Source organism: Amaranthus tricolor, chromosome 1 (assembly GCF_026212465.1).
Source record: "Amaranthus tricolor cultivar Red isolate AtriRed21 chromosome 1, ASM2621246v1, whole genome shotgun sequence".
Lineage (NCBI taxonomy): Eukaryota > Viridiplantae > Streptophyta > Magnoliopsida > Caryophyllales > Amaranthaceae > Amaranthus > Amaranthus tricolor.
The window spans coordinates 14353109-14425197 of NC_080047.1; the positions used below are offsets into that span (position 1 = coordinate 14353109).

At 31.7% G+C, this 72089-nt stretch overlaps 3 protein-coding genes and 1 pseudogene across 4 annotated transcripts; 3 read left to right on the plus strand and 1 right to left on the minus strand.

Moving 5' to 3' along the window:
* The first annotated feature begins 15345 nt into the window (after window positions 1–15345).
* Window positions 15346–20774, plus strand: LOC130805107 (riboflavin synthase). Its single transcript, XM_057669743.1, has 2 exons — window positions 15346–15955; window positions 20220–20774. The coding sequence occupies exons 1-2, from the start codon at window positions 15428–15430 to the stop codon at window positions 20541–20543; spliced, it is 852 nt and encodes a 283-aa protein (XP_057525726.1). The 5' UTR covers window positions 15346–15427; the 3' UTR covers window positions 20544–20774.
* A 7937-nt stretch (window positions 20775–28711) lies between these two features.
* LOC130805114 (uncharacterized) lies at window positions 28712–34799 on the plus strand. The gene is made up of 3 exons (XM_057669757.1): window positions 28712–29011; window positions 30242–30532; window positions 33266–34799. The coding sequence occupies exons 1-3, from the start codon at window positions 28859–28861 to the stop codon at window positions 34430–34432; spliced, it is 1611 nt and encodes a 536-aa protein (XP_057525740.1). The 5' UTR covers window positions 28712–28858; the 3' UTR covers window positions 34433–34799.
* A 5744-nt stretch (window positions 34800–40543) lies between these two features.
* LOC130805117 (putative ubiquitin-conjugating enzyme E2 38) lies at window positions 40544–45849 on the minus strand. 2 transcript variants are annotated; one of them, XM_057669778.1, is made up of 6 exons: window positions 44690–45570; window positions 44067–44594; window positions 43902–43965; window positions 43359–43498; window positions 42032–42343; window positions 40544–41255 (listed from the first exon to the last, which is right to left on the minus strand). In XM_057669778.1, the coding sequence occupies exons 2-6, from the start codon at window positions 44439–44441 to the stop codon at window positions 41013–41015; spliced, it is 1134 nt and encodes a 377-aa protein (XP_057525761.1). In that variant the 5' UTR covers window positions 44442–44594; window positions 44690–45570; the 3' UTR covers window positions 40544–41012. The 2 variants fall into 2 exon arrangements, with proteins under 2 accessions (XP_057525761.1, XP_057525752.1); XM_057669769.1 differs by lacking the exon at window positions 44690–45570 and adding an exon at window positions 45590–45849 and having other exon boundaries at window positions 40545–41255.
* Window positions 45850–60154: 14305 nt separating this feature from the next.
* On the plus strand, window positions 60155–64630 carry LOC130805130 (mannan endo-1,4-beta-mannosidase 2-like; annotated as a pseudogene).
* Window positions 64631–72089: the final 7459 nt, after the last annotated feature.

Below are 72089 nucleotides of genomic sequence, written 5' to 3' on the forward strand. Positions count from 1 at the left end.
AAACTCCCTCCTCACCATGCCAAACCCAAACATGATATTAAGGCCTAAACCCACATCGAAGTATGTGCTCCCTAAGGATATCAACACTATCTACCTTTGATACATTGCCACAAGTGACACATGGGCAATAAAAACCAACTCCCCCCGTCCTAACTTGATGTTCAACCGCAATACTACAAAATTCTAATACGCCATCAATAAATTCCGACGATTCAATGCTTCCATACATCCAAGAACGATCTTTTGTCATCCTAATTAGTGTGATTAATTAATTCAAAACAAAATTAATACACAACTTTTAACATATATACTTAACTCTATTTAACCCTATATAACCAAAAACATATTTTAATGACAAAACATATATAACCAAAAAAAAGCCATTTTCTTTAATCAAATACATATAAATCAAAATAATAAAATACTAATAATATACAACTACATAGATAAGTAAATTATTCACATTCAATCTACCCTAAAACTCCTAATTGATTAAAATTATTCACATTCAAATATTCATGTACATACATAAGTAAATTATTCACATTCAAATATTCAAGTACATACCTTGGTAATTAGATATGATAATTTTTTTTTCTACAATTGGATTACCTAACCTACAATGAAAAACAAAATCAAAATTAGTATTAAAAAAAAAACTAAATCAATAAAACATAATGAAGCTAAACTTGAAGAACTTAAATAGTGATTGAAAAATTTATACTTTGAAGAAGAAAAAGAGTTTGCCCTAATTTCGTGGGTTTCGTGGGTTTTTGAAGGAAAAGCAACAATGGTGGGTTGAAATGTAGTAGATTAAAACAAGGAGAATCAACAATGGGTTGAAATTTTGTGGGTCTTTGAAGATGAAGAAGGAAATTCGTGGGTGAGTAAATTTTTGGGTCTTTGAAGAACAACATAAGAAGAAGAAGAGCAGTAACTAGTAGCAGTGGGATTTCGAAGAACAGTAGAAGAAGAAGAAGAGCAGTGACGTTTTTTAGAACAATAAAGATGAATTTGACGTCAGTTTTTGAAGAAGAACAGTAGTATGCAAGTTTATGAAGAAGAACACAGTAATATGCAAGAAGTTGTTGTATGTACAAATTTCAAGGGCTTGCACTTTAAGAGGGTTTATGAAGAAGAACACAGTAATCCCCAAGAAATAGTTGGGAGGTTTTTGAAGGAGAATGCAACAGTCGTGTTTTTGAACAATGAAACAGAATGAACTCTTTTTAACGTTAAATGGCGGGTTTTTGAAGAGGTTAATGCTGCGGGCAAAGAACAAATCGCAGCAATTGATGAATTCTTTTTTTGTTATTTGGTGCGGGCTGCTGGAAAACCGCAACAATTGATATTGCTGAGGGCTGCTGTAAAACTGCAGCATTTGTTGAATTTATTTTTTTTTTCAAATTGTTTTTCCTATTTATTGCTGCGTATAATAAAAACCGCAGCAAATGATTAGCAGCAAATACGTTTTTTTCCACTAGTGATAGTAGAAGCTATTTGTGATTTAATGTGGTTAAAGTACATTTTTGGAAAAATATTGTTATTCGGTGAAGTTACAGTTTAGGTAGAATTCAATTATGTAAGTAATTGTTTTCACAAAATGTTATAATTGTAGCATTTTATTTTCATTCTTTTCAATAATTACTATAATCACTATTCTTACTTAACAATGTTAATTTACACAACTAATTAGATAATAAAAATATTTAACAATTACAATTGTACAACTTAAATTATCCATAGGTAACATCTACCCCAAAGTTATCTTGTGTTGAATAAGCCAATATCTTGAAGGTATAGATCTACCAAAACAATGTTGCCAATAAACAACTACATTAAGGCACGTCTCGATGGAACGATCTAATTATCCCTTCTAGGACCGCTGCAAAAGGAGAACGACTTATGGTCGAACATTGGTGGAGGCCAATTGTTATTGGAAAAACCTCAATTGTCCTTTTATAAGTCCTACCATTTGTTTACACTTCACAATACATATCTTGTAAATGTATTCCAATTTCTTTTGTCATTACTTACCAGTGTACTTCTCTTGGTATCTTGTAAATGTTGTATGCATTTTCCAAATCAATGAATTTATTTTAGCACTTTAGTACTTCACCATTTGTCTCATTAGATAAATTGCTTTCATCATAGATCTTCTAGGCACAAACCCGAATTGATTCTCTTATATGTTGGCACATCTCCTCATATATAATTCTATCACTCTTTTCCAGAACTTAGTAGTATGACTTATGATTTAGAGTAATAACTTCATAATACACGCTTTCTCATAACTTCATAGTATGACTCTTTCCTATAGCTTTATAGTGTAACTCTTTTCCATAATTCTTTCTCCTCATGTATTACATGATAGTAAAAGAAAGCATAAACATCTATTTTGTTATTGTAAATGGTACTAGGATACTTTTTTTCCATTCGTTTGGTTGTTCGACATCTTATTTGTTTTTTGGACCTTTTTTAATAAATCAGTCAACCAAGCAACTCCATTTGAACCTATATATCTCCATACCTCAAACTTCAATGGATATATCATCTAGCCATACCCCTTTCTCTAGCTTTATTTTCATTCTCTCCTTCATGGGATCAGGAGTTGTATTTATAAGAGGATTTATGTGGTTGAAAATCGTAGAGGCTTTATGAGATTTAGCTTGTCTTGTATGAGATCGTCTCACTGTGAGATGAGCTCATATAAGTAGCTAATTTAATTAAAGCTTAAAAAAAGATAATCGATTTCCTATATTCTTGTGAGAAAATAATGGAGAAAAATAATGTGTAGCGATAAAAAGCCCTAATTGGGCCTATAGGGCTTTAGAATACAATGGGCATTAGGGTGGATAGGGTAGAGGCTCTAGAGCTAATAGGGTAGGGTAAGGTAGAGACATAAGAGCCTTTAGGTAGGTTAGGGTAGAGATCCATAGGAAAGGGCAGAGTAAAGACATTAGAGTCAATAGGATAGGATAAGGTAAAGACTAAAAAACACGTAGGACAGGCTAGGATAGAAGACCAAAGGATACAATAGGATAGAGGCTTTGGAGCCAATAGGGTAGGGTAAGGTAAATGCTTAAGGGCTTATAGGACAGGGTAGGATATGCGGTCTATAGTGTAACACCCCTGAATTTTCGACCCCTTAACGAAACCAAACCGTAAAGGACGGGAGGAAATTCGGGTGTTACATAAAAGAAAAAGAAAAGAATTTAGATAAACGTTAAATATTAACTTTAAAAAGGTGAGTGGAAATTTCGACAGCATCTGCCTAAAAACTATGCGCCTTTGTAGAAAAACAAAAGTTATTTAGAAGCTAATAAAGTAAAGGCACCAACGGCCTATCAAAACTATGTCACGGCGGAATGATTCGTCGTCGGCTTCTCAAATCAACATGCCAAGCATGGATCGTGGTTCCAGTGTCCACGTTTGCGTTTTAAAAGACTTAACTCCTTAAAACCATACAGAGTTATAAACTACGCAACGGAAATACAAATATACGAGGGAGGACACAAGGCCTCATAACAAAACATATACAACCAAAGTTTACAAAAGATAATAAGAGCTACAAAATCGAAAGATAGCGGTATGATCCTCATCACTCTCCCTAAATGCAATGCAATGCAAAAGAAGCTCCAGTACCTGCTACGCCTGTCTATGATCCTCCTGCTGCTCGACATTAGACCAAAGGCCAATGTGTCATAGCAAGACAATCATAGAAAGTCATCAACAAACAAACATAAACACAAACATGTACACGTCAGTAACCAGCATCAAATATAATAAGGCCAACTACTAGATAGCATTATATCATAAAACAACATAAGATGATTTCATAAAACGCAAGCACAGATAGTAACCGTTTATCGGCCACTTACACTTCTTAATTTCATTACGTGCTTTCCAACCCGAACCATGTGTTCTTGGGTAGAATCCAGGTCTTCACGCTTCTCTTTTCAAAAATAACTCTTGCAAAACACGTATAGTTCAACTCGACCAAGGCATTAACAGAATACCTAACACATGACCTTATAGAGCTTGTCTATCTTAAGGTAAGTGTGATCATAGTCTATAATACCCTTGAGGTAACATAACTTAGGCACACTTCGCACTAGCATAAACTATTCTATCAATAAGTAGATGTTCTATCAATGAGTAAATATTCTATCAAAGAGTAAACGTTCTATCAACGCGTACGCTTTTTACTAAAGAATGAACCTTCTATCATTAAATAACTTTCGATCAATGAATAAACTTTCTATCACTGAATAACTTTCTATTAGTGGATCGTTCTCTACATCCTGGCATAGTGACACGGCTAAGGGCGTTATCGGCCATCTGGTGCCCATGGCAAAGTACGAGCTCATGCTCCCTCCAGCTGACCTTCTCGGGCCCTACCTTCGGGAAAAAAACTAACACACTGGGGTTCTAAACCAGTGAAGAGGCCACCATATTGGGGTTTGCAAGGCCCGCATGGTAACACCTCGGTCAAAGGGCGGTATTGGCCATCCGGCGCCCAGTGACCCAAGCATGCTCATACCCCCCTTACGGTGGTCCTGTCGAACCTCACCTAGGGGACTAATAAATCAACCGGACATAATCCAGTTGAGTCACGCCAGCTAATCATAATCTAATACTTTATCAGATGGGTATAACTTCCACTTTCGATTAATAATGAGCGCCCTAGGATAGCAGCACGCCCAAACCCAATTACAATAAACAATAATGTCTTAAAGCAAATTGCATATAAGGGTTAGTTACTGCGTGTACGTACCTGTAAGCGTCACTGCACGATCAAAAGTCACAAAATCACCCAACTAAGGCTCTACTTTCCTCATATGAAATGGGCACCTATATAAGTTATGAGTAGAACTAATAAGTTCCCTTAACTACTTTGCCATACCCAACTAAATGCCCAAGTAACCACTATCACCCATTCAACATGAGTTTTCGATTACTTTAGCACACACATAACTTATTCAATACAAGTCAAAAATCATTAACTCAACACAACATAAGTCTTCCCTTCAATTTAAGAGAAAAAAGGATCGTGTGAATCATTCCTTTACATCAACCAATTTGAGTTATATCGATCCACGTTACTTTAAGACAAATATCAATTCACACTTAGATCTTACGATGTTAATGTAGTGCTAATATGACGACAATGACGAATCTTAAGTTTATCACATCGCAATATCATCTATTATATTCTTCAAGGTTAGGAAGAGCTATAATCAAGACATCATAACAAGTAACTTTAATAATTCTCAACAAGTTGACACTATGTTCAAAGCCTTACTAACACTATGCATTATGACTTCACTGGCAACCTAATAAGGGTACTTGTAGTTCGCAACAATCAATCCACAACAATTAGCAACTACTATTCCCAATTTAACAACCAAAATCACTTCCACACTCAGCTACAGTCATCACCATTACTAATTATTACAACAACAATCAATCGACTAAGTTTCAAAACAACTTTTAAGGTTATTTAATCAATCATCACATCACCCAAAATATAGCATAAAACACACATCATTAGTGATTACATTTCTAAATCCAAACCCTAGTCATTTCGTGTTCAAAGATAACATATTTAATTAATACTCGTACTAAGATTTAAAAAAACTAATACAAAACCAACACATCACCCACATATTCAAATCACACTTCAAACCCTAAGTCATAAACATGTTCAAGGATAATTCTTTTAACTATTACCCATACTAGTATTCAATGAGACTAATACACAATCAACACACAACTCATAAACATGGTAGATTCTAGTTAGAACCAGTAAATTAATCAATTTGAAAAGTGAGAGATGGCTTACAATGGGTGAAACTAAAAAATGGGTCAAGAGGTTGGTGGTTCTTGTGGTGATGGCATGACTCAAGGTGTTGGTGGTGGAGGAGGACTGCGCGGAGCCGATGGTGAAGCGAACCCGCACCCGCCTGCTGCTGAGAGGCGCAACTGCAGCCGCCTGCTGCTGCGGCTGCACGTGGGAGTGAGGAGGAAGGTCGGGCTGCTTAGTGGTGTTTCTGTGGGGCCGTGCAGCGGCTGTGGCGGCCCAACTGCTCTCTTGCGGCACAAGGGGAGAAGAGAGAAAGAAGGAGAAGAGGGAGGAAGGAAAATGACGGCTCTACTTGAGCATTTAGGGTTTTCACGGGTTTTATACTTGTTATTGCTATTATCATTATTATTATTATTATTATTATTATTATTATTATTATTATTATTATTATTATTATTATTATTATTATTATTATTATTTATCATTAGGTTTATTTATTTATTTTTATCTCGATTCATTTTCTTGCGAGACCCAACTAAGAGACTCTTCGTGGCTCACACATTTTAATAAAATAATCATTTTGATTCGAACCTCTTTATTTAAAAAAAATCGTAGCTATATTTTCAATATATATATATAAGTTAACATTTAAGTTCATGTATGCAAGAAATTTATTAAAACTAATTCAGAAATAATTAAATATAATTGTAAAATCTTTAAAAACTATTAAAATATTAAATAATTACGTCATTAAAATCTTGGGGTGTTACATATAGGGTAGGGTAGAAGCAAGGTTGATAAAATAGGGTTGGGTAGGGTGTTGAATGTTTATTTAGTCAATGTGTTATGAAGACCTACATATAAGTTATCAAGACAATCATTTTTTTTGAAAAAAAAGATATATGATTAGATAAAAAAAAATCATGCTTTGTGCATTTTATATCGATATATTATAAAATCTTAAAATTTATTGATAATAAAAGAAAACTAGTAAGCAACTAAAATCCTAAAATGTATTTCTCTTGTAAGTTTAGTCATCAATGTAAACGCATATTTAATAATTAAAATATATCTAAAATAAGAAAAATTTGATCTTAATAAGTTAAGTTTTTAGTCCACCTGGTGTGAACATTTTCATCTTTTGATTATTTTCTAATAATTTAATTTTTGTCATATATTTGCCCACAACATACTCTATTACTAATAATAGTTAATAATAAGGTATTAATATCAGCAAAGTAAGACAAAAGTTGGATTATTAACAGTGATCAAAAGATAAATATTTGATTATTAGAAAATAATCTAAACGTAAGATTATTCACATTAGAAGACCAAAAGTTGAATTATTAATGATAATTTTTTCATTAAATAAAATAATATTACATTAAGGTTGTGTGACATGCTTGCAAAAGATCCACAACTTTTTTAATCCTTTGAAAAAAAAAGAGCAAAGGAAATATAGGTTAGAAAAATGGAATAAAATCCTTTAATAAAAAATTGGGTGAATAAGTCAAGATGTAGATCTTAATAAGGACATTTTTCATTAAAAAAACAAAGAGATAAACTGTCTAAAAGCTCTCTAATTGTTTTTCTTCCACATTCCCCTTGCATTTGTTCTAAAAATAGACAAGAGAAGTGGAAAGAACAAAGATAAGCAATATAATTGAAATTCGTGAACCATGCATTTAATAAAAAAATGATGCATTTACAATGAAGAGATAATAAAATATGTGAATGGAAAAAAAAAATTAAAGTTTATGAATGAGATTTAAAAAAGTGATAGAAATATAATTTTTATATTTTTTTTACGTAATTATAAAACCAATATTATAAAAATACGGGATTTAACAATTTAATTAAGATTCCAATTAATTATACTTTTTTCATATATATTAGCCACAGTATAAACTTAAATGATGAATGGTACCAAAAATCCTTATATAGAAAATATTTCAAAACAAAAATAATAAAAATTATGCACAATAAATGAGACATATCAACATAAGAAATAACAAAAAATAAACGGTACAAAAAAGTGGGACACATGAAATATAATATTATGATCAACTGATCATAAATTCATGATAGAAGTATTATTGTGTGACCTGGTAAAATATTCGACAAATCATACAAAACAAAGATGAATCATCATCATTCTGTAAATAGATAATCATAATTTATACTAACAAATAAAAAAAATTGATATTAATAATTCAACTTATTACCTATGTGCTGTGGACAATCTCATATTTTAATTATTTTTTAATAATTTATCCTATATCCTGAGCTTGCTAGTAGTATAACCTTTTATTCTATAATATTTCAATCTTTGCCCTTAATTTGCTATCAACATAATCTATTACTATGTTGATAGCAAACTAAAAATAAATGTTAAATTATTAATAAATAATCTAAAAATAGGATTATTCATGGTAAATAAGTAAAAAAATTAAATTATTAATATTAATGTTTCCTATAAATAATTCATTAATTTGGAAACTTTATATGTTTATTTCATGACTAAAGAAACAAAGAACACTTTTACAAAAACCAAACAATTTGAAAATCAACACTAGAAAATGGTGTTATTGCAAGCTCTTACTATGTTTAAACCAACAAATATGGTGTCCCGTCCAAAAACAGTAGCTTTCCCAATCCGACAACCCAATATTAAAAACCCAATTTCGGTTTCTCAACAACCACCGTCCGTTGCTAACCTGAGTCTTCTCTTATGTTCCATATTGTCTCGCCGGTTGTCCATTTATCCACGGCCGTGTTTTGATAGTCATTCCTTAATTGGCAATGGGTATGTTTGATCTACTTATAACTTTCTATTAATAGTTGCTCATAATTGAAGTCCAGAGATATCTTATACTTACTCCCTTTGAAATACTCACTACATTGTGATTATTGATATTATTTATTGTTTAAATTTATTTTATATATTGCGCTTTTGTAAGAAAAAGTATAATCGCTTAGGATTTTATTTGAATCGCTTTAGTCGCATACTTTCATAATATTAACTTTTTATAATTTTTAGATGTATATAATTCAATATATAAATGATCAAAATAACACATTGAATTGAGTAAAGTATATTGAAACGGAGGAAGTATACTCTATACATCTCATTCATATGAGAGTATTTGGCTAGAATTATGGATGAACACATATATTTCTCATATATAATGCTAAATATTTCAATAAAGGTAAATTGTATTTAAATCCGTAACTTACAATTACATTGGTTTTTAATACAATTGTAAGATTGAGTTGGTTAGTTGACAAAATGATTAACTATTTGTAAGATTAATTATCACTCATTTACATTTTCCATCGTAATTCAATGAAATTTTATCCTTACTCGAAAAGATTCTACAAAATGTCCATGGAAAAATACCTATTTATTCTTGAGTACCTTACGATGAATATTGAATGATAATACATTTACTATTGTTTTTTTAGAATAAACGGGGTATTAGAAATAGAGCTGAAAGTACGTGGCTATGAATTGGATCGATATGAAGTTGTTAACAATTCTGTTTATTGTAATTATTGTAAACTTGGTAAGTAATTTTACTTAAATGATTGAGTTTCAACGCTAACTAATATATAAAAATTTTAATTTTAATTTTAATATAATACCGTTATTAAACTTCAATAATAAGTTTAAGATTATTAGTTATTAGTTAAAAAAGTAACCCATTAGTGTTTTTAATTGATGTTTATATATGCAGCAAGTCATGAGCTAGCAAGAAGTATTGGTCTAGATGATGGTGCACTTCACAGCATTGGTGGTCTGGCCTTCTCCAAATTGTCACTTACTTTTATCTCACCCCTTAAGGTATATGCATTTATCATGTAGTGCATAATCTTTTTATTCAACACTTACACAATATTTGGATGGTGGGATTTAAAGAGTAAGGAAAGAGAGAAAGTTAGAGAGAAATAATTTTCTTTGTTTGGATAATAATTTTAAAGTGTAATTAGATGGAATCAAATTGAGGGAAAGAAAAGGGAGGGATTTAAAGGGATGGAAAATTCTTTGTTTGGATAGCAAAAAATAGAACGGAAGGGATTTAGAACGAAAAAAATTAGAAAGATTTGATGGACACTTTTTGTCAAGGTTCCAATCTCTCTAAAGTTAAAAAGATTTGAAAAGATAACTTTTATCTCCCTTTCTTTCCCTTTCTTTCCCTCCTATATAAATAAGAGTTATTTCCCTTTTATTTCTCTTCTTTGCCTTTTCCTTCCTTCCCTTCCCTTTTCCTCCCTTTCTTTTCTCTCCAAAATTGTTATCCAACTTAGAGAAAAAGGGATTTAAAAGGAAGGAAATAGAGGGACTAATCACTAATGTCCTTAATGTTGTTAATAACCAAATCTTTCCAAAAGGGAAAATATTTAGAAGGAAAATCAACTTGTTAAGTAGAAATTGTTCATATTCAAACTTTTTTGTAAAGCTTTCATTAATATTAAACTATAGTGTGTTTATTATAGATATTATTTAATTAATTTAGAATTTGTATACTCTATTTTTCTTTCAATTCCTAAAAGAGTGTGTGACTTGAGTCTTGCAACTCTTAGTCATGTGTTACATGACACTTGAAACATAGAAGAATTTAGTCTTAAAGGTTAAAAGTAACAAACTAAGATTACTAGACCTTAAGGATGTATTATAATGAGTGGTAAAGGACACTCCAAGTCATGAAATAGTACAGACACCCATTGTGTGCATAAAACAAGTATATGAAGTGTTTCCTATGGGTTTGCCATTGATAATTAAGGCAAAATAGTGCCTGCTGCTGGCTCGACCTGCCTGCTCGCCTGAGCGTGGGTCAAGCGAACCCTTTGATGGATTTATTTTGGCATCATGTCTTGCGTACATTGCTGCCCTAATTTCCTCCTTTTGCCTATATATTGTTTTAGTGTTGTATGTATTGTTGAAGAGCCAAGCTACAAAGCTTAAGCCTCCCATTATCTATCATTACCACTCTATTTATTCTCTACTCAAATGTATAACTCACAAATACTCAACTCCATTGATGTAATTCATTCAATATTGTAATGAGCTTTCAAACTCTTATTTTACTTTAAATACATAATGATATACTAGCCTAGAATGGTGGATGTAGTTTCATTAATGGTAAACCACCTAAATCTTGTTGTTAATATTTGCTTTACTTTTATTGCTTAAATCACCTAAATACTTGCATATATTATTAGTGCACCATCTAGCCATGGTCATCAACATTTTGTGCCACCTTTAGGCCCATGCTTTCACATTCGTTAGGCTACTCTAACAATTTCCTTCTTATCCAAATAATAGATATTTCCATCACTGATCGCTCTCTTTCCCTTCTCTTTTTTCCTTTACCTTCCTTTCCTATCCCTCTTAAAATTTTATCTAAACATAGTGTTAAATATTTAAATGTTAATATTGGATCCCTTTGGAAAATTTTTTTGTGAGAATAGCTATTAGCGGTAAAATAATACGGTCATTGTAAATGACTAGTTGTTAAAATTGTTATTTTTAATATATATACATATTTAGCAAATTTCAAGAGTTGATTTTACTAGATGTTACAAAACATTATCCGAAGAGCTAAAACATATGCAAAGCATTACTATTTTTATCATAATTTACTTATTACAATAAATTTGATAATTGTTTAGAATTTAATAGAAGATATCTTGTAAAATAGGTAAATATAATACTCCCTCCTATTCAGCTGAACTGTCCCATTTGACTTTTCACACTTGCCGAGGCAACATTTTAACTCTTAATATCTCAAATTATGCTTAATTAAAAATTATAAAAAGTTGATATTAATAATCCTTGTATTGAGACAAATCAAACAAGATCCCATATGACTATATTTTAACTTATAGATTAAGAGTAAAATACAAATTAAGAGTGATAAGTGAATAGTGCCAAAAAAAAAATGGGACAATTCAGCTGAATAGGAGGTAGTAATATTTTAGAGAATATTCTAAATGAAATTTTAAATAATTACTAATTTTATTCTTTAAACAAATACACCTGGAAATAGGTTAAAAAATTGTTTTATTATTTTCTATTAATTAATGAAAAATTTACTTTTAAAAATTTCTTTTTTAGGTGGTTCTCTTTTAAAAATCTTACATTTTGATTATTTTTGTAAAATACCACCTTTAGGTGGGGTGAGTGCTACTGCGGAGGGGATGGAGTGGGTTGTTTTACTTGGGAGGGTAAGGGTAGGTGTTTACAGGGAATGTTGTTGAAGTGGATGAGGGTAGGAATGGGTGTTTACAGGGGATGTTGTTGAAGTGGAGGAAGTGGCGGTCAACGGTCAACAGGAAAGGTGGGAGAGTGGGGTTTTTTGTGAGTACAATGGAGGTGGGATGGGGGAAGAGGTTGTGGGAGGATGGGGATATTGTTGTTGGTTTCTTTTTGCATTTTTTTATTAGTTTTTCTAATTATTTTTTTATCTAAGAAAATATCAAGTATCAATTTTAGTTGACAGGTGACACGTGGTCATTTAAGTCAAATATTAACATGTTCAACAGTTTAAGAGCCATTTGGATCTTTAAAAGAAAATAAATAGCTGACATAAAAGCTATATAAGATTATATCAATGAAAAACAAGATGAGAATAACAATAAGAAACAATGAAAAAATGGACACAATGACTTATGATGTATCTTGAACACCTTCCCCTTAACAATAGTTTGGTTGTAATAATTCAACAATACAATATAAATAAACCTCTCTATGTTGAGAACAATCTATCACGATCACAAATACTAGAACAAAGTAAGAAATTCTTTGGTAAAGACACTAGCTCTCACTCTTGATTTAGCCCTCTTAAAATGTGTTGTTGTGGTGATTGGTTCTATGGATGATGTACCCTTTTATAGAGGTGGGATACATCATTTTATAATTTCCTCATAATTCACCATCAAAGCACAATTAACACCATATAATAAATATAGCCATGACAAGAAGTATTGCACCCTTTCAATGCCCCAAGCGTATGAAAACTAACCATTGGAAGCATCCTGGAAAAGTACTCGAACGAGCCTCACACTTGCTTGAACAAGCACTCAGATTAGAGAGCCATTGTCTGCAGATTCACAGTGCGCTTGAATGAGCACTTCTTGTGCTCGAACGGGCACCTTTCTTTGGTGCCTTTTGTTTGTTGTTTTCGTGTTGCCTTGTTCAAACAACTCACTTCCTATGTTTTGCCTCGTTCAAGGCATTGTTGCACCCTTTAGTAATCTTCATACAATTTACATCAGTCACTTTATTGATCGTTTCAAACACCAATTCACTACGACTTGACACATCCTTACAATCCTTCTCCGCACAGTTCAATCACATGTTTAAAGTCATGAGTTTTGGTACTTACACTAACAATAACAAAGATCAAATTTTTCGAAAATAAAAAAGGTAAAATTTTTAAAACAAAATCACCTAAATTTTCAAACGTAAATTTTCCTTTATTAATTGATAAATTATATGTGTATGTTGATGTTACACGATCTAGAGTGGGGACAAGTTTGTGGTGAAGTCTATGATTCCAGATATGTCAGCTACTCGTTTCTTTTGTCGACCATTTCATTTACAAATCACCGAATTATGAGGTTAGTTTTTCCATCTCTTAAATTAAATTTTTGTTGTATATATTGTCATATTGATCATGAACAATGTTAATTAATAGCTGTATATATCCTTTTTAATTTCGCAGCCCATCGTTGAAGCGAAAGCAATAATCGTTTTTCTCGACAGAAACAATCGTCTTGCTCATACTTAAAAAGGTATTCATTTAGCATTTAGGTTATTAGATCGATTTCTAAATAAATGTTTTGAATTAATTCAAAATTAAATTTTGTGTCTATTTTAGTTTCTATATAATTGTAAATCTATTTTTGATGTCAAGTCCAAGCCGGATTTTTCTATAAGGTCGAAAAAAAGTCGAATCATCAGGTTCCTTTTGACTTCTGAACACCACTATCTATACGTGTATGTATATGTGTCTAAGATTTAATTGATGATTAGTACAATTTGTAACGTTTATTTTAATTGATTAGTAAAAGTCCAAGCAGGATTTTCTTGAATAAAAAGTTGCCTGTTGGTATGTAATGTATGTAAATATGTGTCAAGACTCAAAATTATGCACTCCCCATCCTTATGAGATTATTTATTTTAGTAATCTAAAAAATGTGTGATTTTTTAGATAAATGGGCAATCGCAAAAGGAATGTGGGAGCATATAACTCAATGGTGAACTATTGTATAAATGTATGATGTACATAAAGTATTTATTTGTGTGTAATGGGTTGGAAAAAATAAGCTCGAACTTTTATGTGATACTAGTATGTCATTTTTAATTTGTATTATTTTTTATTTTATTCGTTTTAATAAATTTATTTAATTGTAGTTTTGGATATAATCTTACCATTTTTATTTCTATATTATTTTTATTATTTTTAAATACTTCACTATTTTAATCCACTATATTTAATTGTTTTCTAATCACATTTTTGAATTTTTTTTAATAATCTAACATCTGTCATACATTTGCCCACAATATATTATTATTACAAATAATAGGTAACAATCGGATATGCTACCAGCAAACTAAGATAAAAGTTGAATTATTCACATCGAATTAAGAATAATTGTTGAATTATTAAAAGATAATCTAAAAATAAAAATTATTCACAAGCAGATAACAAAAAGTACATTATTAATGTCAATTTTTGTATGTAACAAAGAAAGCACATAGTAATGTTTTTTTTCTATGAGTGGATAAACATAAAGTGGTTAAAAAAATAGAAAAGTTATTATGAATAATCCAATCTATGGCTCATTTACCCGTGAGTAATCCCACCTTTTGAAAAATTTGAATAATCCAAGGTTTGCCTTCATTTTGTTGCTTATGGACACTCGAAAAAACAAACCGGCTATTTCAGATTACTACTAGTTGTTACATTCAAATGATCATCCTCCTCTTACTTTATAAGCTTGCTTCCATGGAGTAACACCATATTCAACCCCAAAATTTTAGAGAGAAAAAAAAACTTTCACATCTTTATTTTAGTAAAAATATTAATAATTTTAAATAATCATGAACTTTAATTCCTCTTCTTCTCAAAGTGTTGCTTCAATTACCAAAAATTATGTGAAATGTGAGTATAAACTCGAACCAAAAAAAGGCGAAGAAAGGTTTCTGGGCTGATGAGAATTTTTATTCGTGTTCAAAATAAAGAGAAAGAGGTAGATGAAAACTTTAATGAATGTCAAAGAGATTTTTTAATTAAAAATAAATAAAAGGTACTATTTGAATAAGATAAAAAGAAAAAGGATGTATCGGTTGTAACCAATTCTTTGTGACAACAGTTCATTCGCAATAAAAAATATACAAAGATTGAATTATTTAAAAAATTTTAAAATACCAGATTATTAAAAAAAAAAATTAACAACAAATTAGATTATTCAGAATAATTTTTTATAAAAAGAAAAAAAGTTAACTACCATTGGAGATGCTTTAATTAAAGTACTCAAAGTCATACTTATCACTATCAGTCATCAAATGTCCATCTACTTCTATTACTCCCCAAAGAAGATCATCAATCAAACATGGCAATTAAAGTCTCAATCTCTTTGAATTCCCCAAAACTCTCCCACCCAAAGCTCTCAATCTTCAACTTCCACAATCTCCCCTCAAATTCACAACTCAATTTCCCTAATCTCTCCTCAAACGGGCAACTCAAATTTAAATCACATTTCAAAATCCCAAATGCAATCCCAAAACCCCACCAAACCCTTAAATCTAAATCTTACAGAAACCAAATCTCATGCCTTTTTACTGGAATTGTTGAAGAAATGGGTAAAGTTAAGGAACTGGGGTATGGCGAAAATGCGGGATTTGACCTGAAAATTGGAGCAAAAATTGTTCTTGAAGATGTAAAGCTTGGTGATAGTATTGCCGTTAATGGAACATGCCTTACTGTCACGGAATTCAATACGGAATTATCTGAATTTACAGTTGGGTTAGCACCGGAGACACTTAGAAAGACGTCGTTGATTGAACTCCAACCAGGTTCTCTTGTTAATTTGGAAAGAGCCCTTCAGCCTTCCACTCGTATGGGTGGCCATTTTGTTCAAGTTTGTTCTTTATTTCCTTTTCTTTTCATATGTGCATTATACATTTTGATTGGATAATCTTAGGATCCGTTTGGTAAGTAGTACATAATGAGAATGATTTATAGTTTAAAATTTACATCAAAAATTCCATATCATTCCCGGTGATGAAACTTTGATAAAAAAAATGTTTTCTTTTACAAATTACCTACCACCTAATACTACATCTTCTAATAGTAATGCATTTTAGAATGAATTTTATGAAGATAATGAGATGATTGAAGTTGGATAAGAATGTCCATCAAGATAGGAAAGAGATTTTTCAACCAATAACTAGTTTTTCATTTTCATTACCAACGTTTATTACCACCTATAAAATGGGCCGTTAGAAGTTGAGGGCGACCTCCTCGTGATAAGGTATTGGTTTGCCCTCTTTCCCCCCCTCTCCAGAACCTTCCTTGGGCGGGACTCATTGGGATGATGATGATGATTGGATACTGTTACATGTTGTGGATTTTTTGAATGGTTTTGTTTTTTGGGTTTTTTGTTGGATGAAATGAATGTTAGGAAATTGAAGTTTTCGTACAAAGTGAATACTTATGGAACAGCTGATATATTTCTTGCCCCATCCGTCGGTTTGAGTTTGCACTATAAAATGTAGTACTATATTTCTGGAGAGGACTGGGTTTAGATTTCTTACCTGGGTCTAAAGGTGGCAATAAGTTGCATATTCACAAAGGATTTGTCTCAATCACTCACTGAAAACAAAACAATAACATGAGTCATAGATAACACAAATGGTGTGGCCCTGATACCATATAAAGATCAGTAAGGGACTCTAACTGATCCACTCAATCTTTCCGAAGATCAATGTACTTATAAACACTCTTTACTATTGTGAGGAACCGTCTCTCAGTGAAACGACCTCAAACCAAGAAGTTCATATGCCAAAAATATGTATTATTGGGCTGTCTCCCATTGAGACCATTTCATATAAGAATTTTTGTTATTCTAATTGAATTGAGTTAACATACAAGAGTAGGAGCATCGATTTATAGGAGAAAGCAGTAAGAGAAGTAAAAAGCTAACAGAGAAAGAATCTAATAGATCAGTTGTAACAGATTGCTAACAACCTGATCTAGTAAAGAACTACTAAGTGATAAAATATTAGTGTGCTAACTAACTAATTACATCAGTTATACTGAGTTGGAATGCTTACCCGTATTGTCTTCAATACATCTTCTTTTGGTTCAACCATTTCTAAATATAAATGTTTTGCATGAAAGATTATAAGAAATCATGTAGAAGATTGAAATTTGGATATAAAGCACTGTGCTTTTATATATAATGTTTGTGTTTGTTTTCTTTGTTCATTTGAAGAAGATTTTCCTTCTCATTTTTTTTTCTTTTTACAAAACATTACATCCATCAATTATTTCTTCTATACTAGCACACCAATTCATTAGGTGATGAAAGTTTTGAGAACTGAAGTGAACTATATGTAGGACATTTACTTGAGATGAGTGCGGTGTGCTACAAATCCCGAACCCTATGTGAAATAATTCCTTCATTCTTGTTATAAACGCACAATTCTTATAAAAGATGTGAGAGCTTTTTGGGAGAAGTGATGCAATTAAGATGTGAGCTTTTTTGGAGAGTGGTGCAATTAAGAAGACTAGAGGCGGTAAAAGAGATGAGACAATGAAAATGTTACCAATGAATAATTTGAAAGGGATATCTTTACCGCTTCCCCTTTCCCGTTTTTATGTCGAAACTAGGGACAAGTTATAAGTGAGCTTTCATCTGATGAAGAGATTGGAGTACATGAACAATATTCTAATGATGACCTTGGAGTACAATAACATCAAAAATGCTAAGGTGATAAACTCTACCTTTGCAATTTTTGAGAATATATAAATGAGAGAGCACAAGTAGATTAAGATAGAAAAGCTTTTCATGCAATTTTGTTTAAACATTTGAAATTATTCACCAATTTTATTGCTTTTGGAAAAAATAAAGTAATAAACTCTACCTTCTTTGCAACCTATCCGAGCAGTCTTTTTCAAGACATCAATGATGTACTTCTCTGTTTTAAATGAAGTGTCCACTGTCCATGTTCTATTGACTTCTATACCTATTAAAAAGAAGTATCGTTACTCTCCTAAATTTCTCACAATATCCAAGTTCTCTTTTAATTCCTTAACAAGATCATCCCATTATGAGAAATTCATTAGCATAACTAGGATTGTAGACTTACTTTCCATTTTTAATATTTTGTTTCTCCAATGTCATTAAACGGCTTCCACCAAGGTTTTAACCTTCTTTCCCATCTATATCCTTGCAGATAGGGGGTAATCCACTTTTTTTGCTTGTATCCATGATTTTGCTGTTTGCATGTGCGTAAACCTAATGTTTCGAGCTTTGGACACTTGTTTTATCTCCTCATTTGCAAACTAGTGCTTTTTTAACTAGTTATACCCTTCTTAAAGTTTCAAATATACCTCTTACAGAAAAAAAAAAACATGCAAACAATTATTGATATCAAGATATTGCATTTTCTAACTTCATGTGACAATGTTAATTTGGATCTTAGGGTGTATGTGTGTTTGTACAGCTTTGCCATCAATTGCATCTTCTCCCTTGCTTCAATCCTTGCCTTAAAGCTGTCCGTGATGTTCTGTGCCCTGAGTTACCTGCACCACCTTAGAGAATACCTGGGAATAGGAAAACAGAAAAGAGTTTTGGCAGAAGAAGAATAGGCGAAGGTTATTGTATTGTGTTACGTAAGGTTTAAAACCTAGATACTAGAGCATTTTGAGTGACTCAATACTCCAGTGTAAACACTTTTTCATTATAATTTTCATGGTATGATCACCCGTCCTTAAATATGGCATGAAAGGATTCTATTATACAAAATTAAAAAGGCATAACTTTTTCGCTTTCATAACGAACCACTCAGCAAATGAAACTACTTGTATTGGTCCTCACTCAATAAATAGCAGTCTCTCGATTCAAGATGTTATGCTTACTTCTAGTATATACTAAGATGTGGACTGGGTTCTTTACAGCTATACTCATTGCTCTCATGGTCTGAAAACTCTTCCCTTTAGTCAGGGTGCACTAAATATAAGCATTCATTACTCCCATCCGAAGCCCTTGTCTCCATGTTCCATTTCTTCACCAGTAATATCATCCACCAATGGCATTATATCAGTACGTGAACAATTGAGACTCTTTAAAACTACACTTATGACGACTTTCTAAAGATTGGTCACAATAGTAAGTAGTAGCTTAAACATTTTGCAATTATTTCACATTTTATTTCTGCAGAAATATGTTTATAGTTTCTAGTATATCTTGTGCAAATTTAGTATTTTGGTTGGTTTGTTTTGTAGAGTTGGAAATTAAGGAGGTTTAACAGAATAGGTTCGAAAGATTTTGGTACTCAGATGAGAATTGTAAGTTGAGAAAGAAGATTTGCTAAGAACAAATATGTCTTTCTTAAACAAGTATAGGTTGATTATGAGGTTCTAGGTTTCTTGTAATCTAGCATATTCACTAGCATGCGCAATAGAGATGTGTTTAAAAGCTCGCTCAAAAGGTTCATCTCGAGATACATTGTCATAGATCTTGTCATGATCTATAAAATCACGGGCAAATCATTTTTCTTTACCTTGTAGTACGCCATTTGTTGTTGCATTTGATGGATAGTTTTCATGGTATATCTTTCAGGCATAAATCCAAATTGGTTTTCTAGAATTGTCCGTCTTTGGAGGCGGTGTTTTATCACCCTCTACCGTAATCTAATCTCATCATGGTAGTCATAAGCTTAATTCCCCTAAAATAACAACAATCTTGTGCTTGATTTTTTGAATTGGTACTATATTGCTTGTTCTCCGGTCATTTTGTCATCTTGTTTTTTCTCCATATCTTGTCAAAGAGACTAGTTAGGCATTCAATCCTATCTATTCTAAATTTCAAGCCTTAATCGGAATACCGTTAAAACCCACCGCTTAATTTTGTTTCATTGTTACTCATATCCTCTTTATGCAGGGCTCTTACTGTTTTGGGTAAAATCGATCGCAATCCTCTAGTCCTCCCTGAGAAGGGAGTACGGGTATGGATTTTCCGTCACCTTCCCTCACGCAAACCTGCTTTCGAGCGGAATATTGGATATGATAATGATGACGATGATTTTCATAGTTTTATCTTCTAGATGCAGCCAATTGTGTAATTAATGGTTCTTCCCTTGTATTGTATTTGACTGTGCATTTGATACCGAATTTAGGGACACGTTGATGGGACAGGAGAAATTGTATCGCTTGATCCGGAAGATGATTCTTTATGGGTGAAGGTTAAGACTACCCCAGAGTTGTTGAAGTACATTGTTCCGAAAGGATTCATAGCGATTGATGGCACAAGTTTGACAGTCGTGGATGTGTTTGATGACGATTTATGCTTCAACTTTATGTTGGTTGCTTACACTCAACAAAATGTCGTGATACCGCTGAAAAAAGTCGGGCAAAAGGTGAATCTAGAGGTGGATATACTAGGCAAGTATGTTGAGAGACTCCTTAACAGTGGGTTCCTTGAAGCTTCCAAATCTCCTTAAGGTACCAAAGATTGAAATGGAACCTTGGAATGATTAAAATGGTGGATTTCTTTGTTGCGTCTCCTCCTTTTCTACGTCGCCGAGAAGAAGAGAAGAGAAGGGATTTCTCTTTGCAATCAAATGTAATGTTTCTTGGAGGATATCAAGTTCACTTGATTTTTGAAACCATTAATTTTTTCTTCCTAAACATTTTTGTACGTCTTCTACTCTATCCATTGCTAAGTTGTGAAATGGTGTGTTCGCTTATTTTTTACTCATTTAAACTTTTTTTTACTTATTAACCTAAATTTTATTTCATCTTAATTTATTAGTAAAAGATTAGGATAATAACGATTTAACCTCGAACCTTGTTTATATTAATGAATAAATTAATGAAATAAAATAAGAAAATAAGAAATAATATAATAGGCATGTAGTTGCAAAGGATTGACGACCCGTTGACTTGGGATCTAAATGGGTCGTCGTTCCCATGGCATTTGACATGCATTTTAGAATTGTGTTTTCTCGCTTGGTATAGGCGTTATTTGTTGCATGTAATATATCGTTGAAAGCTCTTGAAGTTTAGTTTTTGAACCTAATTAGTTTTGCATCAATATGATTTTTACTTAACAAGTTATGATTAAATACGATTTTTACTTAACAAGTTATGATTAAAAGAGTATAAATGTCAAAATTGCTTTTCAAAACTTTGCATTATGTAAACTTTTTAGCCTTTTTCCTTCTCTTCTTTGCCACATTTCTTCAATCCAACTAAAGCACTCTTTTTTGCTTCTTTTCTTTTCTAGAAAATTTGAAACAGATAAGTAAAAAAAAAAAAAAAAAAAAAAAAAAGAGCATACATTAAAGCTATATTTCAACTTTTTTCCAAATATAAGCGCCTAATTCCCAAACCTGAGGTATGGGTTCTGTTCGCACTTACTAACTCCGAACAAAGGGTTTAATTTAAAAAAGCCAAAGGAGTTGTTCGCACTTACTAACCACGAACAAAGTTGTAGGCTTTTTTTGACCAAATATCTTGTTCGCAGTTACCAACTACGAACAACTTGATTGACTTTTTTTGACCAGTTTGCCTCCGTTTACAGTTACTAATTGCGAACAGAATCGAACCTGAGCTCTGGGCTGCAGGCGCTTACATTTGGAAATAAGTTAAAATATAGCTTAATGTATTTTTTTTTTTTGATAATTTTACTTATCTATTTCAAAAATTCTCTTTTCCATACATCTTTGAACCCTCTATTCAATTTTATTCTATACTTATTATAATAGTATTTTGACCAACTTTACTCCAAAAATTTTCAAATAATTAAGAAGTTAAATCTAAGGTATATAAAATGCATTAAACTCAATTTTTTATTAATCAAGCTCATAATTTAATCAAATGACACTTATAACCACAGAAATGAGTATGAAAAGACCAAAAAGAAGCTCAGAATCGTACCTATCATGCGCGTACCACGGCATAACAAAAGCATGCGTATACTAAGGACACGAGTATGTACCTATAAATTTTTGGACATATTGCGGACGCCGGACGGTAGATATGTTACCAGCAAATCATAGGATGACTACCCCTTTAACTTTTCGCTCATAAGTTTAAACTAATGATTTGAATCAAATATGATTACGATAAAATTGTAACTGAAATTGCTTTCAAAAGCTTTGTAACTATTGATTTATGTGAGTAATGATTAATAAATCAAAATTGCCTTAAAAGGTTTATGAATTTCAAAATGAGTTTAATATTACAATTGCAAATAAAAGATTTAATAACTTATTTGATAGACATTAGTATTAAATACTGAATTTTTATTGATATGATGCTTTTGTGTGTTTTTCAATGATTTTGTTTTTAATAATAAATCTCCACACAAAACAATCAAGTGATTAGCCTTCTTTTATTTACGATATTTAGGTGTCTAATTTTATTTGATTAGTAATGGTAGCAATTAAAAAATTACTGCAATATTTATAAACTTGTTAAGTTACAAGTAAATTTAGAATCGTAACAATTAAATTAAATTTTAGATGTAATACTTAAAGTTGAAAAAAAAACCCCACAAAAAACAAAGTACATATAATTACCCATCTATTTTATTATTCCTGGTTGAAATTAAATTATATATGTGAATTACTTTGTACACTATTTTTTCAACTAGGCCACATATCACCTAAACTAGTTCTATGCTCGTCAAATTGTACCAAAACCTTATACTACCTTTATTAAACCTTCCTACACAATATTAAATAAATAAAAAGAAAACAAAAAGAAAAGGCAAATAAGAAGGTCCCATCAAAACATTTCAGCCTTTTCTTTTTCATACAAACAACTTTTACATAGAATAAAATAAATATTCAAATAAAATAAGGACAAAAAAAAATAAATATTGAAGATTGCAACAAAAAATCTAACTCAACGAAATTTAAATTTTTTAATTAAATATTATTTTTCTATTTCATAATACTTGCATCACAATGTAGGAATATATGTATTTATTTTATATTATTCTTCTGTTATTTTGTTACCTTTTTAGCTGGATGTATTAAGGCAATATTTGTGTTTCCTAGATTAATTATTTCCTTAGTTAGCTCATATACATTGTATATATTGGGGTTGTAATTGTGATTGAAGAATAATACAAATATAGTATTCATCCTAAACTACTCTAAACTTCCGCTTATTCTTTTCTTCATGGTATCAGAGTCAAAGATGTTTTTCAGGACCGGCAACACTTTCGGCCATCATCATTTACCTTAACAATCTTACCTGCAAATAATGGCAGAAACAGATTCAAAACAACTCATAACCATGGAACAGATGGAACATATGTTCAAATTGTTTCAACAAATGCACAAACCAAACACAACCCTTGAAACTATATCACCAGATTTGAAAATAGCCGAAAAATTGACCTATCAAAATTACACAACTTGGTGTAAAATGATGCAAATTGCTTTAGAGTACAGGGGACGTCTCAGCCACATCATAGACAATCCTCTTAGCACCTCAAACCCCATTTACAGATTCTGAAAACAAAGGGTCTCCATTGTCCTATCATGGATCATCTCGAACATCGACATAGATCTCATAAATCAGTTCTTAGACTACACTGTTGCAAGAGACTTATGAAAAAGGATTGAAGTTTTATTAAGCAATGGAAGGGACGAACTCTAGATCTTTAATCTGAGTTTTCAAGCCAACGCCCTAAAACAGAATCGAGACCCCCTAGAGGTCTTTTATAGGAAACTGACCACAATTTGGAAGGAGATGGATCGACGGCAGCGGAACCCTATGCTACACGCAGAAGATATAACAATCTTCAACACCTTCATCCAAAAACAACGTTTATTCCAGTTTTTGGCCGGAATTAACGAGACTTTTGAAAAAGAAAAGAGGGATTTGTTAAATCAAGATCCACTTCCCACCGTTGAAGTGGCATACGCTACTATTAGGTGTGAGATCTCAAGGCGTGGCATCATGACCCACGCTTCATCACCGGGAAAGATTTCCCCTCAGAAATCGAGAGTGGGTTGGCCGTTAAACACCGGTCGGATTTTTCATCCCGGCGTGATATGGAGGACAAGACTCACCTCAAATGTAGTTACTGTGGAGGAAACCGTCACACAAAGGAAGGGTGTTTAAAATTGATCGACTTTCGGAGTGGTGGGAGGAGCATCGGCAACGGAAAGCCGCCACCAAGGCTCCGTCAACCAGAGTCGGCGGCAAGGCTAACATGGCCACCGGTGTCCTCCACACTGCGATCATGTCTATTGGTGGACCAACCCACAAATCAGAAGCAAAGGAGGATAATAATGGCGACACAAGTGAACTAGAGAAAAGAGAAGGGAACGAACCAGAAAAGAGAGAAAGGGGGAGGGACAAATAAAAAAATTTCCTAAAATACCTTTATATAACCCCTTAATCCCACAAAATAACCCACGACCCATTTTAAATAAAACCCACCATTTTCCTAAAACCCCACAAATTAAAAACCCACATGTGACCCACAAATTTGGCCTCATGTGTAAGCCTCCTTTTTCATCCCAGTGGATATTTGATTGTGGGGCCATAGATACTATGACATTTGAACCCCGTGATCTTTTATCTACTAATCCAAAAACCCGCACCTACATTCAGACAGCTAATGGGGAGTGTGTGAATGTTGATCGATCTGGGCCCGTTACTATTTCTCCATCTCTAAAATTAGACAATTGCCTCTTAATTTCTAGCTTGTCTCATAAGCTGTTGTCTGTTAGTCAATTGACTCGGAAACTAAACTGTACAGTGCTTATGTCTTCTTCTGATTGTGTTGTGCAAGATGCTTAGACAAGGAGGATTATTGGGCGTGGTACTGAACTAGATGGCTTGTACTATGTGGACGAGGCGATTCAAAAGGGTCACACTTTGCTTGCTCATGGGTTCTTCGATCATTAGTTATGGAGTTGGCATCAACGTCTAGGACATCCATCATTAGGGTATCTAAAACGTCTTTTTCCGTCATTAAATAATTGTAATGTAGCCCTAGACTGTGAAGTTTGTGTCCTTGCGAAAAGTCACAAACGCTCTAATTCTCCTAGTTATAATCATAGCAGTGAACCTTTTGTTTTGATACATTTTGATGTTTGAGGCCCTGCTCCTGAGTTTAATAAACAGAGTTATTCATATTTTGTTTTATTTAGTGATGATTGTACTAAAATGAGTTGGGTGTATTTCTTGAAACACAAATCTGAAGTTTTTGATGCTTTTGTCAAGTTCTATAATATGATTGTTACCCAATTTAAAACTAAGCCTCAAATTCTTCGATTTGACAATGGGGGGAATACATGAACCAGCATGTGGAAAATTTTTTCACCACCCATAGCCTTATTCACCAAACTTCTTGTCCACATACACCACAACAAAATGGAGTAGCTGAAAGGAAGAATCGTACACTCCTTGAAATAAGTCGAGCCCTTATGTTTGAAGCCCATGTCCCACCTTATTTTTGGCTCGAAGCTATTGCATCTGCCACATTAACAGACTACCCTCCAAAACCCTAAAGTTCAAAACCCCCCTTGAAACCCTTCATGATCACACCACCATTCCCTCTTTCCACTCCTTACCCCCCGAGTCTTTGGGTGTGTCATATATGTCCATCTACCCAAACTTGCTAGAAACAAATTTAAACCCCGTGTTATTAAATGTATCTTTGTGGGCTATGGTGTAAACCAAAAAGGGTATCGCTGCTTTGATCTAACTCAGAATAAACTTTATACCACAATGGATTGTGATTTTTTTTAGAACTCCTATTTTTACCCCTAGCTTCGTCCTCAGGGGGAGATTACATGTGATGACTTGAGTTGGCTTACACATTCTATAACTAATGATCTGAACCCCAAAGAGCAAGTAGGTAATCCCACAAACATTGCTACTGAAGACATAGTACTACTTTCTCCTCAAGCTTCCCCTACCTTGTCTGAAGCATCTAGTGAACAACAGGTGATCTATAAGCCTAGAGGTATTAACTGAACCTGAATCTCTAATTGATGATGATGTATCCGGTGTTGTTAAATCTCCATGCAGATATGAATTACCTCCGAGAAGAAAAAGAGGTGTTCCTCCAAGGAGGTATAATCCAGAGTTTGAATCACAGAGATCTCGATTCCCTATTAGTCGTGATATGAATAATTTGGCACAGACAGCAGTGGCATTCCAAACCAGTCTATACTCAAGTTCCCTTCCTCGCAATACTGAAGAAGCTTTCCAAAATCCAAAGTGGCGAGAAGCAATGAAAGATGTGATCTCAGCACTAAAGAAAAATAGCACATGGGACAAGTGTATGCTACTCAAAGGGAAGAAAACTGTAGGTTGCAAATGGGTTTTCACAATAAAATATCATGCTGATGGAACTATTTAGAGGTACAAAGCTCGCCTTGTGGCAAAGAGGTATACTCAGACATATGGGATTGACTACTCCAAAACCTTATCTCCGGTTGCCAAGATAGACACCATTAGAGTTCTATTCTCGATAACTGCTAATAAGGATTGGCCACTGTACCAGTTCGATGTGAAAAATGCATTCCTTCATGGTGAGATTGAGGAAGAGGTGTATATGCATGCTCCACCTGGGTTCTCAGATGAATTTGCTCCAGGAGAGGGATATAGACTAAAAAGGGCTTTATATGGCTTAAAACAATCTCCAAGAGCCTGGTTTGGTAGATTTACCGCAGCTATGAAGAAATTTGGGTATGAGCAGAGTAATTCTGATCATACACTGTTCTTGAAGAAAGGGAACAATCAGATCACATGCTTAATCATCTAAGTCTATGATATGGTCATAACTGGGAATAATGAGGAGGAGATTAGTGATCTTAAGAGGAAATTATTCATGGAGTTCGAGATGAAGGATTTGGGGAACTTGAAGTATTTCCTTGGTATAGAAGTATTCCGGTCTAGGAAGGGGATCTTCATCAATCAGAAGAAATACATCTAGGTACTGCTAGCAGAAGTGGGTATGCTTGACTGTAAACCAGCAGAAACACCAATTGTTGCTAATCACAGACTCCAGACAATACCAGGAGAAGAACCAGCAGACAAATTGGTGAGAAAATTCATCTATCTGTCTCATACTAGGCCTGACATATAATACGCAGTTGGAGTTGTGAGTCGGTTCATGCATTTACCCCAGACACCACATATAAAAGCTGTTATAAGAATCTTGAGACACTTGAAGGGCACGAGTGATAGAGGAGTCTTCTTTGGGAAGAATTGTCACCTTGACCTCATAGCTTACACAGATGCTGACTGGGCAGGTGATCGAAATAGTAGGAAATCTACATTTGGATACTTCACCCTTGTAGGGAGTAACTTGGTCACTTGGAGGAGCAAAAAACTGAAAGTAGTTGCACTATCAAGTGCAGAAGTAGAGTTCAGAGGAGTGGCCAAAGGAATAACGGAGATACTATGGTTCAAGAAACTCTTATGTGAACTAAACTTTCTACCAACAGAAGCACGCAAGTTATTCTGTGACAATAAGGTAGCTATTGATATCTCAGAAAACCCAGTTCAACATGATCGAACGAAACATGTGGAAATTGACAGACACTTCATAAAGGAGAAACTGGAGAAGAAAATCATCAGCATCCCACACGTGAAATCTGAAGATCAGCTAGCTGACATCCTCACAAAAGTTGTTTCAGCTGAAGTCTTCGAGACTACTTTATCCAAGTTAGGCATTGGAAACCCCATAACCTAACTTGAGGGGGAGTGTAGGAATATATGTATTTATTTTATATTATTCTTCTGTTATTCTGTTACCCTTTTTAGCTGGATTTATTAGGGCAATATTTGTGTTTCCTAGATTAATTATTTTTTTAGTTAGCTCATATTCATTGTATATATTAGGGTTATAATTGTGATTAAAGAATAATAGAAACATAGTATTCATCCTAACTACTCTAAACTTCCGCTTATTCTTTTCTTCACACAATACTTGCACTCTTTTCATCTTCATTAAAAAGTAGCTTAATAATTGTCTAATTTTACCCATACTTTATTCTTATCACATTGTTACCTTTTCAGTTATCATTCAAATGGGTAAAAAGACAAAAATGCACTTAAATTAATTTTTGTCTTCTATTTAAATGTGCAAGTAATTCAGAATGAAAAAGGGAAGTAATTAAGATATATACATATAATAAATAGGAGTAATGATAATAATAATAATAATAATAATAATAATAATAATAATAATAATAATAGTAAATACTTCCTCCGTTCTTTTAAATTCTTCCACCTTATTATAATGGTTAGTTTTATAAGTTCTTCCACTTTAGAATACTTTCTATTTTTGAAAATTTTTTATCCTACTTTTACGGTTTTACCCCTTAAAACTCTCATTTTTCTTTTAATTTACCTATTTAGTTTTATTTATAATTATTTTCTCTATCATACTTTCAATACAATCATTACTTCACACTACTATTTGATTAAAAAAATACCCACTACAACCTCATACTTCCAATACAATCATTACTTCACACTACTATTTAATTAAAATAATATCCACTACAATTCAAAGATTTTATTTTCCTTAATATGCGTGAAAAATCCAAAGTAGAAGATAAAAAAAGAACGGAGGAAGTATAAAAAATGCTAAAGATTTGATTAATTTCAAATAAAAAGAGGGGCATCTTCTCGAGCTCCCAAGCTCAAGTAACCTTCTTCCTCAGCTTCCTTTTTTCTGCCTTATCTGCAAACTTCCAACTACGAACCCTAACAACTCCGTCAACCATTTTTCCTCTTCAGTTCATCCTCTCTTTCTGGAGTCTTCGTATTCATGGCTTCTGGATCTTCTGGCCGACCTACTTCTGCTTCCAAAGGTTTCGATTTTGCTTCCGATGATATACTATGCTCTTACGAAAATTACACTAATCAGGATTCCTCTAATGAAACTCACTTAGATCCATCTATTGCTTCTAATTCTGCCAAGGTATCTCTTCTGAGCAAATTTTCAATTTCAATTCATGATCTGCCGCTTTTGATCAGCGAGGTCAGATCCTATATTAGGTATTGATTGAAGCTGTTGATTGTTTTGTGGGAATCTTTTTTTTTTGTTTGTGTTGAATGTTCTTATCGTGTCCTGGAGAAGGGATTTTTTTTTTGGATTTTGGAGCAGTTAATTATGTTATCAGAGAAGTGGTTTTCCAAGCTTGGTTGTTGCGATCATTTGTTGACTTATAGCCAAATTGTAAATAATGGTTGATGTATTTCAATAATTAGGATTCTGCTGACAAATACATTAAATTGAAGACTAGGTATTTAATATTCATGTTCTATAATGACCGAACGATGAATTACAATGCTGTGTAGAAGATAGTATCTATGTTAGTGTTTAATGAAATTCTGTTTCAAGATTTGAGACTTGAGTTTGAATTTGAAGCTTTTAGTTTGTTGTATGTGATTCTCTTCTCACTGCTGCTGCTTTGTGTTCAAAAAATGTATTGCTAAAAGACGAGCGTTAGAATGTGTTTTCGCAATTTGAATGAAAAGCTGCGTAAGGGAATGCGGTGTTTCTGGTTTTAGTGTTTAGTTACCAACTAACTTTTGTTTTCTTTGCGGCTAGTACGTCCTATGTTTATATTGAACCAATTTAATGAGTGTTGTGTTCAGGCAAATAACGGTTTGATTATTCATAATCAGGAAGATGTTATTGATGAGATTGAATATATGAGCCGGACAGAGCTAGTAAATAGAAGTTTTAGTTGTTTATGCTTGATGGTTATGTCTATGCTTTGCAATGCAATTTTTTCCTGTATCATCCTTGTTCAACGAACATTGCTGGAAGCAAAAGACTGCAGAATTGAACAATAATGTTTCTGTCCAACAATTATTGGAATATTTGTTTCTCATCAGCTAAACTTGAAGTCTGTATTTTGATATTGTGGAAATTGTCCCTTGGTTTTCATGTGTTAGCGGATGGGTTATGTGTAAACTACCTGAACGGCAAATTCCAATCATTGGTAGTGTGGGTGTGCTTTGTTTTTATCTGTTTTTCTTGGACCGATATTGTTAATCTTTCCATGGATTCTCTAGTTTTGAAGCACTATTCTATGTTACCCTTGTGTTTGCAGTGTGTAACTTATTGTTCCCTTGCTCTTTTCTTTTCATTTTGTGTTCTGGGGCTAATCAAGAACATTGTGGATTCTTGCTTTTTGAGCAGGATTTTCAGAAAAACAGAATTTCAAGGTCATCAGTGTTTCCCACAGCTAATGCCTATAATCAGCCAGAGGATTCCTTGAGTCAAGAAATGATTTCGACTGTTGAAAGGACAATGAAAAAGTATACTGACAATATCATGCGCTTCCTGGAGGGAATTAGTTCCCGCCTTTCGCAATTGGAATTGTACTGCTACAACCTTGACAAGTCAATTGGGGAAATGCGTTCAGATTTGGTCCGTGATCACAGGGAAGATGACTCAAAGCTGAAATCTTTAGAGAAACATCTTCAAGAAGTAAGTTACTTTTTTTGATCTGTACATATGTATTGTTAACCATGTCTTGATCATCTGCGAACAACTTGTTTGAATGAATTATTTTGGAGAGTAAGGAAGATAAGCGAAAGGCTGGGAACTAATATCCCTTTTTTGGGATATCCAACTATCAGGTGGACTAAATAAAGGGATTTTGTTTCAATTTTTTTCCAAATACAAAAATTTTCTATCTTGCTAAGGTGCTGTGGAAATCCATTTTTCCTCCTTGTTGAGCTTTTAATTTGATTCTCCTATCCTTTCTATATCCACTCTATTTCTTTTTGTTTTCTTTTATTTCTCTTTCTACCCCACTTTGTATGTCCTACCTCTCCCTTTATGTTCTCTGTCACGTGATTAGAGAAAGTAAGAGCGATTTGAGAAACAAAAGGTTATCTTTGTTTAACTTAATTTACAATAATTGCTAAATTTTGTTTCTAACATGATAGGATTAGTTCCCTTATTTTCTCTCTCATCGCTCTGTTATTCGAAATGGGGAATACTTGTTCTAGTCATCTCCCTCCTTTCTCTTTCTCGTTTCTCGCCTCCCTTTGCCCATCTTTCTTTCCTCAGTTCTTATTCATCCAAGCTACAAGTAAATTAGTTATATAGCAGTTGCCCAGTTTTGGCCTTTGTGCTTACTGTTGGTGTGTTAGTAAATTTGTGATGTTGAGCTGATGGTCTGTGTCTCATAATAATCTTCTTTTTGGCATTAAATATTTCTTCCGAAAAAACACTTACAAGCTTTATGTCATTATCTGTGTTTTTTCATGTATAGTCTTTTTGTTCAATGATGATTATGGTCTTCAATAGCTCTTGCAAATAAGCGAAATTTTATTGATCTTATTCAGTTAGCAATTTCTACGCATGCTATGAGTTTTGCATCCTTTTCAATCCTATGTTACTCGGACTCGTATACTCATGTCAGACAATGATATATGTCCAAGTTTTTGAGTTTGCTATTTTATGAAGTACTCCCAAGATATTGAACCCAATTGAAGTGTCCAAGTGTCATATCTATGCCCAATTGTCAAAGATACAACACTATACTTGAGGTGAATTAAAGAATATTAGACTCCTGGTAACATATGTGATACTGCCTTGGAGATTAGTTGTGGGCTCGTGGCTATTTAGCAAATTCACTTCTGCAGTAACTAGATTTTGAATCTCAACTTTGAGAAACAGAAATAGGAAGGAAACTTATGAATTATGATAGAAGAGAGAAAGTAGTGTTTTGTTAGTATTGTTCTGTGAGTGCTTATTCTCTTTGCGCAAATACAACTATTGCATAAGGTGTTTTGAATTTTAAGTCTTTGACGACTTCATTTCTGTAGCACTGAGCATAGATAGGATGTCTAAAAGTGACATAATTTGACCACTATATGCATTCTAAAATGGATTGGAAAATTTTGGTTCTGATATTTTAGTTTTCAGATATTAGAAAGATTTATAACTACTATACTTAAATGCTTACCTAGATAGGATCAATGGTAGATCAAGAAAACTCATAGCCTAGTTTGTTGGCCACCGTTGCATTAAGCAGAATTGACACCCTAAGGTCTCGTGCAGTGGTAAAGTATGTGTCCTAATTTGTGGTAGTGGCGGCCGGCATCGCACAGCCCCTTTAAGTAAAACATAATTCGCTAGTTAGTTCGCCTTTTGAATTCGCGATTCGCTCAAAATGGTTCAAAAATAGACTAAAACCGACCATAATTCACTTATTTCGATTCACGATTCGCAAGACGATTAGTGAATTATGTAATAGTGGCCCCTTTCAAATTAGTAATCAATCCCTTTGAGATTAAGGTTTTTGGTATTGTTATTGTTCTCTACGAGATAACATGGATTGGAAATTTTTTGATCAAAAATGTGAAGCAAATATGTACAATATCTTAAAATTTAGAACCAATATTTGACTTTATTTTAATTATCAAAAACAAAAACCCTATTATCAGTACTTGATATCTATTGATTATGGTTCAGCGATTATATAAAAGCCCAGAAATTAATGTGATTGGTTTTTTAAAGGCGTCATGCAAGATCTGAAAATTAGGGCCTATTATTGGCAAATTATTTTCAATTTAGTATAGTTCTATTAAGTTCAGTTCAACCCATCAATTTAGCTTAGTTCCATTCAGATCAATCCAGTCAGTTTGGAGGTTGCTGGGAAGGTCAGATCATTGGATTGAAGCTTACCAGATTTCATTCTCACATTATCATTTAAAAAAGTGGACGGTGGCGTCGTTATAACCTGACGATGCCTTTTGTTCTAAAGGCTTTCACCTTTCCTGCTCATTTGGTTTTAGCTAATCAATATTTTTACATTGGTTATCCAATCTAGGATTTATCATGATTTGAATTTGCAAAAAAGAGGGATCCAATTTAGAAAGGATATTGAGATGGTTTTGTTAGCTCTTTTGTAACTTAAGAAAGCTTGAAAAGTTCATGTGAATATATTTTTTAATTGGAAGTTGATGGGATTGTGTTATACTCTTGTTCATGTAGAAGGCGGGGTTTATATATTTCATCGTGATTTGCAGGCAACACTCGTACGCTGTGTTCATTTGTGATGCAACTAAGTCAGAATCTTAGGGCAAATGGGTGTGGTCAGGTCTTGGTGTACATGATGACTAATCATTCATATTTTTGTTGCTGTTGGCTTTCATGTGTCTCTTAAGTTTTCAAGCATAACCTTGTTTTTTGCTTTCTTAACTATAGGTGCATAGATCAGTCCAGATACTTAGGGACAAGCAAGAATTAGCCGAAACTCAGAAAGAACTTGCCAAACTTCAGCTTGCACAGAAAGAGTCCTCATCTCCCTGTCAAGATGAGAGAACTATGGTATCGACCCCCGAGTCTAAGAAAAATGATGATCTGTCAGATGCACCTAACACTCAATTGGCTCTGGCTTTGCCTAGTCAAATTGCTCAACAGCCATCCCACGCCCCTGTGCTGCAGCAGTCTGGTGCACCCCCACAACCTTCATCACAAACTCATAGCCAACCACAGCCGTATTTCTTACCTTCTAATCAGTTGCCAAACCCCCAAGGTCAGTCACATCCTTATCACCCAGCTGACAACCAGTATAGAGTGCCACCATTACAAGCTCCCCAACCCTCGCAAAATCAAGTGAATCAGACACCACAGACTCAACAGTTCCCCCAATATCAACAATGGCCCCAGCTAGCTCCGGCTGTACAAGCACCAGTGCAACTATCCCAGCAGCAATCTATTCAACCATCCCAGCAACCACCAATGCAACCACAGAATCAGATCAGGGCTCCAAGTCCCCAGTCAAGTATCTATCCTTCTTACATGACTAGTCAACAGGCCAATCCACCTCCCCCAGAGGGAATATCAGGTAGCATGCCAATGCAAATGTCGTTTTCAGGAGTTGGTCATCAGGAAGGAATGCCTTATGGGTATGTTGGGGCCAATAGACCTGCTCAGCCCCATCCTTCCCCTCACGTGAAAGGTGGTTTCCCATCACAGCCAGGTGATGGATATGTAACTGGTGGATCTCATCCATCAATCTCTTCTGCCGGAACTTACATGCTATATGACGGTGATGGTGGCAGATCTCATCAGCCTCCTCAACCAGCTCACTACTCCCAAGGTGTCTATCCTAATACTAATCCTTCAGTACCAAATCTTCCGCCACCAGGCAGTAGCAATCTTATGATTCGTAACCCTAGCCCTCAGCAATATGTTCGCAACCATCCTTATCATGAGCTTATAGACAAGCTGGTGAGCATGGGTTACAGAGGTGATCATGTTGTAAGTGTGATTCAACGGCTTGAGGAAAGTGGGCAGGCAGTGGACTTTAATGCTGTGCTCGACAGGTTGAATGGGCATTCCTCAGGAAGTTCTCAGCGAAGCTGGTAATGATGACGGATAAAACCCTGGTAGTGCAATTGCCTCTATTATCATCGCAGTTGTACTCCCTTTCCATGTTTATAATAAAGCCTCCTATGATGTTCGTATTTGGTTGCATTCGGAGTTGGAGGTCCGAGATCATTGTATATTTGTGACCTTATTTTCAAGTCATCTTTCAGTATCCAGATCACTTTAAGTACTGTAGTTGTGACAGTCTTACTATTTTATTATGTGAGATTGTCTCTTTAATTAATGATGTTGCTACTTGGTACGCAAAAATCCAATTTTGGGGTACGTCCTTGGTATTGCCTCTATCCATTAAGTTCATTTTCGTTCTCAATATGAAAAATGGTTTGATGTTCTTGTGTGTAAAGAAGTCCAAAATTAACCGAATTCATGTATGATTTGACTCGATTTGAAAATAACTAGCATATAGAATTCAAATCATATTAGTAAGGTATTTACATGTATACAAGACCTTAAATGACCCTAACACACATATTGTATACGAAAGAAAATTTGAGATGAGCTTTTTTAATTATTTTAAATCTAAGCTAGAGAAGAAATATTTTTCAAAATATGCGTTTTCAGCTCGAAGCTCAGGTAAGGATCTTGTTAGTAACTAACAGTGGACAAAAGAGAAAAAGGTTAAAAAAAAGATCAAACTTCTATATTCACTATTAGTAAAGATGAACAAAAGAGTTTGACCTTTGTTGACCAGCTTCATGTTTCCTGTTACGAACAGCAAACAAAATCGCCTAAAAAATCAAATAGACTTCCTTATTTATCCCCTCAATTCATAAACGTAAAGTTTACAAATTTTCAAGAGTAAAAAAAACATTAGAACTTCTACAACCTCTCAAATTACTTTCTTTTTCTAATTTAGCACCATTATAGAGTTTTGGGACATTTTTGGTTTGCCCTATGCAAAAAAAATCTTAAATTTATGTTTTTTTTTTTTTTTTTTTTTTTTTTTTTTTTGCATATTAGGGTTTTATTTATTCTTATATGTTCATTTAAATATAGATCAAGTATTACAAAGTACCACTTCCTCATCTTTCATATTAGGATTTAGGTAATTATTAATTGATTTTAGTATATTGTGTTTTTAAAATTAAAATTTATGATGGCAAAATTGTAGTTGTTTATGATTTTAGTTCTTCCAATTAGTCTTGTTTAATGAATTAGAACTTGATGTTTAATGTTAGTTGTACTTATTCTTGTCATGAATTTGATAATCATTATGATTGTATATGTATTTTTTAGAAAATGACATCATATCATGTAACTATATTACGTTTTAGAATGGTGAAATTCAAATAAGTAATAGAAATGTCGAGACGTTGGTGGAAAACATAAACTGTTCATATGCAATTCGAACATGCACCTAAATGATTAGAACTTCATATATTTTCAAAGATTGAGATTGATTCAACAACAAATAGAGTGAATATAAGTTTTAAATATGGAATGAATGGATAATTCATAGCCTATCCTATTCTTATTGACGATGAGGAGGCATTAGAGGCTATGTAGAAGCATTCAAAGTCTATCCTTATTCTTTTTTTAGAGTTGCATATAGAAGAGGTACCTTTAGGGAATCAAAATGTGAACATTATAGACTCACATTAAGTTTTGAATGTAACGTCATCTACTCTTTCCCACGCCTATGCCATTGAGAGTTATGCTAGCACATTTAGTTCTTGCTTCATGCCATTAATAAATAAGAGGGACCTTAGTACTCCGGATTTGATGTGGGACACGATCTAAAGTGACATCGTGGAATAGGAAGGCCTAAATCTAAGAGGATAACTAACAAAATAGATGAAGGGACAAGCAAACGTAATATTTGCTGTCATTTTAATACTGAAGGTCATAATACTAGTATTACACATCCAAATAAACAATAACATAACCAAGTACACACACACAACTATATTTTTCCTTGCAATAAAATGAACTGAAGTGTTACATTACTTGTTATTGATTGGTATTTATGATGTTGTAATGATAGAGATTGAACGAGCAACTCTAGGACCCTCTCGATCGTAGGAGCATTTTGCTATGGGATGCCTAGGTTTGCATCTTTGTTTAAGTTCATTAAATACTAACTTTAATATGATAGTCAAAAGACTAACTTTATTTTGCATTTACAAGTCTCCAATACATACTCATTATACACTTGGCATACTGATTCAGCTCCCTGTGATGTAGATAGACCCACACATTATCCCATACATTTAGCGAGCGAGGTTGTATGACTTTCACCTTGTAGCTTATTTTAGGGTAGATCGTGCTATAATTATAGCAATACTGAAAAGATGGTGTTTAGATACACACACTTTCCATCTCCCATTAGGTGAGGTACCATCACCCTACTTGACATAGATGTACTTACATGTCTTTGCATCGAGGCGTATATCGTGTCTACTGTTGGACGTTAGCTACCGAGCTGGAAAGATGTAGTTGAACGTGGCACTTAGATTACGCTCTCCCATTGGTACAGTTCGAGGGAGTGGGTTACGCATTACTTGATTGGTACAAACCTTCTCACACTTCTTTGATGGTTTTGATGAGGTCACTATTTAGAGATACGCTATGGCGTATCTTTTTTAATTGATCGACGTTGTCTTGTTTGCTGAAGACCAGTAACCAAGTCCAACTGTTGTATTTAACTTTCCTAGCTAGACCAGTCATTAGATCACATTGAGGACTACAATTGGGTTATGTTGCCCTTGGCTACCTATACAAAAGATTGAGTCATTCTGCATAGAAGAACGTTAAGGAGATTGCTAAGCTACTAATAATATCTGTGAGAATGAGGAACCTAAAACTTTGACTATGTGAGTTTTAAAAATAACTTTGATTGTTTAGATGTCACAGTTGTAGGCTTAGAATCACATTGTCATTGGCCAATTGTATTGTACAATAAATATATATATATATATATATATATATATATATATATATATATATATATATATATATATATATATATATATATACATATATATATATATATATACATATATATATATATATATACATATATATATATATATATACATATATATATATATATACATATATATATATATATATACATATATATATATATATACATATATATATATATATATACATATATATATATATATACATATATATATATATACATATATATATATATACATATATATATATATACATATATATATATATATATATATACATATATATATATATATACATATATATATATATACATATATATATATATATATATATATATATATATATATATATATATATATATATATATATATATATATATATATATACATATATATATATATATACATACATATATATATATATATACATATATATATATATATATACATACATATATATATATATATATACATACATATATATATATATATATACATACATATATATATATATACATACATATATATATATATATACATACATATATATATATATACATACATATATATATATATATATACATACATATATATATACATATATATATATATATATACATATATATATATATATATACATATATATATATATATATATACATATATATATATATATATATATATACATATATATATATATATATATACATATATATATATATATATATATATATATGTGTGTGTGTGTGTGTGTGTGTAAAAGGAAGATGAGAGTTTGGATGGAATGAAACTTGAAAATTTGGTATGTTTTTATAGAACATTTGTTCGTTGTTATTAGCAGCGAACGAAATAACGACTAGTTTGAAGAGTTACAATGCTTAGTCTAAATAACTTACAGAAAAGGTCAAAAAAAGTAAGTCGTGATTAGGTTATGTCAAACACTTCAGCATGCGAAAATACTTACTATAACTAGTTCAAAATGCATAAATCAACTATTTAAAATGTCAACTGTAGTATGCAAAAATACCTACTAAAACTAGTTCAAATGTTTGTTAAAACTATTCAAAATACCAACCAAAAATTATAGTAGGTGTTTTTGTAAAATGCGTGCACGTAGTAGGTGTTTTTGTCAATTGGGATTAGAGATGCAAACGAGGCGGGGCGGGGCGGGGATTGGAATTCCCATCCCCATCCCCATCTGTTAATGCAATATCCATCCCCGTCCCCATCCCCGTGGCGGGTATAATTTTTTTCCCCGTCCCCTCCCCGATGGGTTTGTACCTAAAATCATCCCCGCCCCACCACCCATCTGGGTATTCATCCCCGTCTAATACCCATTTTTCCCGCCCCACCACTCGTCAAATCCCCGCTTAATACCCATCTGTGCCACATATTTATATTCAATCATTTGGACCTTAAAACCCATAATACATATCCAAACTCCAATTCTCAAACAAACACACATCCAAAGTCTCAAACAATTAAATATCTAAAGTCTCAAACAAACACATCTCTCAAACAAACACATAACCAAAGTCTCAAACAAACACATAACCAAAGTCTCAAACAAATATACATGTCTAAAACAAAAGTATTTTAACATCAACTCAAAATCATCCAAATTAAATCAATTCAAAATCCCAAAATTTGTACATATCTTGAGGTGGGGCGGGTATTACCTAAACCCATCCCCATCCCCGCTGTGGGTATGAATTTTATACCCGTACCCGCCCCATGACCCATCAAACCGGGACCCATCCCCGCCCCGCTTGCATCCCTAATTGGGATGGACTTTGGGAGCCGTCTCTCAAAGAGACGGACTCTCAAGAGACCTACCGTAATTGAAAACTGCTTGATCAATATCCACAAGTTAAAGCTAGAGAAAGATGAAATTAGTACCAAAATAGGAAAATTTGATTTTAGAGATATAAACTTTCTCTATTTTGTTTATAAAGGTTTTAACTTTTATTTATCTTTTAAAAGATTCTAACTTTAAGTTGGATTTGGTTTTAAAGATTCTTCTAGTTTTAGAAACCTAGAATGACAGCTTATCTTCTTCCTCACTGATGACCACCAACGGGCAACGGCCATCATGGCCAAGTCACCTTCAATTTAATTTCATATATCATGTCTTATTTGCTTTTTTGACATTATGTATCTCTTACTCTTAATTTCTATTTTATTATTATTCTATAAGTTAAAACATAGTCAAGTGGGATCTTGTTTGTTTCGTGTCAATGCAAGGATTATTTATATCAATTTTTCATAATTTTTAATTATGCACAATTAGAGATATTAAGGATTAAATAAGTGCATTAAATAGAGTGTAAAAAGTAAATGAGACATTAGTAGTGAATTAAAGGGAGTATTATTTTGATTTTTGAAATTCCCAATTAGGGTTATTTTTAATGTCAAATTTCAATTAAGGTCCTTGTACTGATGCTGAAGATCATATACATGTTGCAGTTGGTTCAAAAGTTGATGGGGAAAATAGTAAACTGTGCATTGCTTAAGTTGAAAATTTTCACCAAAGTGAGGAAGGCTGCACAAAGAACAATCAGACATTGGATGAAACTGCTTCTAAAACTGTGTCTGCTGCATGCTCTTTGGAAGCAGGGGTTAAGTTTAATGTTGCCTCTTTTAATGGTGAACCTGAGGAAAAAGCTCACAGAGATTTTTCATACCTTAAAAATGGTGGTATTGTAATACATATTTAAATTAAACAATTATGAATTCTTAATGAATAAATTAAATTAAATTAACAATCAAAGTAAAGCATTTTCATTTCCTGTGTTAAGTCATTTTTTACAAATACTAGTATTTATGGTAATTTTCCAAATCGAGAGCGTTGACTCCTCTTGGCTAGCATTTTAATGGAAGATTTTTTATTAATTGAATTTTAATGGAGAATTAAAAAGGAAGAAAGTGAAAAGGAAGAACATAAAAAGGAGAATATGTTATTTTTATCGATATTTTAATTATAAAATAAATATAAATTTAAAAAAATAATAGAAGATGACCTGTTGACCAGGTTAAAAGTTAAAAAGATCTTCAAAAGCAAATACAACCTAAAATTAGAACCTTTAAAAAATATAAATTAAAGTTGAAATTTTTAAAAGCAAAAAGGAGAAAATTTATATCTTTAAAATTAAATTTTCCTACCAAAATATATACCATCATGATTCATAGTTACCCGAAATGGTTCCACCACATATCAAAAACTTATTTTAACTCAAAGCTAATTTTTTTTTTTTTTTTTTACAATATTCCTTCTACAAACTGCTAACAAATAATAAGAAATTGGTAAAATTCTTTCAAGTCATGTTCAACACCATCTACTTCGCCATAATTTATTTAGCGCATAAATAACATTACGCTAAAGTGCCCTTCATTCTAAAATGAACCAGGAAGCCTATACATATACCCAGGAAAACAAGATATCTATCTACACAATTGTATTAGGAAAATCTCCGATGCTAGCGCTACATAATACTTGTCCTACAATACCAGAAAAATCTGCACCTGTTATTGCTTCGTGCATTAAGCTTTTACGTCTAACATATCATCTCTTTGCGTTATGTCAATATTCAACTGTGCTGTCAAAGTTCATGATCGATTGTGTACGCATCATTTATTCAACTCCGAAACTCATCACAGTCTTTGGAACCATGATCAACAAAACATTTTACGAGAGGGGTCATTATCTTTGAAATCTCACTTTTGAACCTTACAGAGCCAGGTTTTGGAGCATTGTCACCTTGTTGAAGCCAACTCTTCACATTACACCCTACCGCAGCACCATCAGCATATGCCTTACATGCTGTCAGTACATCATGGGCATAAATACGGAAATGTCCAGATACCAAATCCTCAAAATGCTGCATGAAATGTCATCAGCATAAGCCCTCGCAAGTAAAAATTGGTAAAAAAAAACAAGCAAAAATACTAGGAAACAGCGCAGCAAGAAGCGCATCATTTCTCAAGTCCATAAACATTCTTATATTTCTTGGTGATTGGAATGGCAAAAGACATAGGATTGAGAATCCACATGTGATCTTCGTACAGAAAACCAAGATTCATATATGCTTACTGTGAAATCCTAGTGATGAACATCATCTTTTGGGGGGGAATCATGGAGGGTGCAGTTGAATGCTCGGTCTATCCCAAAGTTCCAACACTTACCATGCTAAGTAGTTCTATAAAATTAGTTATTGTTTGATGATCAAGTGTTAATATAAATGTAAATGTATGTGTGAATATATGATAGGAGACAGTGGAGTCTTTTTTCAGTTGTACGAGGAATTTCGGGGAAGAAATAACATAGATCTTTAGTGCTTGCTAAAAATTAGAGGTGTTCAAAACAGACCCGACCTTGTAACTGATTTGACCCAACTTCAAAAGTGATCTACAATTATGCAAAAAACAATATGGACACAAAACCCGATTTCAAATTGACCCAAAACACCTAACCCGGAATCAACCCGACGACCCAAATGAACACCTCTACTAAAAATGGAAGTTATCACACTAAGTTGAGACAGGCGAAAAAGTCTACAAACTAACTGAAAAAGAGGAAGCACTGAAGCAGAATGTAATTTGACCATTCACATGTGATCCTCATATCAAGATTAATTGGGAAGTAAAGGCATCATACCTGAGGTGGATTCCTAATAATGATCATCATCCTTTTCAAGGATTTAATGAAAACATCTTCACTGTAATCCCTGGATTTTTTGGTACCATCTACACCCCGGAAGATCTTCTCATACCCAGGTTCATTGAAAAATGGCTCAGCATTGAGGATCAAAGCTTGAATAGAGACCAAAAGTTGGAGCACTGTTGACTTATTTGGAAGCCACATCTCATTTCGTTCACCGTTCCAAGTGTTCAACAGGCTCAAGCAGACTTTTCCGCAATCATACAGATTTGGATTCATTCGAAATCCATTTGAATGAAAATGGACCAACTGATGTACGAAACAAAAGTGTCACTAAATCATCCTTTATCATCATTACTATTGTAATTTATATACAACAAATATTATTCTTTCTCTTAGTCCATGTTACTATAGCTCCAAATATCAAGAGCATTGATGATAGGATGATGTAAGTTACATGTGAGTTTTGAAGAACAATGTGAAAATAAATGTAAAATAGGTATTTAAATCGAGAAAGGGAATTAAAAGAGCAAAAATAGGGCTAACAAAGAGAAATATAAAAGCAAAATAGAAAAAATCCAAATTGTACAAACAAAGTACCAAAATGAAGAGTTAGACTAACAAAAACCAAAGGTAGTATTCATGTAATACCAAATAGTAATATTTTATATCATGTGTGTAGATAAAACAATGAACCAAGATAATGGAAATCAAAACTTCTCTATAAAATGAAAACTTATAGGCGATGTTTGGTATATATACGGCTTTTAGTTGTCTTTTTAGTTGACTTTTGGCTTTCGACTTAGTGGTTGGTCAAAAGCCTATTCAGTAAATGGTTTTTCAGCCAGCTTTGCCAAAATGAGTTAAGTGTGCTCAACTTTTTTCATTGGCTTGTGGCTTGTTAGCCAATTTTTTCTCATAAAAAACCAATAAACAATGCCTAGTTTTACCAAATGTTCTTAAACAAATGGCTCATCCAGAAAGCTTAAAAGCTAACACAAGGAAACACATCCAATTGGTCAAACAAGTCAACTAAAAGTCATTCGCCAAACACACCAATAATATTTTGTCCAAAAATTGGAATATTGAACCATTGCTCATCTATGTAAGAAAAATACACATGGCGACCTCCAATTATAGCTTTTGCGTTTCAAAAAGATATGCAATTTACATTATATTAGTGTGTTTAAAATCTATAAATAGCATAAATAATGTGTAATCTAACATGACTTTCCATCTCTTTTAGGATATATGATGCTCAAGTAATACAACATAAAAACAATTTGAACAACTTCGTAAAGATTTAGCTGCCATGGAAACATACCGGTGGATGATTAGGATATGCAGCTGGAAAAAAGACATCAAAGACATAAAGGCCATCATGGTACGGAGTACCTGCTGGTCCAATGATGACAGCCCTTAAAAGATACAGCTGAGATTCATAAGCTCGGACATATATATTTTCTGCAGAAAGTGTTAAGTATAGAACCAATGAGACTTCAGTCATCTAGGAGCTGGACACAAGTACATTTTGTTAACTCAACCAACCCTGCCAATCCCCATACTTTGAAAAGAATATCAGACAACCAAGACAAGGTAACAGAGATAGAGATAGAGACAGAACGAGAATATTATATCACGCTAATAAAAGCTATTATTAGGTTCTAGGGATGGTTAGAAGAGAGCAGAACATAACAAAGGAGATAAGGAGGTTGCGCCAAGAGAGACCCTTGGTTTGAGAAATACTCGCAAACAAAGACAAAAGACCTAGACCACACCATGGGCAAGACAAAGAAGCCTATAAATGGAGAATTGACTACAGCGTCAGAAATTAGTCAAGAAACATGCTAAACCATGAAAATCTAACCAGGTAAGTTTTGCTCCAATATTTTCCACTCATCCTGAATTTTCTTCACCCAAGACTTAGTATCCTGCAGTATCAATTAGAACATGTGAGCAAACAGCTACAGTTACTAAACGAAATAATGGTTCAGGGACAATAAAAGTCCAAATTTTTTGGTTCATATATTACCAGTGGCGCCGAACCTTTGTAATTCATGAAATAATGATCAGAACAATCAGTAACTGTATCAAACTGTTTAAAATATATGAACTTTCTCAAAACATCATCTATCTCCTCTCCCATTCTAACTGTCGAACTTGTTGCAGCTTTTAAACTACTAGAAGCAGATGAAGATGAAGCAGCAGAAGCTAGAAACTTCTCAATTTTGGAAGGATCCTGCAACCAAGGAACTGTCGCCTCTACACCAGGAGGCAAGTCTACACAGTCAAATTGAGCTTGCAACTTCAAATATTCAGCATCATCAGCATAGAAATTATATTCATAGTCAATAACATCAGTATCAGAAAGGTCATCATCATTAAGATAATCATATTCTTCATCCATAGCATCATCTTCAAATGTTAAGTCAGAAGCAGAACCAACATTATCAGCAGAACCTCCAATTGATCTCTTGCCAGCATTGGCACTATCCACATTAGCATCATCCACAGAGGCTAAGACAGCAGGTGAGACCACAAGATCACTTGACAAGGCATCCTGAAAGCGGAAAACAACATAAATGGAGGATAAACCAAGTATAAAAAAACAACATAAAGTTGAGACCATTGAAACAAATTCATTAGCTAATTCACCTTTTGTCGATTCGCAGTGAATCATGTGATACTGGTTAAGACATTCAAATTATTTTCCAAAACCAAAATCAACATAGCAAACCTTAATTTATGGAAAACAAGCAACATACTCAACAATAGAGCGCAGCCTCCAAATAAAATAGAAATTCATATTAACAACAGCAAATGATAATCCATCTTTAACAGAATGCCATAGCCTCAAAAACGAAAAATTCTTTAATTCTCCTCATTGCATCTAGTTTGAAAAGAAGTCATCTCCATAAAAATCATAAAGTGAAGAAGACTAAATCAACAATCCATGCAGCACAACAATGATGTAAAAGTCACTCAAATATTCAAAATCAGCAATTCTGGCCACTACAGAACGTACAAGTATGTGACAGGACAAAAATCACTTATCCATTTGATAAAGACCCCTGAATATTCACCTCCAAAACTAAATCAATATCATATTCTACCCCACCATAAAAATTAGATAATTGAAAGATAAAGTATAACGTGTTAGACCGAAAATAAATTCAACGATTAATTTTTACAAGGGCTTATAGAAACACACTGGAAAGTGATCATCCAACGATAAACAAAAAACAATTAGCCCAACAAAAACCCTAATTGATCGACGGTTTTCGGATTATAAGCAACAAAATCCCAATTAATTCAGCCAAAATTGTCATCAAGAGTATAAAAACACCCAATTTTCAGTTTCCGTTACATGACAAGAATCAAACAACCTCCCATAACGAAAAAATATAACTGAATATCGAAAACTTAATCAAATTCCGATACATTTCTCAAAATCAAGTGCAAAATCAAAAATTCAAACGCGATTAATGGCAGCAATAAAATTAATTCTATCACTCAGAATTATAATCGACGAAACAAACAAAAAAACGTAAAAACCTTCTCTTGATTAAGTTTATTGGCGATCATAGAATCAGAAGAGGGAAGCCCATTAAGATCAACAACTTCCATATTCAAAAGCGAACAAATTTTGTTGTCGTTATACCCAAATAAAAAATTCGATCTCAAATTTTGTTCAGTTGTAAAGAACAGAGGAAGAGCGAAGATGTGGGACCTAGAAGAGAGATGAGAGAGAATGAAGGGGGTAGAGAGAGAGAGAGAGAGAGTGGATGTGTGTTCGCCCGCCTTAAGTAAAGAGAGATGAATCTGGTGCGTATAATTTACTATAAATAGTGATGATGAAGAGTTAAAATCATTGGTTGTTTTTAAATACTGTTGCTTTTTGTATTTTCCTCAACTCCCTTAGTGTGGGACTGCGTTGTATTTGATTTTAACCCTTTTTTTTTAATTTTCTATTAACATTGATTAATTTCTCTAATTTACAACGATTGTCAAATTTGGTTTTTACATTCTATACAATGCACTGATTAACAATTATAAAAAATTAATTAGTAAATTTTATATTGAGAAAAAATTAAATAAAATTTTACCTCATTATATTTTAATATCTAGATTAAGAATAAATTATAACTCAAAAGTTATTGATGAATAATCTCATTAAATCAACTAAGACCATGGCTCTAAATTAGAGGGAGTATAAATAAATAAAGTTATTAAGTATGAAATTGGTGAATAGATTTAAATTACAAATAATTAAATTTATTGAAATCAAATTTATATATACTTTAAAGATTTATTTTAATTGTCAATTTTAGAAAAATTTTCAAATCATACTCTCCCTGTCTTTATTTATTTTTCTCATTTATTTTTTAAGCAAATTCCAATGCAAATTTAAAAATCAAATAATTTTAATTGTGAATCTTTAAAAATTCTAAAAAGTTAATATTTAAAAAATATATTGAAACGAATCTATCAAAATCCCACACAAATATGTTTTTCATATAAATCGACGATAAATCATGGTCAAAATTTAACACTTCAATTTATAAATAATGATAAAAAAATGAAAACGGGAGTATTTCAACTAAACTAAAACTGTGTAGTTTGCACTAGCCAGCCAGCAGGTGTTTGGGTAAAAAATCATCCGTATAAGGTACAAGTGTATTCAATGGGTTGTTATTTTCAACAAAATGTTAACACAAAGCATTAGTGAAACTAATAGTCTAATAATAGATAGAATGCTTCATAATATATTTAGTATATATAGGGTAATCATACATACTAATAAAAGTATTAGAAAATAATAAATATTATCTTTAGGAGAGCTATGATAAAAAAAAATTATTTTAGTAGATAATAATTGATTATATGATGATATTTACCTTATTTTAAAATTTGATTTTTTTAAAAATTATATTATATCATACATACTAATACAAATATTAGAAAATGACAAATGTCATCTTTAGAGAAGTCATGACAAATAAAATTAATTTTATTGGATGATTGTTGATTACATGACAATATTTACCTTATTTAAAATATGTTTTTTTTAAATTGGAGCTAAATTAAGTAAATTATTTATATAATTGAATTATAGGAAAAATTACATAGAATAATCCAACATTTTCATGATTTTTCTACAATAATTAGACATATTAATTAATCATGAATAATTCCAACTTTAAGGGGTATTTCCAAGAGTAAATCCGGTAACCAGATGGCTTGCTATAGAAAGTTTTATTTGTTTTAAAAAATTTCTTATTTTTTTTATTATTTAGAATTTTTTATGTAAATTTTCAATATTTTGCACTAATTTTACATTAATTTCAGTTTACTTTTTCGGTGAATTACCTACTATAACGGATCATTAGATTATCCAGGTTTACTCTAAGAAAATACTTTCTAAAGTTGGGTTGGTTTATGATTAATCAATAGTTAGGATTATTGTAGGAAAATCATCAAAGGTTGGATTATTTTAGGTTTTATTTCCTTGATTATAACAATTCAATAAATTATGTATTCAATTATGTATTTAATACTTTCTAAGGTTGGGTTTTAGAATTTGATATATTTAATTGAATGTAAAATTATGTATTGGATAAATAATTAAAAAAAATAATATTTAATATTTGCTTTAAAAAAGTCATGTATTCAATAAATTTAATCATGATAATATATACTGAAATCACTTTATAAAGTTATATTTTTATATATTTTGTACTATTAAATTTTTGCATTACAAACATTTATCAAATCAGCAGATATTTAGGTGAAAAAAAAATCAACAGATATTTAGTTTCATTAGTATTGAAAACATCTAAAATATAAAATAATTTTCGATCACACATATATATATATATATATATATATATATGACGGTGAAGAAAACGCCTCAGAATCCTTCACATTTTGGTTATCCATTTGTTTCACACAACTTCTCTCTCTTCACTCATCTTCACTCGTCTTCTCGCTTCTCTAATCTTTTCTGGATAATTGATGTTCAATGATTCCTTTTCTATGACAAATTTTTAATATTTCTCAAAATTGTAAGTGTTTTTATCTCATTCTATGCAAATATATTGTTTATAACTTCTTCTATATTCATTAATTTCTTTCATTTTGAAATTTGGGGTTAGTTTTTTTAATTTTTATTTAGAGTTATATTTGTTGATTTCAATGTTTCTCTTTTATTTACATAATTTTTCTATTGAATTGTTAAGATGTTTTTTTTTAGTTGTTCATATCCATTTTTCTGTATTTCGTTTTAGGGCTTTTGTTCAATCTTGTTGTTTTGCGTTGTTCACCTCGTCATCTATGTTCTCCATCTCATTCTCTTTCCCTAATAATACTCCATCTTTATTTGCAATTTCATTAGTATTTGCACAAATTTTATGAATTCTTAAAAGTTATTTGCAATTTTCATTAAGCAGGTTTGGTTTTTGGCTATTTATATTTATGTTATAGAATGTGTGTTAGTTTCTTGCATAAAGGTGTTGCTTTTTGTTTCGAAAGTCGTTATTGGTGTTGTGTTTCAAGTTGGATTCTAAGTTGTTTTTATTTGTAGAAATTGGTATTTACTTGTGTATAATTTATATATATATAAATATATATATATATGTATACTATACATATATATATATATATATAAATATATATATATATATATATATATATATATATATATATATATATATATATATATATATATATATATATATATGTATAGAGAGAGATCCAATGAGAAAGGTGTTGAAAATGAGAAGGGTAAGAAGGACTCTACACCCTTGATTTCACTAAAATAAAAAAATCTAAGTCACGATTGAGCGGAAAATACATAATTGTAAAAGTAATTATGTTACACAGAAAAATAATTAACTATGACATAAATTTTTAGAATGTTCTTATTTTATAACATAGTATCTTTTTTGTATATATAAAAGCAAAACAAAATCAAACAAAAATTCTTCTTATCCTTCTTATTATTCTTACCTATTTTAAAAGATATTTGATAACTATTTAAAATATATTTTTACTATTATTATTATTACGTATTTTAAAAGATATATTCTTTTAAATTCAAAACAATTACCGCATAAGTTAGAAAATTTGTTATTGGAATATCAAAAGATGTCATGTTAGATAAACTAATCTAATAATATGGTGAAATTATATAGAATACAACTTTTCAATTCATATTATATTTTCTTTAAGCATTTACAATAATCTACTTGAAGTAGTCCCTCTATTCCATTCTAATTGCTATATTTCACTTTATCTACTACGCAATTCAATGTTTATTATTTTTACCGTTTATATCTTGAGTTATACATGACTAAATATTATAAAAAATTAATATTGTAGAAATATGCCATTAAAGATTCAAATACAATTTTACTTGATGACTATATTATTTCCTACACATTAGCTACAATTGTATACATTCTATTAATTTTATTATATAATAGCAAAAGACTATTTGATTGTGAGCATGCCATTTGTCTTTTTTATATTAAATAGTATTAATGGAATTTGACTGATTTGTATTTTTCGACTTACCATATAAATACATTTGGATTTTTGGAAAAATTTATGCATTAATGAATGCAATAAATCACAATTATTCCAATTACACTATTATATACAAATGTATAATTTAGAAAATTATACTGAAAAATAAATAAAATACTGGAATTACACTGGTAGAAAATTATACTGCAAAATAAATTACATTTATTGCAATTATACTGCAGTTTATTAAATTACTAGAAATACATAATTGCCCTTTTTTCCAACAATAGTTGTTAAATACTTAAATGATAAATTCATTCAATTGATCATTAAATTCAGTCATTTACATTGTTAGACTACTATAATTACAATTTTAAATTTTATGAAAAATATCAAAAATACTGAACCACATGAAAATTATGAAAACAAATAAATTAATGCAAAAAAAAACCAACTTCAATCAGCATGTTGGGTATCACACTATCTTAGCTACTAAATATAGTGCAATAAAAATTAATCAATTACAAATATTGTCTGATTTTTTGTAATGTAGTTATTCTTTTATAAAAATAAAAATTTATAAACACTTTCATGACAGAAATTACAATATAAATAGCCCCACATGGCTATTCCAATTATTTGCTCATACTATTTCTCTTCTCAGAACCTTTAGTGTTGTTTAATAATAGTTTATAGAATAACCATGAGTTTAAATTACATTCAAGAAATTTAGAGTGACAGGGAAACATGGAAAATTAATGAATATTAATAAGGGCCACTGATTCATCTCAAAAAAAATTAATAAAAGACAAGGACAAACGGTTTTCCATGTTGGTCTGTTCCTACCTTAGCCTGTTTTTAATTATGAACAATTTTACGTCGCCATTTTTAGAGTGACTAAGAATTCTCATATGCAATAAGGATGGTGTTTGCTGAAATATGTCATCGTATTGAGAATGTAGTATATATAGAGGTGTTTCAAAACCTATAAACTCTTTTATTAACAAATTATTTTGGTTTTTTTTTATTTTTTAATTCTTTTTCAATTACAATATACATATGTTACTTTATAACCCACCTTCATTAATATTTTTATTAGTCTAAAATTTCATTAAAATATTAACGTATTTAAAAATCTGTGCAATGCACATATTTCTATACTAGTATAAAATAATTTTAAATAATAAATAGCATAAAAAAAAACTTATATAGCAAATATTTTAGAATTGAAAGTAGTATGATACAATTGTTATGTTTTTGAGTTCCTACTATTTTGCAAAGTTTTAGAACCGTGGCAATCAACGTGTGTAATTGATTGATGATTTATTATATTATTATTATTATTATTATTATTATTATTATTATTATTATTATTATTGCACCAAACATAGCAAATGATACACCAAAATAAAGGCATGCTTAGAGGAGGGTGCTAAAATTAATGTAATGTCTATTTGTATTGATAGATTATTCTCTACCCTAAAATAGTTTGTACATCTCTCTATTTCAGCAACGCAAATTATATGAATCATTCATGATTCAAGAAAATCGCTTTTTTTAACAAGATGTGAAATCTCTAATATGTATATTTACCCATAAAAAAATCTCTCATACATATGTCATTATTTTAAATTGTATTTCTTCAAATGCTACAAATAATTTTGTGATACTAACATTAATGGTCTGTTTGGTAAGGAGTATTAAATGATGGTAATGAAAATGATTTATAGTGCAAAATTTCATCAAAAGTTTCATATCATTTCCATGCTAATGAAACTTTGATCACAAAAAAGTTTTTTTATTTACAAATTTCATTACCATCTAGTACCACCTCTCCCAATGGTAATGTATTGGAATGTATTTTATGAAGAAAATGAGATGATTGAAGTTGGACAAGCATGACCATCAAGATAGACAAAAGATTTTTCAACCAAAATTACATTAATTTTTCATTCTCATTACCACCGTTTATTATTATCTACCAAACGGACCGTAAGGTTACAAATGTCTTATCAATCAGACTCTTTTTTATGTCATAAAAATGCCGATTTGAGGATTTGGAGGTCTTAGTATAAAACACACAGTAATAACAATACTTATATTGCCAATGAGTTTAGATAGTTTAGACTCCGATATTATATATATATTTTCTCCGTTTTATTTTACTTGTAACTGATAATGATATATTTCCACACAATATGTCAGTATCATTAACTATATATTATTTCAGAACGAGATCCTAACACGAAAGTCATGGCCCTCTTCAATTTGGTTAGTACAAACTACAAAGCCATGAATGAATGAAAATTTGTGTCTAGAGGTGACACCTCCCATCATCGCCTAGGCCAATTTTTGAGAACTTGACCAAAACATTTACTAATTAGTTTAACTTCAACAAAATAAGACCTTTCTTACAATCCAAGCGAAGTATCAGTCTAATTGAACAAACCCGAGTCGTCCTCCCAAAAGAAAGAACAATCAAAAGTCATTCTCTTTTGAGTGTTCTCTGAGTACATCTTATTATCAGAAAAAATTACCGTAAATAATACAATATTTTATTAATTTTCCTATAATAATATCAACTATTGATTAACCATAAATAATACCAACTTAGAGGGGTATTTTCCTAGAATAATACCAATTTTAGTTTATTAACTAATATACCAATTTTTTTGTCTTATAATTCACCTATAGTTTAATTTTTAACATGTTAGGAATTTTCTACGAAAACACCCCTTTAAGTTGGTATTATTTATGGTTACTCAATAGTTGGTATTATTGTAGGGAAATTAACAAAAGGTTATATTATTCACGATAATTTTTCCTATTATTATTCTTATTTTTATCCTTATACTTAAAAAGTTTGGATGAAACTACTATTTTCATCACTATTTATATTTCAAAATCCTTTTCCTTATCCTTATACTTAAAATTGTTTGAAAGGAACTATTACCATTCATCATTATTCATATATTCAAATTCATAGATTAGCTCGCAAAACAGACAAGAGCGAATCCAAATAATTTCCATGCCCGCATGTGAGGACACCAAAATTTTGTAAAAAATTCGTTGTTTGTAGGATTGATTTAAGACCTTTTGTATTGAAACATTTGTGGGACACTCATGACCAGTTAAGCTACACACTTTATGTGTAATTTTTGTCTCTTATTGTTCTAATTAATTCGTGATTTGGAAAATTAATGTCCCGATATGAAAATATGTCAAAATAGATTATAAAATATTTTTTTAGGGTGGAAGTCAAAACATTAATTTTTAACATGTATATCTATGATATTTTAAAAATTTTAATTAAAAATTTTTATCATAATTATGCTATCATTGAATTTGAATTTTATTCACCACTTATGACAAAACAAGCATAAAAGTACAACGGATAGACAATAAAATGGCATGTAAATACACTATATAAGTAAAAAAGAGAGCAAATAAAGTGGAATATTTGGCATTATCACCATCTGATAAGCGATTAACTTTGACTTAATGACATCATTTGTCTTTGTTGTGTCATTCACTTCTAATTTAACTAGTGGTTTGTTTTCCAAATTTCTAAGTACATACACATATTCAATGAAAGGAAACATTTCAATTCTTCCTTCCCATAAAATTATAATAACCAAAAGTCACTTTCCAAATAAAATTATAATAATCAAAAGTCAATTTCCAAATAAAATTATATATTACACCTAATATATAAGAAAAAATATAATTAATTGAAATCTTCTTTAAATTTTCTAATCACATATTTTCGTAATACAAATTTTTAATAATTTTTAGATATCTTTATTTTAATATATAAATAATTAAAATAATATATTAAATTGCGTAAAAAAAATCAAATATAGTAAATAAAATAATAGATTACAGAAGGTAATATATTATACCGTATACGTTAAGTTGAACCTACTTGGGATTGTTGATTTATGTATGGTGGACTGGGATTAGGTCAATACAAAAATCTAGTATATTCATCTTTTATGCAATGTACTTTTGGGTTGCTGTTGTTTGAATAAGGTTGTCTGGCTAATTTTTGGCCCCCAGACAAAAATAAAAAGAATCCGTAAAAATTTAAGGTGTAATAAGTAATATAATAATATTTTTGTTTTCTATTGTTAATATTTAAACTAGTTTATAAAAAAAATTCAAATAACTCATATTTCATAGCAAAAAATATAGATTATATTTAAATTTAATTCAAGTTAATATCAACAATATTATACATGAAAATATTTTTTTGGGTCCCAAAAAATTTAGGATCCTGGACGATAGCCAACTTTACCCTTACTAATTGATGACAATGTGTACTCTCTATGTAAGAACTTTTGCTAGGGTGGGCATGGATGAGCAGGGATGGTAATATAATATCTACGTGGCTTGTGGGCAGATGTGGATATGAAAATTTATTTGTCATAAAAGGTGCCATAAAAGGTGAATAGGTAATGAATATGAAAATGTTAAATAGGTGAAAGTGATCCCTTTCTATTCCTATTTTGGGTTCATGTTTTTTCAAGGTAATGTTGGGTCCATTAATACTTCTTGTACACTTATTTTGACATTTGTATATTAAAATAATATATATATTTTTTATTATACTTGTTACATTGTATTTTATTATGCAATTTAATATGTTATTTTGATAGTTTAAATCTTGAGTAATATCTAACTATAAAAAAATATAAAAAAAATCTTGAGTAATGCATAACTATAAATTTAAAACATTTGATATTATATAAAAATAAACAATTAAAAGATTGAAACAAAATTCCCTTTAATTATATTTTTTCTTACAAATTAGGTGCAATATAAAAAATAAGTTTGAATAATAAATATTACTAAAAAAATATTTGTTTAACAAATATTTCAGAATGAAGGTAGCATCAATTTTTATAATTTTAATTTTATACACTCAAAGAAATTAAAAATCAAAGTAAAACATTGAATAACTTGAAAATTAAAGGCATAATTATTAATTTCAACAAGAGGAGGTATTAGATAACTAATACTCTTTTCGTCCATTTATAATTGTCACAATTTTTAATAAAAAATATCCTTACTATTATATATATATATATATATATATATATATATATATATATATATATATATATATATATATATATATATATATATATATTAAAAGCCTTAATAATTATTTGCTCCGTCACTATAAACATGACCCTTAATCATTTTATGTAAAACCTTGTTGAAACGGAGCAAACTTTAAAAGCTGGAGGGAGTTACGATTGTCCTAATTACAGATTGAGTAATCGTTTTCATGGAAGCATTATCTTTTTACTAAAGTGGGGAATTATATAATGTAGGCTCAACTCAATTAAAGATTTTGTCTATTTGATAAATGATTGTTGAGGGTTGGTCTTTTAGTTAATTAGCTTAACAGACTGGTTAAAAGTGTTGTTTTATTGACTTTTAAATTTTAAATGAATTAACTGTTTAGAGCAATGGCGGAGCTACCTTAGAGCCTATGAGGTTACGTGTTTTTAGGCGTCTTTTTAGAAAAATTCAAAGTAGACTTTTCTATTCGTAAGAGTAAAAGTGTAAAATTAATACTAAAGTCTTTATGATAAATACTCCCTCATTTTAGTAATTTTGTCTTATTTATTTATTTTATCTCATTTTTTAATTAGGCCAGTTGATTTATTTTGTTCGATTTCTTTTATGGTATGTCGTATTTAAAATTTTAGCTAGTAAGGGTAAAATAGTTGTTACTTTTACAAATGAAACTTTGCCGAAATTTCGTCTATTAGTTGGTGCCCTTGGGACTCCAAACCCTGGATCCGCCACTGGTTTAGAGGGATATCATCTAGGTTGCACTAAAACGGACACGGACACGGACACGACACGAGTACGGGAAAACGCCAACTTAAAAATGACGGACACGGGGACACGAATATGGTAATATAATAAATATATCAAATTAAAGATAATTTTACAATCTTTCATTTGATATATGTAAATAAACACTTTAAAAACACAAAACTCACATAAAATGCAAATAAGTATCAAATAAACAACATGAGTTTTTAAAAATAGTCATACAAACCAAATCAAAGAAAACCAAATAAATAGGTAAATTTAAGTTTGATCATCACACATTATCCATATGACATCCATCATCATCCTCCGCTACAAAAGTAGTTTCCAACTCGGGCTCATCGAGAGAAAGATCCGCCATACCAATACAAATAGAATCTTCTCATTTAAAATTGTAAGTAATCATTTAAATGTTATAAGTGATCACTTTAAGACAAAAAGTATATATGTGAGACCGTCTCATTTAAGAATTAGTGATGAACATAATAATACTAACCAATCAACATAAGTAATTTACAAATTTTAAGTGATTGTGGTGCAGTTTGGGGCAACAAATGGTGGTGCGTGGTTTGTGGCCTGCTGCGTTGGCCTAAATGCATGAGTAGAGGAGCAGAGAAGGTGAGGATGTCAGTAGTGGTTGTGGCGCACATATTGAAGGAGAAGGCGGCGATGCTAGTGGCGCTCACATGTGGTGGCAGTGAAAGAAGAGAAAAAAAGAAAATTTATTATTTTTTTTTTTTAAAAAAAAAACGTGTCCTTGACTGCTTGTCGTGTCCCTTCCGTGTCCGCGTGTCCGAAAAAATATAAAAATATTGGACACTTCATTTGGCGTGTCGGACACGGATTTTCGTGTGTCCGTGTCCGACACGGGACACGCTAGTCCAGGGACGTGTCCGTGTATTCCAGCATACAATTAAGTAAACAGATTGGAAAATTGCACATGACATCCTTAAAAAGATTTGCCATATGGAACAATTAAACTGATTAATTGCTACTTCTATATTTATTGAACTAAAGAAAGATAAAATTTATTTTATTCTATAACTTGATATTATATTTTATCATATTTCTACTATATTGATTAATTGATTGATTGAAAAAAAACAGTAAAAATTTATTCAAATTAATAAGAAGAAAAATAAACAGCAGCTCCGATCCTTATCCACATTCTTTTACAAATATTCAATTTCTCTATGCCACTAATTCAAAAGGGCAAAGTAATATATGTTTAAAGGGAAAAAATATATCTATCGAATTGTTAAAATATAATTATATTGATTATAAAAGTTTAAAACATAAACTTCAATTTGATAATCATAAAATATAATTATATCATTGTTTAAAAATTATAACAAATCTATATCTTAATAATAATATTTTCGTTTCATGCATTGCACAAGTTTTTATACTAATTTGTTCAAACTAATGCTAGTTTGCATTAATTTGATTAAAACAAGAACTCACTTGAAAACAAGCCAAAAACATTGAAAAAAAAGCTAACAAACCTAATTGAGTAACACAAATTCTTAGTTGATACGGTCTATAGTATAGACCTCTCAATATATGGGCTGGCCTATATTTCAAATTTTTTAAAAAAATTTTTAAAAAATGAAAACTGATTCTGATACGTAGTTTCTTAATCACTCCCCAATAATTTTTCAACTTTAATTTTCCATTGTTCAATCTCTTGTCTGACAAACCACTAAACTTCCCAAAACATTATCTCTTTCTTTGAATTTTGCTCTTACAATCTTCATTTTTGATATTCAAGCTTTTCATTTTCATGCTTCAGTTTCTCTTTCTCATCTTCACCATTTGCGATTCTCATCAAAGGTATGTATTTTATGTTTTTTCTTTTCTAGTTGTGTTTTCATTTTCGATCTTCAACATTTGCAATTCCATCAAAGATATATATTTATGCTTCATCTTCTCCATTTTCGTTTTTAAAGCTTTCATTTTTTGGGAGGGGTTAAATTTGTTTGTTTTTGGCTTTTGTATTTGCAAAGAAGATCAAAAAGGTTTGTTCTAAGGATCAAAATGATAATACTCAATAGTCAAAGGTGGCTGATAATCTACTCAAACAAAGGGCTTATAGTAGTTGGAATTATTATATTGTGTATTTGGATTTATAATAATGTGTGTTTGGGTTATAATAGTGTGTATTTGTCGTATTGTTACGTATTCATATTTTGGGATTATGTTGGAATTATAATAATGTGCATTTGGATTTATAATAATGTGTATTTGGATTTATAATATTATGTATTTGGATTTATAATATTGTGTATTTGAATTTATAATAGTGTTATTTGTCGTATTGTTTTGTATTCATATTTGTGATTATGTTGGAAGTATAATAGTGTGTATCTGGATTTATAATATTGTATATATGGGTTTATAGTAGATTATATTTGTGTTTATAATTGTGCGTAGTTTATAATATTTTGGATTTATAAAGTAATGTTATAATCCCAACTAAATAATGTTATACCCTCAACTAAACAATGTTATAATCATAATTGAACTATGTTATAACCCCTAATAAACTATGTAGTAATCCCAATTAAACTATGTTATAACACCCATTAAACAATGTTATACTCCCAATTATATTATGTTATAAAACCAACTAAAAATGATATAACCCAGACTACACAATGTTATACTCTCAACTACATCAACCTATATCAAATGTTTACAGTTATAATATCAATTATATTTATGTTATAATCCTAAATATAAGTTATTATAACCCCGAATATAGTAACCTCAAATATTATGTTATAACGACAAATATATTATATTATAATCCCAAATATATTGTTAGTACATAATGTTTACTCCCAACTATATCAACCTATGTCAAATGTTCACAGTTATAATACAAATTATATTTTGGTTATATCCCCAAATATATAAATATATAACCACAAATGTTTTTATTACAGTTCTCCAAAAATTAGTCATAGTTGTCTTCATCAACATTACTGATTGCCATCATTGATGAACCTTAATTTAAAAAAAAAAATTAGAAGAACCACAATAGTTTTTATTACCTCTCCTAAATTGTATATATATTGTTGTCTTCTTCAACATTATTGTTTTCCGCCATTGATGAAGCTTTATTTAAAAGAAAACCCAGAATCAAATTCAAGCACTAAATCTTTCATTGTAGTATGAAAAACTGATTCCTTCATTTTCAAGGGATAAATTAACGTGGGGAAGAGACAGTTAATGATTATACTTTTCATATTCCCGAATATAATACACGCGCGTGGGAAGAAAGGATCAGTTTTTTTGTTTTTTTTTTTTTTTTTTGAAGAAAGTAGCAATTTTTTTTTAAAAAAAAAGAATTTAAAAGGGAGATATGGGTTGGGCTCTTTTGAGAAGCGTCTATACTATAGACGGTCTCTCAAGAGAGGACCTGATTGAGTAACAGCTATCTCTTGAGAGACGTCTTTTAGGCCCAATCCATTAAAACTTAATGCCTACTTATCGTATTTTTAATGTCCATTTACATTATCTTTAATGTCTACTTATCATAAATTCAATGCCTACTTACAATATTTTAAATGTCTACATATATTATATTAATGTCTACTTACAATATTTCAAAAAAATATAATGGGTTTGCTCAATTAAAGATGGTCTCTCAAAGAGACCGTCTCTCACAAGAATTTGTGATTGAGTAATCATCATATCATATCATACATACTAATAAAAATGCTGGAACATGACAAATATCATCCTTAGGGAGCCTTGACAAATGAAATTATTTTAGTGGATGATAGTTGATTACAAGAAAAATATTTTAACTAATTTAGAATTTGATTTTTTCAAAATTTAAGATAAATTAGGTAAAGTATCATATCATATCATACATACTAATAAAAATACTGAAATATGATAAACGTCATACTTAGGAAGCCTTGACAAATGGAATTATTGTAATGGATGATAGTTGATTACATGAAAATATTTAACTAATTTAAAATTTGATTTTTTCAAAAAATTAAAGATCATCATTATCATCATACCCAGTGTATTCCGCTCATGGAGAACTATGGTCAGGGTCTGAGGAGGAAAGAACGACGGCAACTCATACCCATAGAGGGAGTGCGGTCAAAGAGTCTTTCGGCTCGACAAAGGTCTCCAGAGGGAGAAACCTGCAATTTACAAATAGAATGAATAGAATACGTATAAAAACCTAAAAATAAAGATAAAAGTAAAGAATGAGGTAAAGAACAATTAGGTAAAGTATTTATATAATTATATTTTAGCAATTCTATATATCTAACGTATAGAATTTAATATAGTATTTAATTGAATAAAATGTATTTGATAAATAATTTTTTAAAAATCATTATTTAATTTTGCTTTGAAAAAAACATGATTCAATAAATTAATTACGATAATATATACTTGCATTATTCTTTAATGGTATATTTTTATATATTTATATTTCATATTCATAAATTCGTGCGTTGCACGAGTTTCTATACTAGTTTGTATTAATTGGGCTAAATTGCCCATATATCTAACGCGTCTCTCGAAGAGACCGTCTCTGACAACAATTTGTGGTTAATTGTTTATTTAGTATTTGAAAGTAATTTTTTATCGAACTAAAAAATCTTTTACAAAATACTTTGATAAACTAACAAGTTAGGAGTGAAAAATTCCTAAAAATTAAAAAAAAATCATTTATAAAAAAAAGCTTGCAATTAAAACTGGAAGTTGAAAAAGGACGTCCAACATCCCCCACCTTCACTGACATACGTCTCCCTTCATTTCTGGATTCTGTTTTTCTGTTGCATATGAGAGCGTTAGGTACAGAACAGTCGGTATCTTCCTTATTTATTCTCTTTATAAATTAAATCTACCTCCGTTTCCAATCTGAATCAATTGGTCTTTTCTCAAAGCCAATATTCCTGACTGCATTCCTGTTTTTTAACATTTCATACCCACCTTTTAGATCCCAATTTTTCATATTCTATTGCATTTGATTTCTTCTTGCTTCCTTCCTGCATTTTCTAGGTTTTCTTCACTTACCCTTCCTTTTCCTGTTATGGGTTTTGTTTTTGGAAGTGTTTGAACCCCTTGCATTGCGAAAAATTAATTTGGGCATTTCCAATTTGAGCATTTGAATCTGGGTTTTGTGCGACATTGATTTTGGGGATTTGTTTTTGGAAGTGTTTGAACCCCTTACATTGCCTTAAAATTGATGTGGCCATGTCCAATTTGAGCATTTGAATCTGGGTTTTGAGAGATATTCAGTTCGGGGATCTCTTGTCATTTTGATTGCCAGATTTTGCATGACCAGCAAGAAAAAGCCCTATAGTTATACAAAAAAATTGTTTGCTCGCAATGGATGGTTTTAGCCATTAGTTGGTGGGGCAACACTAATTACATTCATTTACATGTCACTTGGTGGTGATTTTAGAATTAGAGTTGCAAAAGAGCCAACGTATAGTTTTATTGAGAGGATTGGGAATCAATTTATGCTGGATGGAAAACCTTTTTATATAAATGGTTGGAACTCTTATTGGTTGATGGATCATGCAGTTGATAGTTTTAGTAGGCCAAGAGTGAAAGCAATGCTTCTAGCTGGATCCAAAATGGGGCTCACTGTGTGTAGAACATGGGCTTTCAATGATGGTACTTACCATGCTCTCCAGGTTTCTCCTGGTGTTTTTGATGAGCAAGCATTTCAGGTAGATTGTTGTTTTATATTGTTGTAATTTATGAGCTTTATTAGATTTTCTGTTTAAGAATTTGTCTTGTGAAGTTACATGATTGGTTGGTTGTTTTCAATTTGCAAAGTTTTCTAAATGATGGCAATTTTAGTTGATTTATAGATCATGGATGTGCTGGTTAATCATTGATATTTCACCATCAAGGGCTTTATACTCATTGGTGTTTGTAATTATTTTAAGCAATTTTTTCTTATACCTTTACGGCCCGTTTGGTAATCGGTACTAAAGAAAATTTAGTGCGTTTTTGTAGGAATACTTGACAAGTTTAATAGTTATGTTTTTTCTGCTTTAATAATTTCTTTTTCTAAATAAAAGTCATTCCAATTCATTAACATCGGAAATTAAAGGATAATGGAAAATTGTGAAATTTTTTTTTTACAAAATATCATGGGAATAACATCATACACATTATGAAAATTTAAATTACAAATAATTTTTATTACCATTAATTAGTATTGATAACCAAACAGGCCGTTAAGACTTTGTGCTTTGACAATGACATTACTCCATCTGTCCCCATAAATTTTTGCCACATTCTCTATTTCCCTTCATCCGTTTGTCCTAACTTTAAAACATTTACGTTTATGAAAATGTCTCCATCACTTTTTTTCATCTCACAATTTCAATGTCGCCGTCACTTTGTTAATAATTATGTCATTATATGGTGTTAATATTAGAAATCCCCTCTCCCCACCAACCATACAAAGAGAAGAAAAGGGTAATGAACAAGTAATTGTGTTCAATTTTCTTTTACTGTGATGTACTATTGTGTATAGTTCATGTTGTTGAATGATTTGACAAGTCAATTTAGAACTGATATCTGCTGCAGTCTTTGGATTATGTGATTGCAGAAGCAAGAAGAAATGGTATCAGACTGATCTTGAGTTTAGTAAACAATTTGCAAGCTTATGGTGGAAAAACTCAATATGTAAAGTGGGCTTGGCAAGAAGGTATTGCAATAAGTGCTTCCAATGATTCCTTCTTCTATGATCCATCTATCCAAACCTATTTCAAAAACTATATTAAGGTACTTCCTCCATTTCTCTATACTTGCTATATTTGATCTTTTACGTAATCCAATGTATTATTTTGATAAAAATTATAAAAACTTAATATTGTGATTTGCGATTAGACGACAACAAGATATCTTAATTATATTTTTTCTTACACATTAGTTGCAATATATAAAATAAGCTTGAACGATGAATGGTGTCAAAAACCGTTACGTAGCGAGTATTTCAGAACGGAGAAATATTTCAGAACGGAGAAAGTATACCTTATTCTCTATTTCTTTGGGTATTAGCCTTGGAGAATTTCCGAATTTATAATGATTAGTTTTCGAAGTTAGCCGCTCATAGTCATAGTCATCAACCCAGAAATAGTCCGCCACTAAAACCATGTAATCTAAAGCCTTGAATGTTGAATTAGAGTTATAAGTTTATTTTTCTTATTAATTACTTAGAATTAGTCAAAATGCAAATAAATTATTTTAGAATAGCAAATGACTTCTAATTATCTTTTTCCATCCAATTTTTTTCCAGACAATGTTTACAAGGACGAATACCATTACTGGAATTGAATACCGGGATGACCCTATAATCTTTGATTGGGAATTGATAAATGAACCACGTTGCATGACGGACCCTTCGGGTGACACTCTTCAAGTGAGTTCTTGAATCTCCCTACATCAATGTTTCGGTTTCCTCAATTATATTTGGCTTAACCCGATCTAGATTGCAGCACCGAAACTTGTTTAGCTTCGTCAAATGATTATCTTTATCATTTGAACATGACTATGACATCAGATTGCAGGATTGGATCAAGGAAATCTCAGAATTTGTGAAAGCTATTGACGAGAAACATCTAGTCACAATCGGCCTGGACGGGTTTTTTGGTTTGAAGAATGCAAAGTTGGTTCTAAACCCATCGGTACTATTGGGACTGATTTTTTTCGCAACAATGATATACTGACAATAGATTTTGCTTCTGTTCACATGTATCCTGATCAGTGGTGAGTATAAATCCGTATTTCAGAGCTACTGAGATGAACTCAAACAAAGAGTCTGTATAAATATGTATGAGATGGGCTATTAAACTCGTCTATAAAGTGCATCTCTTGGTTAGACTGTCTCATACAACAATTCGTGTTCATTGAACAGCCCATATGTCATGTTCTTCATTTTATGCTTTCTTAGGCTTACTGTGGATGATCTTGAAGATAAATTGAAGTTCGTCAAGAAATGGGTGTCATCTCATATTGAAGATGGCGATAAACATATTAAAAAGCCTGTAATGTTGACCGAATTTGGGCTCTCGAGTGATAACAAGGACTTTGATCCTTCACATAGAGATAGACTCATCAAACTTGTTTATGATATCTTTTACATGTCTGCGAAAAAGAATGGATCGGGTGCTGGTTCATTAATATGGCAGTTCTTTGTCGAAGGAATGAATGATTTCCATGATGATTTTGGGATCATTCCGTGGAACAGGAAGCCCACTTATGACCTGATAACCGAACAATCATGCAGGTTAGCTTTATTGCATCAACGTTCAAACTTGCAAGGAAATTTAAGAAACTTATGTCTATGAAGTCGGTGAAATCGTACCTTTCATGCTTTAGCGAACATTGTCGCTCCAAGTGTGTTCTAGGTAAGGACGACTAGATGGGTAGCGCAAATGATTGACCTGCGACATTCACATTTCAGATTAACAACTGGAAATGGATACATATTACTTATGGTTGTCGTTAACGCGATGTATTTCTCGGCTGATGGTATCATGTCGGATAGCAGATGTTTGATGGCTAGTTTATAAGACTTGGATTAAGTCAATATGGAGGCATGCTATGAGTACGAGTGTATCACCATGCATATTGTGAATAATGAGAATCTCCTGTTGCCTAGTTGGAGTAAGTTTTAAATGATTTTGATATTACCATATAAATTACTAGAGCCGTAATGAGGCCACTAAACAATAATAATAATTTTGATGAATAATTGTTCAATAAAAGCACTCATCTTTTCTAGTTTTCTTAAAGTAAATTAGGTATACTTTTTAGTAAAATAAAATAGAAGTAGCACTACTTAAATGACTAAAAAGTGGGCCTTACAAAATGGGGGCTCTGTGCTCGAGCTCATGGAAAATTTAAAAACATTAAGATAAAAAGTCTGAAAAAAAATAACGAAATAGTTCAACTTTTAAACTTATTCCAAAAGTAAGCGTGAAAATTCTAAACCTGAGATATGAAGTTGTTCGCAATTAGTAACTGCGAACAGATCAACAAAGACAAATAGTTGTTCGCAGTTACTAACTGCGAACAGCCCTTTGACTTTGTTTGACCTGTTCGCAGTTAATAACTACAAACAGATAGCTGCACAAATACGCAGCAGTTACATTTCCTTTTTATTTTCCTATTTCTCAAAACCCTAGCACAATACTACTCGACACTATCCACAAATACACTACCTTGAATCTATCAATTGATATATATATATATATATATATATATATATATATATATATATATATATATATATATATATATATATATATATATATATATATATATATATATATATATATATATATATATATATATATATATATATATGTGTGTGTATATATATATGTGTATATATATATATATATATATATATATATATATATATATATATATATATATATATATATATATATATATATATATATATATATATATATATATATATATTTAGAGTTTTGATGAAGTTTGGTTGTTTTGGCAAATGTAGGTTACTAGTTCTTTGAATCAACACTCTTCTTAATCATCCATAACTATTCAAGGTAATGTGTAATTGTTTTCATAGCTTTATGTTGTTTTTTGAAGTATTGTTGTTGATGAGCATATTGAATTAGTTAAATTTGATGTACATTATGTGTTATTAAGAATGTTGATGTTTGTATTAGCAATTTCATTTATGAACTTATTAATTGATTTATTATTTGGATTTTATGTGCATTATATATGTATGAACTTAGTTATATTATGGACTTTATTAATTTGTAGACCAAAGAAGATTATAATCAAATGACTATAATGTACTTGTATGGGCATCAAGTTGTTGATGATGTTGATTTTGTTTGTATTAATGTAGAAAATGACATTATTTCGCGTCACTATAGTATGTTTTTGGAATGGTTGTATTTGAGAAAGTAGTGGCAAAGTTCATTATGTTGGGGGAAGACGTAGGTTGTTTGGATGCAACTCGAACATGGATTTGAACCAGTTTAAACGTTTCATATGTTCTAAGATTGGATTGGACCCCACTAAAAGTACCGTAAATATAAGCTTTAAATATAACATGAGTGGAGAATTGTTTGCGTTTCTTGTTGAGGATGATGAGGCTATAATGCTATGTGGGAGCATTTAAAGTCCACCTAAATTTCCTCTTTTGAGTTATATGTAGAAGAAGTACTTTTAGGGAATGTAGTTGCTTCTAATCCTACTCCTACCCCTATGCCTATATCAACTCAAGAAACTCAAAATCCTTTCGTTCCTTCCGCACCTTGTACTTTTTCTCAACCCCCTCCGAATCAAGTTCCAATTGATTCAATGGTTAACTTAGGAGAAAGTGATGAGATGGGACCTTGGGATGATGGAAATGAGAGTAATGAGCTCATTGATGATCCTTCTGAGGATGATGTGGATGTCGATGAGGATGCGCTAGCAAATGATATGACCCTAGGCAACATTCCTACAATCATTCCTCCTACACCTTATGCCCTATGTTCACCTCTAGACGAGTATGAGGAGGACAACTCATGGAGGACTTAGGCTTGTGATACCACTTACACCCAGGAAGGAGAGTTGGAGAAGGGTATGATGTTTGATAGCAAGGAAGCGTTGTTGGAAGTTATCAGAGTGTATCATATTCGCAGAAATGTGGAGTACAGAACGGAGACCTCAAACCAAACTGTCCTTACCTTGAAGTGTAACCGGGGCTGTTCGTGGAGACTTAGGGCTACGTTTGATTCTTATTTATCTTCATGGCGTATTGTTACGTATAAAGGTAAGCATGGTTCTTGTGTTTTGGGTAGTGACATTGTTTCGGCTGGACACATTCACTTGACATCTTCTGTCATTAACAATGTCATTAGAAATTGTGTTGCTAAAGACCCATACATTAAGGTATCTGTCGTACGGCAGATAGTTAAAGATCGTTTTGGTGTGGATGTGAATTATAAGCGACACTTGAATGTTGCGGGGATCTCGCAGGCTGGGCCATCGCATCCATCACAGTACCAGTCCCCTCCACTGCCAGAGCGACACCCGGATGCCTCTTATTACCGTAGGAGGCGTAGGAGACCAACTCAGTTGGATAGGGTAGATGAGGGTCGTGAGCGTTAGCGTTTTGCTTTTGTATATTTAGATCGACTATATATATATATATATATATATATATATATATATATATATATATATATATATATATATATATATATATGTTTACTAAGTTGTATATTTCAAAAATTTGTATATATTTAGTTGTATATATATGTTTAAGTTTACTTTATCATAGCCTCTAAGCTTTGACTTGCGAATGTTTAGAGTTTTGGCGATGAATCATTCCGCCTGAAACATACATTGACTTATAATTACTTATTCTAATGTCTCTAATGCAAATACAACAAATAACAACTCAAAAATTAAGAAAATTTTTTTTGTAACATAGCTGTTCGCAGTTAGTAACTGCGAACAGGTCAAACAAAGTCAAAGGGCTGTTCACAGTTAGTAACTGCGAACAAGTATTTTGTCTTTTTTGATATGTTTGCAGTTACTAAGTGTGAACAACTCCATACCTTAGATTTGGGATTTTCACGCTTACTTTTAGAATAAGTTTGAAAGTTGTATTATTTCGTTCATTTTGTTGATTTTTTATCTTAATGTTTTCAAAATTTCCCAAGCTCATGTAGAACATGCCTATAGCCTACTCTGTAAGTTATGTTATTTTTTTTCTTTGGATGATATTGAGATTATTGTCGCACAAATTCTTTCATAGAAAAAGCAGTATTGTATAATTAGGAGTATCCCTTTAATCAATAGCAAAGAGACAAGAAGTGTTTCTTAAGGAGGTAAGCGTCCAAGATTCAATTCAAAATCTATTGGAACTACCCTATTTCAAAAACAAGGGTCTAAATATTTTTGACTCTAAAAATTATGGTTCAGTTTTAGATTCGGATCCTGAAAATTTAAGGGTCCTAAGTAGGGATGACGATTTAGTCCGAATCCGATCCTAGTTCGACTCGATCCGAGGAAAATAATCCGATTCGAGTCCGAAGAAAAGGTTATTCGACTCCAACTCCGACTTCACGATCCGAATCCGAGTTAGAGGCGGACCGAAGTTGGACCTTATTAAAAATCCGACACTCCGACCCTGAAGGAAATCCGACTTTGAATTTGACTTTTAACCCAATATTTTGTTTCCGTTAAAACTCTGGACGAGACTAATTCAAGCTCTCTCTCATATTAATTGTAATTTTTGATTTTGAAAAACTACTTGATATTTTTATTTAGATCAATCAATCAAAATATGAAAAATCAAATCAGGAGAATTAAAATACGCCAAATCAAAATGCGAGAAAATTTTGTTAGATTGTAGTATTATAAATATTTCTCATGTTAAACTTGAATTCAAAGTACATATTTTTTTGTTAAATTGTATTTGAAAAATATATTTTGTTGACTTCGTATGCTTTAAATCATTAGTACAATATGACAATGATAAAGTTTGATAATAATCCGACCCCGTATCCGACTCCGTTGGAGGTCCGAGAGTCTGAATCGGGGCAAACTTGGAGTATGCATAATCCGAATCCGAGTGGAGGTGGACTGAAAAAAAAATTCGACTAAAATCTGGAGCAAAGTCGGAGTATGTATAATTCGAGCCGAGTTCGACCCATTGCCATCCCTAGTCCTAAGTGTCTAACTTGGAGCCTACATTTGAACACTTAAATTCTCAAAATGTCTTTTCAAGTTTCGAAGTCTGATGATCTTGATCTTCCTTCTTTCTTAAATTCTTTCGGCAAAATATCCCATACTTTTTTAGATGAACTTGTAATAATAATTCTTGGAAAAATAGCATCCATCACGATATTTTAAAAATCTGAAAAGTACTTTGGTCTTTGATGATCTCCTCCTTTGATGGAGTTGTTGTTCTACGTTTTGTGCGACTGAACCGCGACCCTTGGTGTAGTCGCGTGCGACTCTTCCCCCCCTTTTTTTATAATTTTTAATATTTGCGTTTTATGTTATTAATTAATAATAGTTAATATTTATGTTATTAAATTATGTTTGTTGATAATGATTAATTTAATATTGTTGTTATTAATAATAATTAATGTTTATGTTAATAAAATATGTTTGTTAAAAAATTATAATTATTATAATTATTTTTTTTTAAAAATAAATTATAATGATAATAATAATAATAAAATTAAATTAATAATTATTAGATAATATAATATATTAATTAAATGTTTAGTAATTTAACTTATTAATTTAATAGTTATTATTTTTAAATGTTTATTAGTTTATATTATTAAATGTTTATTAAATTAATCGGTTGTCAATCGTGAATTAATATGTTAATTAATTATTGTCTTTTATTCATGTCGTTAACTTAACGTAATGTTTTATTTTAATTTATTATTAATAGTTAATTAAATTATCAAAATCGTAGTAAATAGTTGGTAACCAAGGAAGAGGAAAGGGTTTTTTTGACACTTGTTGAGCGAGAATAGTTCTAGGCCTATCTTACTCAGAGGGGACCCTTATGAGAGGGGGGTTACGGGTTCCGCTAGGCAGGCTAGGCAAGAACAGGTGGCTAGACACAGTAAGACCCAACATTCGAGTACGTTGCACCAAGTGCGTACTCGCTTTGATGACCAGACTAGCTTGCACAGTAGTTTGGGGAGTTCCAGTGATGATGATACTGTAACACCCCGTAATTTATCGGGTCTAAAAAGAAAATATAATAAGATAAAATAAATAAGATTATTAAATTATATTATTTTACATATATAATTATAAGAAATAAAGTAAGTTAAGTTTTAATGGTAACGTGTTTTATCGCGTACGTTGTTGTCGCATGGTGTTTCTTTTTCTGTTTTAACAATAATATAATAATTACTTAATTAATTAATTAATTAAAAAAATTAAATTAAGGGAAGGGGGAAGGTGGCCGGTTGTGAGGAGCATGGGAGGAGTCTTGTAACTCCTCTCATAATTGTGTATTATGGCACAATTATGATCATTGTTTTAAATTCCTATTAATCCTTAAGCATCACTTGATTTCCTCACATTCTAACCTTTCAAAGTGAACACAAAATTCAGAAAAATTCTTTCCCTTTGCTTCTTGTTTTCGGCACACTCAAAGAAAAAAAATTAAAAAATTTTTGTTCCATCCAATCTTTGATCAAGGGGTAAGTTTAATTGAATTGTTAATTATAAATTTTATATACAAGATTTCTAAGATGAAATATATTTTATGTATGATGATATCCTATGACTTTTAAGGAGGATTGAGTATTTTTCTTTTGTATATGTAGTGTTCTCTAATAATTCTTTAATAAACTTTAATTTGTTAAAAGTATTAAGTTATGTTTCTTTTATAAAAAAAAACCTTTCATGGTTTATATTCTTTAACAAAATTCAAATTTGTTATAAGAATTAAGTTTATATTGATATTTAAATAAATTTCTTCTATGATTTACATTTCTCTAACAAATTTCAATTTGTTAGATAAAATTTAAATGATATGGATCAAGTTATGTAATCTTCCAAGAATTTATAAATCCTTTAGCAAAATTTATTTGCATGAAGGATTGTGTTATATATATGTCTTGATTTAAAAGGGTGATTTGGTTTTATGATTCTATACAAAATTCTAATTTGTTAAGAAAATTAAGAATTAAATTTAATTATCATAAATTATGAAATTTTAAGTTCTTAAAGGATTTTGTGGATGGGTATGTTTCTTTTTATTTGATGACTTATATGCTTTGTTGATGGGGTTTTGTGTATTAATATATGTGTGGAAATATTAAGTGGTTGTGTGATAGAAAAAAAAAAATAGTCTTGTTTGTTATCTTAGTAGTTGTGAGTGTGGCCTTGTTAGAGTTATTTTGGTCATGAGATTTAAGGGGTTAATAATTAGAATAATGTATATATAAAATAATAGTAATAATAAAATAAAAAAAAATTTCGGGCAGCAGCAGTTCTGTCTCGGTAATGGTGCTGATCCGAAAACGTAATCATGTTCCGTTGTTGTTTTATGTACCGATGCGTTAAAAACTCGTTAAACGTTTAAAAAAATTAAAAATAGTAATTGGATGTTAGAAATTATGAAATTTGGTACCCAATGTAATTGACGCGTTCCGAACGCAACGGCGAAGTCGGATTTTCCATTTGAATTTTCTAAATTGTCCGAATTGTCCGTTTAAGTTTCTGGTTCAAATTTAAAGTTTGGAACTATTGGGTATTGGATGAAAACATTTAAAATTATCAAGTCTTAGTAACATTTTAGTAGTATGGAGTGGATTAAAGGTGTAAACACGTTCTAATACGTGATCGTTTTGTGTGTGTGTTATTTAGGACCTCGTTTCATAAGAGGGCGAAATTCCTATCGTGATTAAACATCGTTTGGTTGCAGCGCTTAAAGGTACACGCTTAGACCATACTGTTTATGTGGTTGTGCAAGTAGTGTTGTTTCATTTCTAATCGAGGCATTGTAAATCACATAAGGATTAGACACTTCAAATAATTTGAAAGAAATTAATTGAAAATTGAGATTTTATGTGGTTGTCACCCAAAGGGGTTGACGTTTGGTTGTATTATGTTACCCAAAAGGGGTTAACATATTGGTTTGGATTATTACAATTATTGTTCCCATGACAGTTTTGGATCATTACGGTCACCATGGGGGTATGCATACTTTTACCTCTGACGACCCGAACAGGACGGGCAACGTCTTAGGTCGGTGGTTGCCTTGGGATTAGCTCTGCCAAGTGTATTCTTCCAAAAGATTTGGATTTATACTTGAACGACCCGAACAGGACGGGCAACGTTACAAGTTGGGATTAACTAATAATGAATGTATTAGAGCCTATGCATGCTATGATAAACACATTGCTTGTTTTCAACCTCTTTGGAACCTACTGCGTGTTGTCATACGACGACTGGTAGGTTGATTGCAGGTGGGGACTGGAGTGAGGTCTAGTACTGTTTCTATTTTAGTTATATTTCTTTATCGACGGAACGTTGACGATCCTAGAGAAGACTTTTCTCTAGAGTCCAATGAGTGAACCGGAATTTGTATTTTCGTATGGATTTCCGAGTCACTTAAACTGGGCCGTTACAAATACTGTCTACGAAGGCTCTATTGGTCACCCCGTCGATTGAACTGTTGTGCGCGGGCATGGCGGTAAATTTACACGTGCAGGCCCTAGTACTGTAGGCGCTTCTGATCAGCAGAAAACAGCCACGTTGACAATGCGGCTCCATGAGGGAGCAGGCGCCCACAGTCCGCTGGAATGGATTGGCTGATCACATCACCCCAGCCCGGTGGCCTCACTGATTTTGAGGGCTATGGGGGGCACATAGAAAAAGTAATTTTTGAGGGCTTCGAGCGTACGCCTCCGATTTTGGAGTGCCGTAGTAGCAAGAAGCCGCTAGAGGCGATCATCAGACTGCAGGATATGTCTGATGAGCTGTACGAACTTTTGCTTGCCATTCCCCTCGATCGGCTACCATACATAATGCACCAGCACATTGATAGTGCTTTAATATCGGCCTTCGTGGAGAGGTGGCAGCCGGATACCAACACCTTCTACATGCCCTGGGGGAAACGATGATTATGTTGCACGACGTACAACGCATATTAGGC

Coding starts and splice junctions, on each gene's coding strand:
- LOC130805107 (XM_057669743.1), top strand. CDS start 15,428: ATGGCAATTAAAGTCTCAATCTCTTTGAATTCCCCAAAACTCTCCCAC. Junction 15,956..20,219: donor TGGGTGGCCATTTTGTTCAA/GTTTGTTCTTTA, acceptor TACCGAATTTAG/GGACACGTTGATGGGACAGG.
- LOC130805114 (XM_057669757.1), top strand. CDS start 28,859: ATGGCTTCTGGATCTTCTGGCCGACCTACTTCTGCTTCCAAAGGTTTC. Junction 29,012..30,241: donor TTGCTTCTAATTCTGCCAAG/GTATCTCTTCTG, acceptor CTTTTTGAGCAG/GATTTTCAGAAAAACAGAAT. Junction 30,533..33,265: donor TAGAGAAACATCTTCAAGAA/GTAAGTTACTTT, acceptor TCTTAACTATAG/GTGCATAGATCAGTCCAGAT.
- LOC130805117 (XM_057669769.1), bottom strand. CDS start 45,661: ATGGAAGTTGTTGATCTTAATGGGCTTCCCTCTTCTGATTCTATGATC. Junction 43,499..43,901: donor ATTGGAGCAAAACTTACCTG/GTTAGATTTTCA, acceptor CACTTTCTGCAG/AAAATATATATGTCCGAGCT. Junction 41,256..42,031: donor TTATTAGGAATCCACCTCAG/GTATGATGCCTT, acceptor CATTTCATGCAG/CATTTTGAGGATTTGGTATC.